Here is a 72,089-nt window from a genome sequence, read left to right as displayed (position 1 = left end):
CACAGAGTTACAGCTTTCCCCTCAAGAAGCCTTTCGCTAAGACAGTTCTTGTGGAATTGACAAAGTGATATTTGGAAGCCCATAGAGGGCTATGGTGAAAAAGGAAATATCCTCAGATGAAATCTGGAAAGAAGCTTTCTGAGAAACTGGTTAGTGTTCTGTTAATTCATCTCACAGAGTTACATCTATATTTGGTGGATCTCTTTGCTAGCCTTATTTCTGTGGAATCTGAGAACAGATATTTCGGATCCCTTTGAAGACTATAGGGCCAAAGGAAATATCCTCCGATAACAAAGAGAAAGAAGCTTTCTGAGAAACTTCTTTGTGTTCTGTGAAATCATCTCACAGAGTTACAGCTTTCCCCTCAAGAAGCCTTTCGCTAAGACAGTTCTTGTGGAATTGTCAAAGTGATATTTGGAAGCGCATAGAGGGCTATGGTGAAAAAGGAAATATCCTCAGATGAAATCTGGAAAGAAGCTTTCTGAGAAACTGCTTAGTGTTCTGTTAATTCATTTCACAGAGTTATATCTGTATTTCGTGGATCTCTTTGCTAGCCTTATTTCTGTGGAATCTGAGAACAGATATTTCGGATCCCTTTGAAGACTACAGGGCCAAAGGAAATATCCTCCGATAACTAAGAGAAAGAAGCTTTCTGAGAAACTTCTTTGTGTTCTGTGAAACCATCTCACAGAGTTACAGCTTTCCCTTCAAGAAGCCTTTCGCTAAGACAGTTCTTGTGGAATTGGCAAAGTGATATTTGGAAGCCCTTAGAGGGCTATGGTGAAAAAGGAAATATCCTCCGATGAAATCTGGAAAGAAGCTTTCTGAGAAACTGCTTAGTGTTCTGTTAATTCATCTCACAGAGTTACTTCTATATTTCGTGGATCTCTTTGCTAGCCTTATTTCTGTGGAATCTGAGAACAGATATTTCGGATCCCTTTGAAGACTATAGGGCCAAAGGAAATATCCTCCGATAACTAAGAGAAAGAAGCTTTCTGAGAAACCTCTTTGTGTTCCGTGAAATCATCTCACAGAGTTACAGCTTTCCCCTCAAGAATCCTTTCGCTAAGACAGTTCTTGTGGAATTGGCAAAGTGATATTTGGAAGCCCATAGAGGGCTATGGTGAAAAAGGAAATATCCTCAGATGAAATCTGGAAAGAAGCTTTCTGAGAAACTGCTTAGTGTTCTGTTTAATTTATCTCACAGAGTTAAATCTATATTTCGTGGATCTCTTTACTAGCCTTATTTCTGTGGAATCTGAGAACAGATATTTCGGATCCCTTTGAAGACTATAGGGCCAAAGGAAATATCCTCCGATAACAAAGAAAAAGAAGCTTTCTGAGAAACTTCTTTGTGTTCTGTGAAATCATCTCACAGAGTTACAGCTTTCCCCTCAAGAAGCCTTTCGCTAAGACAGTTCTTGTGGAATTGGCAAAGTGATATTTGGAAGCCCATAGAGGGCAATGGTGAAAAAGGAAATATCCTCCGATGAAATCTGGAAAGAAGCTTTCTGAGAACCTGCTTAGTGTTCTGTTAATTCATCTCACAGAGTTACATCTATATTTCGTGGATGTCTTTGCTAGCCTTATTTCTGTTGAATCTGAGAACAGATATTTCGGATCCCTTTGAAGACTTCAGGGGCAAAGGAAATATCCTCCGATAACTAAGAGAAAGAAGCTTTCTGAGAAACTTCTTTGTGTTCTGTGAAATCATCTCACAGAGTTACAGCTTTCCCCTCAAGAAGCCTTTCGCTAAGACAGTTCTTGTGGAATTGGCAAAGTGATATTTGGAAGCCCATAATGAGGGCTACGGTCAAAAAGGAAATATCCTCTGATGAAATCTGGAAAGAAGATTTCTGAGAAACTGCTTAGTGTTCTGTTAATTCATCTCACAGAGTTACATCTGTATTTCGTGGATCTCTTTGCTAGCCTTATTTCTGTGGAATCTGAGAACAGATATTTCGGATCCCTTTGAAGACTATAGGGCCAAAGGAAATATCCTCCGATAACTAAGAGAAAGAAGCTTTCTGAGAAACTTCTTTGTGTTCTGTGAAATCATCTCACAGAGTTACAGCTTTCCCCTCAAGAAGCCTTTCGCTAAGACAGTTCTTGTGGAATTGGCAAAGTGATATTTGGAAGCCCATAGAGGGCTATGGTGAAAAAGGAAATATCCTCCCATGAAATCTGGAAAGAAGCTTTCTGACAAACTGCTTAGTGTTCTGTTAATTCATCTCACAGAGTTACATCTATATTTCGTGGATCTCTTTGCCAGCCTTATTTCTGTGGAATCTGAGAACAGATATTTCGGATCCCTTTGAAGACTATAGGGCCAAAGGAAATATCCTCCGATAACAAAGAGAAAGAAGCTTTCTGAGAAACTTCTTTGTGTTCTGTGAAATCATCTCACAGAGTTACAGCTTTCCCATCAAGAAGCCTTTCGCTAAGACAGTTCTTGTGGAATTGGCCAAGTGATATTTGGAAGCCCATAGAGGTCTATGGTGAAAAAGGAAATATCATCAGATGAAATCTGGAAAGAAGCTTTCTGAGAAACTGCTTAGTGTCCTGTTAATTCATCTCACAGAGTTATATCTGTATTTCGTGGATCTCTTTGCTAGCCTTATTTCTGTGGAATATGAGAACAGATATTTCGGATCCCTTTGAAGACTACAGGGGCAAAGGAAATATCCTCCGATAACTAAGAGAAAGAAGCTTTCTGAGAAACTTCTTTGTGTTCTGTGAAATCATCTCACAGAGTTACAGCTTTCCCCTCAAGAAGCCTTTCGCTAAGACAGTTCTTGTGGAATTGGCAAAGTGATATTTGGAAGCCCATAGAGGGCTATGATCTAAAAGGAAATATCCTCTGATGAAATCTGGAAAGAAGCTTTCTGAGAAACTGCTTAGTGTTCTGTTAATTCATCTCACAGAGTTACATCTGTATTTCGTGGATCTCTTTGCTAGCCTTATTTCTGTGGAATCTGAGAACAGATATTTCGGATCCCTTTGAAGACTACAGGGCCAAAGGAAATATCCTCCGATAACTAAGAGAAAGAAGCTTTCTGAGAAACTTCTTTGTGTTCTGTGAAATCATCTCACAGAGTTACAGCTTTCCCCTCAAGAAGCCTTAAGCTAAGACAGTTCTTGTGGAATTGTCAAAGTGATATTTGGAAGCCCATAGAGGGCTATGGTGAAAAAGGAAATATCCTCAGATGAAATCTGGAAAGAAGCTTTCTGAGAAACTGCTTAGTGTTCTGTTAATTCATCTCACAGAGTTACATCTATATTTCGTGGATCTCTTTGCTAGCCTTATTTCTGTGGAATCTGAGAACAGATATTTCGGATCCCTTTGAAGACTATAGGGCCAAAGGAAATATCCTCCGATAACAAAGAGAAAGAAGCTTGCTGAGAAACTTCTTTGTGTTCTGTGAAATAATCTCACAGAGTTACAGCTTTCCCCTCAAGAAGCCTTTCGCTAAGACAGTTCTTGTGGAATTGGCAAAGTGATATTTGGAAGCCCATAGAGGGCTATGGTGAAAAAGGAAATATCCTCAGATGAAATCTGGAAAGAAGCTTTCTGAGAAACTGCTTAGTGTTCTGTTAATTCATTTCACAGAGTTATATCTGTATTTCGTGGATCTCTTTGCTAGCCTTATTTCTGTGGAATCTGAGAACAGATATTTCGGATCCCTTTGAAGACTACAGGGCCAAAGGAAATATCCTCCGATAACTAAGAGAAAGAAGCTTTCTGAGAAACTTCTTTGTGTTCTGTGAAATCATCTCACAGAGTTACAGCTTTCCCCTCAAGAAGCCTTTCGCTAAGACAGTTCTTGTGGAATTGGCAAAGTGATATTTGGAAGCCCATAGAGGGCTATGGTGAAAAAGGAAATATCCTCAGATGAAATCTGGAAAGAAGCTTTCTGAGAAACTGCTTAGTGTTCTGTTAATTCATCTCACAGAGTTACATCTATATTTCGTGGATCTCTTTGCTAGCCTTATTTCTGTGGAATCTGAGAACAGATATTTCGGATCCCTTTGAAGACTATAGGGCCAAAGGAAATATCCTCCGATAACAAAGAGAAAGAAGCTTTCTGAGAAACTTCTTTGTGTTCTGTGAAATCATCTCACAGAGTTACAGCTTTCCCCTCAAGAAGCCTTTCGCTAAGACAGTTCTTGTGGAATTGTCAAAGTGATATTTGGAAGCCCATAGAGGGCTATGGTGAAAAAGGAAATATCCTCAGATGAAATCTGGAAAGAAGCTTTCTGAGAAACTGCTTAGTGTTCTGTTAATTCATTTCACAGAGTTATATCTGTATTTCGTGGATCTCTTTGCTAGCCTTATTTCTGTGGAATCTGAGAACAGATATTTCGGATCCCTTTGAAGACTACAGGGCCAAAGGAAATATCCTCCGATAACTAAGAGAAAGAAGCTTTCTGAGAAACTTCTTTGTGTTCTGTGAAATCATCTCACAGAGTTACAGCTTTCCCTTCAAGAAGCCTTTCGCTAAGACAGTTCTTGTGGAATTGGCAAAGTGACATTTGGAAGCCCTTAGAGGGCTATGGTGAAAAAGGAAATATCCTCCGATGAAATCTGGAAAGAAGCTTTCTGAGAAACTGCTTAGTGTTCTGTTAATTCATCTCACAGAGTTACTTCTATATTTCGTGGATCTCTTTGCTAGCCTTATTTCTGTGGAATCTGAGAACAGATATTTCGGATCCCTTTGAAGACTATAGGGCCAAAGGAAATATCCTCTGATAACAAAGAGAAAGAAGCTTTCTGAGAAACTTCTTTGTGTTCTGTGAAATCATCTCACAGAGTTACAGCTTTCCCCTCAAGAATCCTTTCGCTAAGACAGTTCTTGTGGAATTGGCAAAGTGATATTTGGAAGCCCATAGAGGCCTATGGTGAAAAAGGAAATATCCTCAGATGAAATCTGGAAAGAAGCTTTCTGAGAAGCTGCTTAGTGTTCTTTTAATTCATCTCACAGAGTTACATCTGTATTTCGTGGATCTCTTTGCTAGCCTTATTTCTGTGGAATCTGAGAACAGATATTTCGGATCCCTTGGAAGACTACAGGGCCAAAGGAAATATCCTCCGATAACTAAGAGAAAGAAGCTTTCTGAGAAACTTCTTTGTGTTCTGTGAAATCATCTCACAGAGTTACAGCTTTCCCCTCAAGAAGCCTTTCGCTAAGACATTTCTTGTGGAATTGGCAAAGTGATATTTGGAAGCCCATAGAGGGCTATGGTCAAAAAGGAAATATCCTCCGATGAAATCCGGAAAGAAGCTTTCTGAGAAACTGCTTAGTGTTCTGTTAATTCATCTCTCAGAGTTATATCTGTATTTCGTGGATCTCTTTGCTAGCCTTATTTCTGTGGAATCTGAGAACAGATATTTCGGATCCCTTTGAAGACTACAGGGCCAAAGGAAATATCCTCCGATAACTAACAGAAAGAAGCTTTCTGAGAAACTTCTTTGTGTTGTGTGAAATCATCTCACAGAGTTACAGCTTTCCCCTCAAAAAGCCTTTCGCTAAGACATTTCTTGTTGAATTGGCAAAGTGATATTTGGAAGCCCATAGAGGGCTATGGTCAAAAAGGAAATATCCTCCGATGTAATCTGGAAAGAAGCTTTCTGAGAAACTGCTTAGTGTTCTGTTAATTCATCTCACAGAGTTACATTTGTATTTCATGGATCTCTTTGCTAGCCTTATTTCTGTGGAATCTGAGTACAGATATTTCGGATCCCTTTGAAGACTATAGGGCCAAAGGAAATATCTTCCGATAATAAGAGAAAGAAGCTTTCTGAGAAACTTCTTTGTGTTCTGTGAAATCATCTCACAGAGTTACAGCTTTCCCCTCAAGAATCCTTTCGCTAAGACATTTCTTGTGGAATTGGCAAAGTGATATTTGGAAGCCCATTGAGGGCTATGGTCAAAAAGGAAATATCCTCTGATGAAATCTGGAAAGAAGCTTTCTGAGAAACTGCTTAGTGTTCTGTTAATTCATCTCACAGAGTTACATCTGTATTTCGTGGATCTCTTTGCTAGCCTTATTTCTGTGGAATCTGAGAACAGATATTTCGGATCCCCTTGAAGACTATAGGGCCAAAGGAAATATCCTCCGATAACTAAGAGAAAGAAGCTTTCTGAGAAACTTCTTTGTGTTCTGGAAATAATCATCTCACAGAGTTACAGCTTTCCCCTCAAGAAGCCTTTCGCTAAGACAGTTCTTGTGGAATTGGCAAAGTGATATTTGGAAGCCCATAGAGGGCTATGGTGAAAAAGGAAATATCCTCAGATGAAATCTGGAAAGAAGCTTTCTGAGAAACTGCTTAGTGTTCTGTTAATTCATCTCACAGAGTTACATCTATATTTCGTGGATCTCTTTGCTAGCCTTATTTCTGTGGAATCTGAGAACAGATATTTCGGATCCCTTTGAAGACTATAGGGCCAAAGGAAATATCCTCCGATAACAAAGAGAAAGAAGCTTTCTGAGAAACTTCTTTGTGTTCTGTGAAATCATCTCACAGAGTTACAGCTTTCCCCTCAAGAAGCCTTTCGCTAAGACAGTTCTTGTGGAATTGTCAAAGTGATATTTGGAAGCCCATAGAGGGCTATGGTGAAAAAGGAAATATCCTCAGATGAAATCTGGAAAGAAGCTTTCTGAGAAACTGCTTAGTGTTCTGTTAATTCATTTCACAGAGTTATATCTGTATTTCGTGGATCTCTTTGCTAGCCTTATTTCTGTGGAATCTGAGAACAGATATTTCGGATCCCTTTGAAGACTACAGGGCCAAAGGAAATATCCTCCGATAACTAAGAGAAAGAAGCTTTCTGAGAAACTTCTTTGTGTTCTGTGAAATCATCTCACAGAGTTACAGCTTTCCCTTCAAGAAGCCTTTCGCTAAGACAGTTCTTGTGGAATTGGCAAAGTGATATTTGGAAGCCCTTAGAGGGCTATGGTGAAAAAGGAAATATCCTCCGATGAAATCTGGAAAGAAGCTTTCTGAGAAACTGCTTAGTGTTCTGTTAATTCATCTCACAGAGTTACTTCTATATTTCGTGGATCTCTTTGCTAGCCTTATTTCTGTGGAATCTGAGAACAGATATTTCGGATCCCTTTGAAGACTATAGGGCCAAAGGAAATATCCTCTGATAACAAAGAGAAAGAAGCTTTCTGAGAAACTTCTTTGTGTTCTGTGAAATCATCTCACAGAGTTACAGCTTTCCCCTCAAGAATCCTTTCGCTAAGACAGTTCTTGTGGAATTGGCAAAGTGATATTTGGAAGCCCATAGAGGGCTATGGTGAAAAAGGAAATATCCTCAGATGAAATCTGGAAAGAAGCTTTCTGAGAAGCTGCTTAGTGTTCTTTTAATTCATCTCACAGAGTTACATCTGTATTTCGTGGATCTCTTTGCTAGCCTTATTTCTGTGGAATCTGAGAACAGATATTTCGGATCCCTTTGAAGACTACAGGGCCAAAGGAAATATCCTCCGATAACTAAGAGAAAGAAGCTTTCTGAGAAACTTCTTTGTGTTCTGTGAAATCATCGCACAGAGTTACAGCTTTCCCCTCAAGAAGCCTTTCGCTAAGACAGTTCTTGTGGAATTGGAAAAGTGATATTTGGAAGCCCATAGAGGGCTATGGTGAAAAAGGAAATATCCTGAGATGAAATCTGGAAAGAAGCTATCTGAGAAACTGCTTAGTGTTCTGTTAATTCATCTAACAGAGTTACAACTGTATTTCGTGGATCTCTTTGCTAGGCTTATTTCTGTGGAATCTGAGAACAGATATTTCGGATCCCTTTGAAGACTATAGGGCCAAAGAAAATATCCTCCGATATCTAAGAGAAAGAAGCTTTCTGAGAAACTTCTTTGTGTTCTGTGAAATCATCTCACAGAGTTACAGCTTTCCCCTCAAGAAGCCTTTCGCTAAGACAGTTCTTGTGGAATTGGCCAAGTGATATTTGGAAGCCCATAGAGGGCTATGGTGAAAAAGGAAATATCCTCCGATGAAATCTGGAAAGAAGCTTTCTGAGAAACTGCTTAGTGTTCTGTGACTTCCACTCACAGAGTTACTTCTATATTTCGTGGATCTCTTTGCTAGCCTTATTTCTGTGGAATCTGAGAACAGATATTTCGGATCCCTTTGAAGACTATAGGGCCAAAGGAAATATCCTCTGATAACAAAGAGAAAGAAGCTTTCTGAGAAACTTCTTTGTGTTCTGTGAAATCATCTCACAGAGTTACAGCTTTCCCCTCAAGAGGCCTTTCGCTAAGACAGTTCTTGTGGAATTGGCAAAGTGATATTTGGAAGCCCATAGAGGGCTATGGTGAAAAAGGAAATATCCTCAGATGAAATCTGGAAAGAAGCTTTCTGAGAAACTGCTTAGTGTTCTGTTAATTCATCTCACAGAGTTACATCTGTATTTCGTGGACCTCTTTGCTAGCCTTATTTCTGTGTAATCTGAGAACAGATATTTCGGATCCCTTTGAAGACTATAGAGCCAAAGGAAATATCCTCCGATAACTAAGAGAAAGAAGCTTTCTGAGAAACTTCTTTGTGTTCTGTGAAATCATCTCACAGAGTTACAGCTTTCCCCTCAAGAAGCCTTTCGCTAAGACAGTTCTTGTGGAATTGGCAAAGTGATATTTGGAAGCCCATAGAGGGCTATGGTGAAAAAGGAAATATCCTCAGATGAAATCTGGAAAGAAGCTTTCTGAGAAACTGCTTAGTATTCTGTTAATTCATCTCACAGAGTTACATCCGTATTTCGTGGATCTCTTTCCTAGCCTTATTTCTGTGGAATCTGAGAACAGATATTTCGGATCCCTTTGAAGACTATAGGGCCAAAGGAAATATCCTCCGATAACTAAGAGAAAGAAGCTTTCTGAGAAACTTCTTTGTGTTCTGTGAAATCATCTCACAGAGTTACAGCTTTCCCCTCAAGAAGCCTTTCGCTAAGACAGTTCTTGTGGAATTGGCAAAGTGATATTTGGAAGCCCATAGAGGGCTATGGTGAAAAAGGAAATATCCTCCGATGAAATCGGGAAAGAAGCTTTCTGAGAAACTGCTTAGTGTTCTGTGAATTCCACTCACAGAGTTACATCTATATTTCTTGGATCTCTTTGCTAGCCTTATTTCTGTGGAATCTGAGAACAGATATTTCGGATCCCTTTGAAGACTATAGGGCCAAAGGAAATATCCTCCCAAAACTAAGAGAAAGAAGCTTTCTGAGAAACTTCTTTGTGTTCTGTGAAATGAGCTCACAGAGTTACAGCTTTCCCCTCAAGAAGCCTTTCGCTAAGACAGTTCTTGTGGAATTGGCAAAGTGATATTTGGAAGCCCATAGAGGGCTATGGTGAAAAAGGAAATATCCTCAGATGAAATCTGGAAAGAAGCTTTCTGAGAAACTGCTCTGTGATGTGTGACTTCCACTCACAGAGTTACATCTGTATTTCGTGGATCTCTTTGCTAGCCTTATTTCTGTGGAATCTGAGAACAGATATTTCGGATCCCTTTGAAGACTATAGGGCCAAAGGAAATATCCTCCGATAACTAAGAGAAAGAAGCTTTCTGAGAAACCTCTTTGTGTTCTGTGAAATCATCTCACAGAGTTACAGCTTTCACCTCAAGAAGCCTTTCGCTAAGACAGTTCTTGTGGAATTGTCAAAGTGATATTTGGAAGCCCATAGAGGGCTATGGTGAAAAAGGAAATATCCTCAGATGAAATCTGGAAAGAAGCTTTCTGAGAAACTGCTTAGTGTTCTGTTAATTCATCTCACAGAGTTAAATCTATATTTCGTGGATCTCTTTGCTAGCCTTATTTCTGTGGAATCTGAGAACAGATATTTCGGATCCCTTTGAAGACTATAGGGCCAAAGGAAATATCCTCCGATAACAAAGAGAAAGAAGCTTTCTGAGAAACTTCTTTGTGTTCTGTGAAATCATCTCACAGAGTTACAGCTTTCCGCTGAAGAAGCCTTTTGCTAAGACAGTTCTTGTGGAATTGGCAAAGTGATATTTGGAAGCCCATAGAGGGCTATGGTGAAAAAGGAAATATCCTCAGATGAAATCTGGAAAGAAGCTTTCTGAGAAACTGCTTAGTGTTCTGTTAATTCATCTCACAGAGTTACATCTGTATTTCGTGGACCTCTTTGCTAGCCTTATTTCTGTGGAATCTGAGAACAGATATTTCGGATCCCTTTGAAGACTATAGGGCCAAAGGAAATATCCTCCGATAACTAAGAGAAAGAAGCTTTCTGAGAAAATTCTTTGTGTTCTGTGAAATCATCTCACAGAGTTACAGCTTTCCCCTCAATAAGCCTTTCGCTAAGACAGTTCTTGTGGAATTGGCAAAGTGATATTTGGAAGCCCATAGAGGGCTATGGTGAAAAAGGAAATATCCTGAGATGAAATCTGGAAAGAAGCTTTCTGAGAAACTGCTTAGTGTTCTGTTAATTCATCTCACAGAGTTACAACTGTATTTCCTGGATCTCTTTGCTAGGCTTATTTCTGTGGAATCTGAGAACAGATATTTCGGATCCCTTTGAAGACTATAGGGCCAAAGAAAATATCCTCCGATATCTAAGAGAAAGAAGCTTTCTGAGAAACTTCTTTGTGTTCTGTGAAATCATCTCACAGAGTTACAGCTTTCCCCTGAAGAAGCCTTTCGCTAAGACAGTTCTTGTGGAATTGGCAAAGTGATATTTGGAAGCCCATAGAGGGCTATGGTGAAAAAGGAAATATCCTCCGATGAAATCTGGAAAGAAGCTTTCTGAGAAACTGCTTAGTGTTCTGTGACTTCCACTCACAGAGTTACTTCTATATTTCGTGGATCTCTTTGCTAGCCTTATTTCTGTGGAATCTGAGAACAGATATTTCGGATCCCTTTGAAGACTATAGGGCCAAAGGAAATATCCTCTGATAACAAAGAGAAAGAAGCTTTCTGAGAAACTTCTTTGTGTTCTGTGAAATCATCTCACAGAGTTACAGCTTTCCCCTCAAGAAGCCTTTCGCTAAGACAGTTCTTGTGGAATTGGCAAAGTGATATTTGGAAGCCCATAGAGGGCTATGGTGAAAAAGGAAATATCCTCCGATGAAATCTGGAAAGAAGCTTTCTGAGAAACTGCTTAGTGTTCCGTTAATTCATCTCACAGAGTTACATCTGTATTTCGTGGATCTCTCTGCTAGCCTTATTTCTGTGGAATCTGAGAACAGATATTTCGGATCCCTTTGAAGACTATAGGGCCAAAGGAAATATCCTCCGATAACTAAGAGAAAGAAGCTTTCTGAGAAACCTCTTTGTGTTCTGTGAAATCATCTCACAGAGTTACAGCTTTCCCCTCAAGAAGCCTTTCGCTAAGACAGTTCTTGTGGAATTGGCAAAGTGATATTTGGAAGCCCATAGAGGGCTATGGTGAAAAAGGAAATATCCTCAGATGAAATCTGGAAAGAAGCTTTCTGAGAAACTGCTTAGTGTTCTGTTAATTCATGTCACAGAGTTAAATCTATATTTCGTGGATCTCTTTGCTAGCCTTATTTCTGTGGAATCTGAGAACAGATATTTCGGATCCCTTTGAAGACTATAGGGCCAAAGGAAATATCCTCCGATAACAAAGATAAAGAAGCTTTCTGAGAAACTTCTTTGTGTTCTGTGAAATCATCTCACAGAGTTACAGCTTTCCGCTCAAGAAGCCTTTCGCTAAGACAGTTCTTGTGGAATTGGCAAAGTGATATTTGGAAGCCCATAGAGGGCTATGGTGAAAAAGGAAATATCCTCCGATGAAATCTGGAAAGAAGCTTTCTGAGAAACTGCTTAGTGTTCTGTTAATTCATCTCACAGAGTTACATCTATATTTCGTGGATGTCTTTGCTAGCCTTATTTCTGTGGAATCTGAGAACAGATATTTCGGATACCTTTGAAGACTATAGGGCCAAAGGAAATGTCCTCCAATAACAAAGAGAAAGAAGCTTTCTGAGAAACTTCATTGTGTTCTGTGAAATCATCTCACAGAGTTACAGCTCTCCCCTCAAGAAGCCTTTCGCTAAGACAGTTCTTGTGGAATTGGCCAAGTGATATTTGGAAGCCCATAGAGGGCTATGGTGAAAAAGGAAATATCCTCAGATGAAATCTGGAAAGAAGCTTTCTGAGAAACTGCTTAGTGTTCTGTTAGTTCACCTCACAGAGTTATATCTGTATTTCGTGGATCTCTTTGCTTAGTCTTATTTCTGTGGAATCTGAGAAGAGATATTTCGGATCCCTTTGAAGACTATAGGGCCAAAGGAAATATCCTCCGAAAACTAAGAGAAGGAAGCTTTCTGAGAAACTTCTTTGTGTTCTGTGAAATCATCTCACAGAGTTACAGCTTTCCCCTCAAGAAGCCTTTCGCTAAGACATTTCTTGTGGAATTGGCAAAGTGATATTTGGAAACCCATAGAGGGCTATGGTGAAAAAGGAAATATCCTCCGATGAAATCTGGAAAGAAGCTTTCTGAGAAACTGCTTAGTGTTCTGTTAATTCATCTCACAGAGTTACATCTGTATTTCGTGGATCTCTTTGCTAGCCTTATTTCTGTGGAATCTGAGAACAGATATTTCGGATCCCTTTGAAGACTATAGGGCCAAAGGAAATATCCTCCGAAAACTAAGAGAAAGAAGCTTTCTGAGAAACTTCTTTGTGTTCTGTGAAATGAGCTCACAGAGTTACAGCTTTCCCCTCAAGAAGCCTTTCGCTAAGACAGTTCTTGTGGAATTGGCAAAGTGATATTTGGAAGCCCATAGAGGGCTATGGTGAAAAAGGAAATATCCTCAGATGAAATCTGGAAAGAAGCTTTCTGAGAAACTGCTCTGTGATGTGTGACTTCCACTCAAAGAGTTACATCTGTATTTCGTGGATCTCTTTGCTAGCCTTATTTCTGTGGAATCTGAGAACAGATATTTCGGATCCCTTTGAAGACTATAGGGCCAAAGGAAATATCCTCCGATAAGTAAGAGAAAGAACCTTTTGAGAAACCTCTTTGTGTTCTGTGAACTCATCTCACAGAGTTACAGCTTTCCTCTAAAGAAGCCTTTCGCTAAGACAGTTCTTGTGGAATTGGCAAAGTGATATTTGGAAGCCCATAGAGGGCTATGGTCAAAAAGGAAATATCCTCCGATGAAATCTGGAAAGAAGCTTTCTGAGAAACTGCTTAGTGTTCTGTTAATTCATCTCACAGAGTTACATCTATATTTCGTGGATCTCTTTGCTAGCCTTATTTCTGTGGAATCTGGGAACAGATATTTCGGATCCCTTTGAAGGCTATAGGGCCAAAGGAAATATCCTCCGATAACTAAGAGAAAGAAGCTTTCTGAGAAACTTCTTTGTGTTCTGTGAAATCATATCACAGAGTTACAGCTTTCCCCTCAAGAAGCCTTTCGCTAAGACATTTCTTGTGGAATTGGCAAAGTGATATTTGGAAGCCCATAGAGGGCGATGGTGAGAAAGGAAATATCCTCAGATGAAATCTGGAAAGAAGCTTTCTGAGAAACTGCTCTGTGATGTGTGACTTCCACTCACAGAGTTACATCTGTATTTCGTGGATCTCTTTGCTAGCCTTATTTCTGTGGAATCTGAAAACAGATATTTCGGATCCCTTTGAAGACTATAGGGCCAAAGGAAATATCCTCCGATAACAAAGAGAAAGAAGCTTTCTGAGAAACTTCTTTGTGTTCTGTGAAATCATCTCACAGAGTTACAGCTTTCCCCTCAAGAAGCCTTTCGCTAAGACAGTTCTTGTGGAATTGGCCAAGTGATATTTGGAAGCCCATAGAGGGCTATGGTGAAAAAGGAAATATCCTCAGATGAAATCTGGAAAGAAGCTTTCTGAGAAACTGCTTAGTGTTCTGTTAATTCATCTCACAGAGTTACATCTATATTTCGTGGATCTCTTTGCTAGCCTTATTTCTGTGGAATCTGAGAACAGATATTTCGGATCCCTTTGAAGACTATAGGGCCAAAGGAAATATCCTCCGATAACAAAGAGAAAGAAGCTTTCTGAGAAACTTCTTTGTGTTCTGTGAAATCATCTCACAGAGTTACAGCTTTCCCCTCAAGAAGCCTTTCGCTAAGACAGTTCTTGTGGAATTGTCAAAGTGATATTTGGAAGCCCATAGAGGGCTATGGTGAAAAAGGAAATATCCTCAGATGAAATCTGGAAAGAAGCTTTCTGAGAAACTGCTTAGTGTTCTGTTAATTCATTTCACAGAGTTATATCTGTATTTCGTGGATCTCTTTGCTAGCCTTATTTCTGTGGAATCTGAGAACAGATATTTCGGATCCCTTTGAAGACTACAGGGCCAAAGGAAATATCCTCCGATAACTAAGAGAAAGAAGCTTTCTGAGAAACTTCTTTGTGTTCTGTGAAATCATCTCACAGAGTTACAGCTTTCCCTTCAAGAAGCCTTTCGCTAAGACAGTTCTTGTGGAATTGGCAAAGTGATATTTGGAAGCCCTTAGAGGGCTATGGTGAAAAAGGAAATATCCTCCGATGAAATCTGGAAAGAAGCTTTCTGAGAAACTGCTTAGTGTTCTGTTAATTCATCTCACAGAGTTACTTCTATATTTCGTGGATCTCTTTGCTAGCCTTATTTCTGTGGAATCTGAGAACAGATATTTCGGATCCCTTTGAAGACTATAGGGCCAAAGGAAATATCCTCTGATAACAAAGAGAAAGAAGCTTTCTGAGAAACTTCTTTGTGTTCTGTGAAATCATCTCACAGAGTTACAGCTTTCCCCTCAAGAATCCTTTCGCTAAGACAGTTCTTGTGGAATTGGCAAAGTGATATTTGGAAGCCCATAGAGGGCTATGGTGAAAAAGGAAATATCCTCAGATGAAATCTGGAAAGAAGCTTTCTGAGAAGCTGCTTAGTGTTCTTTTAATTCATCTCACAGAGTTACATCTGTATTTCGTGGATCTCTTTGCTAGCCTTATTTCTGTGGAATCTGAGAACAGATATTTCGGATCCCTTTGAAGACTACAGGGCCAAAGGAAATATCCTCCGATAACTAAGAGAAAGAAGCTTTCTGAGAAACTTCTTTGTGTTCTGTGAAATCATCGCACAGAGTTACAGCTTTCCCCTCAAGAAGCCTTTCGCTAAGACAGTTCTTGTGGAATTGGAAAAGTGATATTTGGAAGCCCATAGAGGGCTATGGTGAAAAAGGAAATATCCTGAGATGAAATCTGGAAAGAAGCTATCTGAGAAACTGCTTAGTGTTCTGTTAATTCATCTAACAGAGTTACAACTGTATTTCGTGGATCTCTTTGCTAGGCTTATTTCTGTGGAATCTGAGAACAGATATTTCGGATCCCTTTGAAGACTATAGGGCCAAAGAAAATATCCTCCGATATCTAAGAGAAAGAAGCTTTCTGAGAAACTTCTTTGTGTTCTGTGAAATCATCTCACAGAGTTACAGCTTTCCCCTCAAGAAGCCTTTCGCTAAGACAGTTCTTGTGGAATTGGCCAAGTGATATTTGGAAGCCCATAGAGGGCTATGGTGAAAAAGGAAATATCCTCCGATGAAATCTGGAAAGAAGCTTTCTGAGAAACTGCTTAGTGTTCTGTGACTTCCACTCACAGAGTTACTTCTATATTTCGTGGATCTCTTTGCTAGCCTTATTTCTGTGGAATCTGAGAACAGATATTTCGGATCCCTTTGAAGACTATAGGGCCAAAGGAAATATCCTCTGATAACAAAGAGAAAGAAGCTTTCTGAGAAACTTCTTTGTGTTCTGTGAAATCATCTCACAGAGTTACAGCTTTCCCCTCAAGAGGCCTTTCGCTAAGACAGTTCTTGTGGAATTGGCAAAGTGATATTTGGAAGCCCATAGAGGGCTATGGTGAAAAAGGAAATATCCTCAGATGAAATCTGGAAAGAAGCTTTCTGAGAAACTGCTTAGTGTTCTGTTAATTCATCTCACAGAGTTACATCTGTATTTCGTGGACCTCTTTGCTAGCCTTATTTCTGTGTAATCTGAGAACAGATATTTCGGATCCCTTTGAAGACTATAGAGCCAAAGGAAATATCCTCCGATAACTAAGAGAAAGAAGCTTTCTGAGAAACTTCTTTGTGTTCTGTGAAATCATCTCACAGAGTTACAGCTTTCCCCTCAAGAAGCCTTTCGCTAAGACAGTTCTTGTGGAATTGGCAAAGTGATATTTGGAAGCCCATAGAGGGCTATGGTGAAAAAGGAAATATCCTCAGATGAAATCTGGAAAGAAGCTTTCTGAGAAACTGCTTAGTATTCTGTTAATTCATCTCACAGAGTTACATCCGTATTTCGTGGATCTCTTTCCTAGCCTTATTTCTGTGGAATCTGAGAACAGATATTTCGGATCCCTTTGAAGACTATAGGGCGAAAGGAAATATCCTCCGATAACTAAGAGAAAGAAGCTTTCTGAGAAACTTCTTTGTGTTCTGTGAAATCATCTCACAGAGTTACAGCTTTCCCCTCAAGAAGCCTTTCGCTAAGACAGTTCTTGTGGAATTGGCAAAGTGATATTTGGAAGCCCATAGAGGGCTATGGTGAAAAAGGAAATATCCTCCGATGAAATCGGGAAAGAAGCTTTCTGAGAAACTGCTTAGTGTTCTGTGAATTCCACTCACAGAGTTACATCTATATTTCTTGGATCTCTTTGCTAGCCTTATTTCTGTGGAATCTGAGAACAGATATTTCGGATCCCTTTGAAGACTATAGGGCCAAAGGAAATATCCTCCCAAAACTAAGAGAAAGAAGCTTTCTGAGAAACTTCTTTGTGTTCTGTGAAATGAGCTCACAGAGTTACAGCTTTCCCCTCAAGAAGCCTTTCGCTAAGACAGTTCTTGTGGAATTGGCAAAGTGATATTTGGAAGCCCATAGAGGGCTATGGTGAAAAAGGAAATATCCTCAGATGAAATCTGGAAAGAAGCTTTTTGAGAAACTGCTCTGTGATGTGTGACTTCCACTCACAGAGTTACATCTGTATTTCGTGGATCTCTTTGCTAGCCTTATTTCTGTGGAATCTGAGAACAGATATTTCGGATCCCTTTGAAGACTATAGGGCCAAAGGAAATATCCTCCGATAACTAAGAGAAAGAAGCTTTCTGAGAAACCTCTTTGTGTTCTGTGAAATCATCTCACAGAGTTACAGCTTTCACCTCAAGAAGCCTTTCGCTAAGACAGTTCTTGTGGAATTGTCAAAGTGATATTTGGAAGCCCATAGAGGGCTATGGTGAAAAAGGAAATATCCTCAGATGAAATCTGGAAAGAAGCTTTCTGAGAAACTGCTTAGTGTTCTGTTAATTCATCTCACAGAGTTAAATCTATATTTCGTGGATCTCTTTGCTAGCCTTATTTCTGTGGAATCTGAGAACAGATATTTCGGATCCCTTTGAAGACTATAGGGCCAAAGGAAATATCCTCCGATAACAAAGAGAAAGAAGCTTTCTGAGAAACTTCTTTGTGTTCTGTGAAATCATCTCACAGAGTTACAGCTTTCCGCTGAAGAAGCCTTTTGCTAAGACAGTTCTTGTGGAATTGGCAAAGTGATATTTGGAAGCCCATAGAGGGCTATGGTGAAAAAGGAAATATCCTCAGATGAAATCTGGAAAGAAGCTTTCTGAGAAACTGCTTAGTGTTCTGTTAATTCATCTCACAGAGTTACATCTGTATTTCGTGGACCTCTTTGCTAGCCTTATTTCTGTGGAATCTGAGAACAGATATTTCGGATCCCTTTGAAGACTATAGGGCCAAAGGAAATATCCTCCGATAACTAAGAGAAAGAAGCTTTCTGAGAAAATTCTTTGTGTTCTGTGAAATCATCTCACAGAGTTACAGCTTTCCCCTCAATAAGCCTTTCGCTAAGACAGTTCTTGTGGAATTGGCAAAGTGATATTTGGAAGCCCATAGAGGGCTATGGTGAAAAAGGAAATATCCTGAGATGAAATCTGGAAAGAAGCTTTCTGAGAAACTGCTTAGTGTTCTGTTAATTCATCTCACAGAGTTACAACTGTATTTCCTGGATCTCTTTGCTAGGCTTATTTCTGTGGAATCTGAGAACAGATATTTCGGATCCCTTTGAAGACTATAGGGCCAAAGAAAATATCCTCCGATATCTAAGAGAAAGAAGCTTTCTGAGAAACTTCTTTGTGTTCTGTGAAATCATCTCACAGAGTTACAGCTTTCCCCTGAAGAAGCCTTTCGCTAAGACAGTTCTTGTGGAATTGGCAAAGTGATATTTGGAAGCCCATAGAGGGCTATGGTGAAAAAGGAAATATCCTCCGATGAAATCTGGAAAGAAGCTTTCTGAGAAACTGCTTAGTGTTCTGTGACTTCCACTCACAGAGTTACTTCTATATTTCGTGGATCTCTTTGCTAGCCTTATTTCTGTGGAATCTGAGAACAGATATTTCGGATCCCTTTGAAGACTATAGGGCCAAAGGAAATATCCTCTGATAACAAAGAGAAAGAAGCTTTCTGAGAAACTTCTTTGTGTTCTGTGAAATCATCTCACAGAGTTACAGCTTTGCCCTCAAGAAGCCTTTCGCTAAGACAGTTCTTGTGGAATTGGCAAAGTGATATTTGGAAGCCCATAGAGGGCTATGGTGAAAAAGGAAATATCCTCCGATGAAATCTGGAAAGAAGCTTTCTGAGAAACTGCTTAGTGTTCCGTTAATTCATCTCACAGAGTTACATCTGTATTTCGTGGATCTCTCTGCTAGCCTTATTTCTGTGGAATCTGAGAACAGATATTTCGGATCCCTTTGAAGACTATAGGGCCAAAGGAAATATCCTCCGATAACTAAGAGAAAGAAGCTTTCTGAGAAACCTCTTTGTGTTCTGTGAAATCATCTCACAGAGTTACAGCTTTCCCCTCAAGAAGCCTTTCGCTAAGACAGTTCTTGTGGAATTGGCAAAGTGATATTTGGAAGCCCATAGAGGGCTATGGTGAAAAAGGAAATATCCTCAGATGAAATCTGGAAAGAAGCTTTCTGAGAAACTGCTTAGTGTTCTGTTAATTCATGTCACAGAGTTAAATCTATATTTCGTGGATCTCTTTGCTAGCCTTATTTCTGTGGAATCTGAGAACAGATATTTCGGATCCCTTTGAAGACTATAGGGCCAAAGGAAATATCCTCCGATAACAAAGATAAAGAAGCTTTCTGAGAAACTTCTTTGTGTTCTGTGAAATCATCTCACAGAGTTACAGCTTTCCGCTCAAGAAGCCTTTCGCTAAGACAGTTCTTGTGGAATTGGCAAAGTGATATTTGGAAGCCCATAGAGGGCTATGGTGAAAAAGGAAATATCCTCCGATGAAATCTGGAAAGAAGCTTTCTGAGAAACTGCTTAGTGTTCTGTTAATTCATCTCACAGAGTTACATCTATATTTCGTGGATGTCTTTGCTAGCCTTATTTCTGTGGAATCTGAGAACAGATATTTCGGATACCTTTGAAGACTATAGGGCCAAAGGAAATGTCCTCCAATAACAAAGAGAAAGAAGCTTTCTGAGAAACTTCATTGTGTTCTGTGAAATCATCTCACAGAGTTACAGCTTTCCCCTCAAGAAGCCTTTCGCTAAGACAGTTCTTGTGGAATTGGCAAAGTGATATTTGGAAGCCCATAGAGGGCTATGGTGAAAAAGGAAATATCCTCAGATGAAATCTGGAAAGAAGCTTTCTGAGAAACTGCTTAGTGTTCTGTTAGTTCACCTCACAGAGTTATATCTGTATTTCGTGGATCTCTTTGCTTAGTCTTATTTCTGTGGAATCTGAGAAGAGATATTTCGGATCCCTTTGAAGACTATAGGGCCAAAGGAAATATCCTCCGAAAACTAAGAGAAGGAAGCTTTCTGAGAAACTTCTTTGTGTTCTGTGAAATCATCTCACAGAGTTACAGCTTTCCCCTCAAGAAGCCTTTCGCTAAGACATTTCTTGTGGAATTGGCAAAGTGATATTTGGAAACCCATAGAGGGCTATGGTGAAAAAGGAAATATCCTCCGATGAAATCTGGAAAGAAGCTTTCTGAGAAACTGCTTAGTGTTCTGTTAATTCATCTCACAGAGTTACATCTGTATTTCGTGGATCTCTTTGCTAGCCTTATTTCTGTGGAATCTGAGAACAGATATTTCGGATCCCTTTGAAGACTATAGGGCCAAAGGAAATATCCTCCGAAAACTAAGAGAAAGAAGCTTTCTGAGAAACTTCTTTGTGTTCTGTGAAATGAGCTCACAGAGTTACAGCTTTCCCCTCAAGAAGCCTTTCGCTAAGACAGTTCTTGTGGAATTGGCAAAGTGATATTTGGAAGCCCATAGAGGGCTATGGTGAAAAAGGAAATATCCTCAGATGAAATCTGGAAAGAAGCTTTCTGAGAAACTGCTCTGTGATGTGTGACTTCCACTCAAAGAGTTACATCTGTATTTCGTGGATCTCTTTGCTAGCCTTATTTCTGTGTAATCTGAGAACAGATATTTCGGATCCCTTTGAAGACTATAGGGCCAAAGGAAATATCCTCCGATAAGTAAGAGAAAGAACCTTTTGAGAAACCTCTTTGTGTTCTGTGAACTCATCTCACAGAGTTACAGCTTTCCTCTAAAGAAGCCTTTCGCTAAGACAGTTCTTGTGGAATTGGCAAAGTGATATTTGGAAGCCCATAGAGGGCTATGGTCAAAAAGGAAATATCCTCCGATGAAATCTGGAAAGAAGCTTTCTGAGAAACTGCTTAGTGTTCTGTTAATTCATCTCACAGAGTTACATCTATATTTCGTGGATCTCTTTGCTAGCCTTATTTCTGTGGAATCTGGGAACAGATATTTCGGATCCCTTTGAAGGCTATAGGGCCAAAGGAAATATCCTCCGATAACTAAGAGAAAGAAGCTTTCTGAGAAACTTCTTTGTGTTCTGTGAAATCATATCACAGAGTTACAGCTTTCCCCTCAAGAAGCCTTTCGCTAAGACATTTCTTGTGGAATTGGCAAAGTGATATTTGGAAGCCCATAGAGGGCGATGGTGAGAAAGGAAATATCCTCAGATGAAATCTGGAAAGAAGCTTTCTGAGAAACTGCTCTGTGATGTGTGACTTCCACTCACAGAGTTACATCTGTATTTCGTGGATCTCTTTGCTAGCCTTATTTCTGTGGAATCTGAAAACAGATATTTCGGATCCCTTTGAAGACTATAGGGCCAAAGGAAATATCCTCCGAAAACTAAGAGAAAGAAGCTTTCTGAGAAACTTCTTTGTGTTCTGTGAAATGAGCTCACAGAGTTACAGCTTTCCCCTCAAGAAGCCTTTCGCTAAGACAGTTCTTGTGGAATTGGCAAAGTGATATTTGGAAGCCCATAGAGGGCTATGGTGAAAAAGGAAATATCCTCAGATGAAATCTGGAAAGAAGCTTTCTGAGAAACTGCTTAGTGTTCTGTTAATTCATCTCACAGAGTTACATCTGTATTTCGTGGACCTCTTTGCTAGCCTTATTTCTGTGTAATCTGAGAACAGATATTTCGGATCCCTTTGAAGACTATAGAGCCAAAGGAAATATCCTCCGATAACTAAGAGAAAGAAGCTTTCTGAGAAACTTCTTTGTGTTCTGTGAAATCATCTCACAGAGTTACAGCTTTCCCCTCAAGAAGCCTTTCGCTAAGACAGTTCTTGTGGAATTGGCAAAGTGATATTTGGAAGCCCATAGAGGGCTATGGTGAAAAAGGAAATATCCTCAGATGAAATCTGGAAAGAAGCTTTCTGAGAAACTGCTTAGTATTCTGTTAATTCATCTCACAGAGTTACATCCGTATTTCGTGGATCTCTTTCCTAGCCTTATTTCTGTGGAATCTGAGAACAGATATTTCGGATCCCTTTGAAGACTATAGGGCCAAAGGAAATATCCTCCGATAACTAAGAGAAAGAAGCTTTCTGAGAAACTTCTTTGTGTTCTGTGAAATCATCTCACAGAGTTACAGCTTTCCCCTCAAGAAGCCTTTCGCTAAGACAGTTCTTGTGGAATTGGCAAAGTGATATTTGGAAGCCCATAGAGGGCTATGGTGAAAAAGGAAATATCCTCCGATGAAATCGGGAAAGAAGCTTTCTGAGAAACTGCTTAGTGTTCTGTGAATTCCACTCACAGAGTTACATATATATTTCTTGGATCTCTTTGCTAGCCTTATTTCTGTGGAATCTGAGAACAGATATTTCGGATCCCTTTGAAGACTATAGGGCCAAAGGAAATATCCTCCCAAAACTAAGAGAAAGAAGCTTTCTGAGAAACTTCTTTGTGTTCTGTGAAATGAGCTCACAGAGTTACAGCTTTCCCCTCAAGAAGCCTTTCGCTAAGACAGTTCTTGTGGAATTGGCAAAGTGATATTTTGAAGCCCATAGAGGGCTATGGTGAAAAAGGAAATATCCTCAGATGAAATCTGGAAAGAAGCTTTCTGAGAAACTGCTCTGTGATGTGTGACTTCCACTCACAGAGTTACATCTGTATTTCGTGGATCTCTTTGCTAGCCTTATTTCTGTGGAATCTGAGAACAGATATTTCGGATCCCTTTGAAGACTATAGGGCCAAAGGAAATATCCTCCGATAACTAAGAGAAAGAAGCTTTCTGAGAAACCTCTTTGTGTTCTGTGAAATCATCTCACAGAGTTACAGCTTTCCCCTCAAGAAGCCTTTCGCTAAGACAGTTCTTGTGGAATTGGCAAAGTGATATTTGGAAGCCCATAGAGGGCTATGGTGAAAAAGGAAATATCCTCAGATGAAATCTGGAAAGAAGCTTTCTGAGAAACTGCTTAGTGTTCTGTTAATTCATCTCACAGAGTTAAATCTATATTTCGTGGATCTCTTTGCTAGCCTTATTTCTGTGGAATCTGAGAACAGATATTTCGGATCCCTTTGAAGACTATAGGGCCAAAGGAAATATCCTCCGATAACAAAGAGAAAGAAGCTTTCTGAGAAACTTCTTTGTGTTCTGTGAAATCATCTCACAGAGTTACAGCTTTCCGCTGAAGAAGCCTTTTGCTAAGACAGTTCTTGTGGAATTGGCAAAGTGATATTTGGAAGCCCATAGAGGGCTATGGTGAAAAAGGAAATATCCTCAGATGAAATCTGGAAAGAAGCTTTCTGAGAAACTGCTTAGTGTTCTGTTAATTCATCTCACAGAGTTACATCTGTATTTCGTGGACCTCTTTGCTAGCCTTATTTCTGTGGAATCTGAGAACAGATATTTCGGATCCCTTTGAAGACTATAGGGCCAAAGGAAATATCCTCCGATAACTAAGAGAAAGAAGCTTTCTGAGAAACTTCTTTGTGTTCTGTGAAATCATCTCACAGAGTTACAGCTTTCCCCTCAATAAGCCTTTCGCTAAGACAGTTCTTGTGGAATTGGCAAAGTGATATTTGGAAGCCCATAGAGGGCTATGGTGAAAAAGGAAATATCCTGAGATGAAATCTGGAAAGAAGCTTTCTGAGAAACTGCTTAGTGTTCTGTTAATTCATCTCACAGAGTTACAACTGTATTTCCTGGATCTCTTTGCTAGGCTTATTTCTGTGGAATCTGAGAACAGATATTTCGGATCCCTTTGAAGACTATAGGGCCAAAGAAAATATCCTCCGATATCTAAGAGAAAGAAGCTTTCTGAGAAACTTCTTTGTGTTCTGTGAAATCATCTCACAGAGTTACAGCTTTCCCCTGAAGAAGCCTTTCGCTAAGACAGTTCTTGTGGAATTGGCAAAGTGATATTTGGAAGCCCATAGAGGGCTATGGTGAAAAAGGAAATATCCTCCGATGAAATCTGGAAAGAAGCTTTCTGAGAAACTGCTTAGTGTTCTGTGACTTCCACTCACAGAGTTACTTCTATATTTCGTGGATCTCTTTGCTAGCCTTATTTCTGTGGAATCTGAGAACAGATATTTCGGATCCCTTTGAAGACTATAGGGCCAAAGGAAATATCCTCTGATAACAAAGAGAAAGAAGCTTTCTGAGAAACTTCTTTGTGTTCTGTGAAATCATCTCACAGAGTTACAGCTTTCCCCTCAAGAAGCCTTTCGCTAAGACAGTTCTTGTGGAATTGGCAAAGTGATATTTGGAAGCCCATAGAGGGCTATGGTGAAAAAGGAAATATCCTCAGATGAAATCTGGAAAGAAGCTTTCTGAGAAACTGCTCTGTGATGTGTGACTTCCACTCACAGAGTTACATCTGTATTTCGTGGATCTCTTTGCTAGCCTTATTTCTGTGGAATCTGAGAACAGATATTTCGGATCCCTTTGAAGACTATAGGGCCAAAGGAAATATCCTCCGATAAGTAAGAGAAAGAGCCTTTTGAGAAACCTCTTTGTGTTCTGTGAACTCATCTCACAGAGTTACAGCTTTCCTCTAAAGAAGCCTTTCGCTAAGACAGTTCTTGTGGAATTGGCAAAGTGATATTTGGAAGCCCATAGAGGGCTATGGTCAAAAAGGAAATATCCTCCGATGAAATCTTGAAAGAAGCTTTCTGAGAAACTGCTTAGTGTTCTGTTAATTCATCTCACAGAGTTACATCTATATTTCGTGGATCTCTTTGCTAGCCTTATTTCTGTGGAATCTGAGAACAGATATTTCGGATCCCTTTGAAGGCTATAGGGCCAAAGGAAATATCCTCCGATAACTAAGAGAAAGAAGCTTTCTGAGAAACTTCTTTGTGTTCTGTGAAATCATATCACAGAGTTACAGCTTTCCCCTCAAGAAGCCTTTCGCTAAGACATTTCTTGTGGAATTGGCAAAGTGATATTTGGAAGCCCATAGAGGGCGATGGTGAGAAAGGAAATATCCTCAGATGAAATCTGGAAAGAAGCTTTCTGAGAAACTGCTCTGTGATGTGTGACTTCCACTCACAGAGTTACATCTGTATTTCGTGGATCTCTTTGCTAGCCTTATTTCTGTGGAATCTGAAAACAGATATTTCGGATCCCTTTGAAGACTATAGGGCCAAAGGAAATATCCTCCGATAACAAAGAGAAAGAAGCTTTCTGAGAAACTTCTTTGTGTTCTGTGAAATCATCTCACAGAGTTACAGCTTTCCCCTCAAGAAGACTTTCGCTAAGACAGTTCTTGTGGAATTGGCAAAGTGATATTTGGAAGCCCATAGAGGGCTATGGTCAAAAAGGAAATATCCTCCGATGAAATCTGGAAAGAAGGTTTCTGACAAACTGCTTAGTGTTCTGTGAATTCATCTCACAGAGTTACATCTATATTTCGTGAATCTCTTTGCTAGCCTTATTTCTGTGGAATCTGAGAACAGATATTTCGGATCCCTTTGAAGACTATAGGGCCAAAGGAAATATCCTCCGATAACAAAGAGAAAGAAGCTTTCTGAGAAACTTCTTTGTGTTCTGTGAAATCATCTCACAGAGTTACAGCTTTCCCATCAAGAAGCCTTTCGCTAAGACAGTTCTTGTGGAATTGGCCAAGTGATATTTGGAAGCCCATAGAGGGCTATGGTGAAAAAGGAAATATCCTCAGATGAAATCTGGAAAGAAGCTTTCTGAGAAACTGCTTAGTGTCCTGTTAATTCATCTCACAGAGTTTTATCTGTATTTCGTGGATCTCTTTGCTAGCCTTATTTCTGTGTAATCTGAGAACAGATATTTCGGATCCTTTTGAAGACTACAGGGGCAAAGGAAATATCCTCCGATAACTAAGAGAAAGAAGCTTTCTGAGAAACTTCTTTGTGTTCTGTGAAATCATCTCACAGAGTTACAGCTTTCCCCTCAAGAAGCCTTTCGCTAAGACAGTTCTTGTGGAATTGGCAAAGTGATATTTGGAAGCCCATAGAGGGCTATGGTCAAAAAGGAAATATCCTCTGATGAAATCTGGAAAGAAGCTTTCTGAGAAACTACTTAGTGTTCTGTTAATTGATCTCACAGAGTTACATCTGTATTTCGTGGATCTCTTTGCTAGCCTTATTTCTGTGGAATCTGAGAACAGATATTTCGGATCCCTTTGAAGACAATAGGGCCAAACGAAATATCCTCCGATAACTAAGAGAAAGAAGCTTTCTGAGAAACTTCTTTGTGTTCTGTGAAATCATCTCACAGAGTTACAGCTTTCCCCTCAAGAAGCCTTTCGCTAAGACAGTTCTTGTGGAATTGGCAAAGTGATATTTGGAAGCCCATAGAGGGCTATGGTGAAAAAGGAAATATCCTCAGATGAAATCTGGAAAGAAGCTTTCTGAGAAACTTCTTAGTGTTCTGTTAATTCATCTCACAGAGTTACATCTATATTTCCTGGATCTCTTTGCTAGCCTTAATTCTGTGGAATCTGAGAACAGATATTTCGGATCCCTTTGAAGACTATAGGGCCAAAGGAAATATCCTCCGATAACAAAGAGAAAGAAGCTTTCTGAGAAACTTCTTTGTGTTCTGTGAAATCATCTCACAGAGTTACAGCTTTCCCCTCAAGAAGCCTTTCGCTAAGACAGTTCTTGTGGAATTGTCAAAGTGATATTTGGAAGCCCTTAGAGGGCTATGGTGAAAAAGGAAATATCCTCAGATGAAATCTGGAAAGAAGCTTTCTGAGAAGCTGCTTAGTGTTCTGTTAATTCATCTCACAGAGTTACATCTGTATTTCGTGAATCTCTTTGCTTGCCTTATTTCTGTGGAATCTGAGAACAGATATTTCGGATCCCTTTGAAGACTACAGGGCCAAAGGAAATATCCTCCGATAACTAAGAGAAAGAAGCTTTCTGAGAAACTTCTTTGTGTTCTGTGAAATCATCTCACAGAGTTACAGCTTTCCCCTCAAGAAGCCTTTCGCTAAGACGTTTCTTGTGGAATTGGCAAAGTGATATTTGGAAGCCCATAGAGGGCTATGGTCAAAAAGGAAATATCCTCCGATGAAATCTGGAAAGAAGCTTTCTGAGAAACTGCTTGGTGTTCTGTTAATTCATCTCACAGAGTTACTTCTATATTTCGTGTATCTCTTTGCTAGCCTTATTTCTGTGGAATCTGAGAACAGATATTTCGGATCCCTTTGAAGACTATAGGGCCAAAGGAAATATCCTCCGATAACAAAGAGAAAGAAGCTTTCTGAGAAACTTCTTTGTGTTCTGTGAAATCATCTCACAGAGTTACAGCTTTCCCCTCAAGAAACCTTTCGCTAAGACAGTTCTTGTGTAATTGGCCAAGTGATATTTGGAAGCCCATAGAGGGCTATGGTGAAAAAGGAAATATCCTCAGATGAAATCTGGAAAGAAGCTTTCTGAGAAACTGCTTAGTGTTCTGTTAATTCATCTCACAGAGTTATATCTGTATTTCGTGGATCTCTTTGCTAGCCTTATTTCTGTGGAATCTGAGAACAGATATTTCGGATCCCTTTGAAGACTACAGGGCCAAAGGAAATATCCTCTGATAACTAAGAGAAAGAAGCTTTCTGAGAAACTTCTTTGTGTTCTGTGAAATCATCTCACAGAGTTACAGCTTTCCCCTCAAGAAGCCTTTCGCTAAGACAGTTCTTGTGGAATTGGCAAAGTGATATTTGGAAGCCCATAGAGGGCTATGGTCAAAAAGGAAATATCCTCCGATGAAATCTGGAAAGAAGCTTTCTGAGAAACTGCTTAGTGTTCTGTTAATTCATCTCACAGAGTTACTTCTATATTTCGTGGATCTCTTTGCTAGCCTTATTTCTGTGGAATCTGAGAACAGATATTTCGGATCCCTTTGAAGACTATAGGGCCAAAGGAAATATCCTCCGATAACAAAGAGAAAGAAGCTTTCTGAGAAACTTCTTTGTGTTCTCTGAAATCATCTCACAGAGTTACAGCTTTCCCCTCAAGAAGCCTTTCGCTAAGACAGTTCTTGTGGAATTGGCAAAGTGATATTTGGAAGCCCATAGAGGGCTATGGTGAAAAAGGAAATATCCTCCGATGAAATCTGGAAAGAAGCTTTCTGAGAAACTGCTTAGTGTTCCGTTAATTCATCTCACAGAGTTACATCTGTATTTCGTGGATCTCTCTGCTAGCCTTATTTCTGTGGAATCTGAGAACAGATATTTCGGATCCCTTTGAAGACTATAGGGCCAAAGGAAATATCCTCCGATAACTAAGAGAAAGAAGCTTTCTGAGAAACCTCTTTGTGTTCTGTGAAATCATCTCACAGAGTTACAGCTTTCCCCTCAAGAAGCCTTTCGCTAAGACAGTTCTTGTGGAATTGGCAAAGTGATATTTGGAAGCCCATAGAGGGCTATGGTGAAAAAGGAAATATCCTCAGATGAAATCTGGAAAGAAGCTTTCTGAGAAACTGCTTAGTGTTCTGTTAATTCATGTCACAGAGTTAAATCTATATTTCGTGGATCTCTTTGCTAGCCTTATTTCTGTGGAATCTGAGAACAGATATTTCGGATCCCTTTGAAGACTATAGGGCCAAAGGAAATATCCTCCGATAACAAAGATAAAGAAGCTTTCTGAGAAACTTCTTTGTGTTCTGTGAAATCATCTCACAGAGTTACAGCTTTCCGCTCAAGAAGCCTTTCGCTAAGACAGTTCTTGTGGAATTGGCAAAGTGATATTTGGAAGCCCATAGAGGGCTATGGTGAAAAAGGAAATATCCTCCGATGAAATCTGGAAAGAAGCTTTCTGAGAAACTGCTTAGTGTTCTGTTAATTCATCTCACAGAGTTACATCTATATTTCGTGGATGTCTTTGCTAGCCTTATTTCTGTGGAATCTGAGAACAGATATTTCGGATACCTTTGAAGACTATAGGGCCAAAGGAAATGTCCTCCAATAACAAAGAGAAAGAAGCTTTCTGAGAAACTTCATTGTGTTCTGTGAAATCATCTCACAGAGTTACAGCTTTCCCCTCAAGAAGCCTTTCGCTAAGACAGTTCTTGTGGAATTGGCAAAGTGATATTTGGAAGCCCATAGAGGGCTATGGTGAAAAAGGAAATATCCTCAGATGAAATCTGGAAAGAAGCTTTCTGAGAAACTGCTTAGTGTTCTGTTAGTTCACCTCACAGAGTTATATCTGTATTTCGTGGATCTCTTTGCTTAGTCTTATTTCTGTGGAATCTGAGAAGAGATATTTCGGATCCCTTTGAAGACTATAGGGCCAAAGGAAATATCCTCCGAAAACTAAGAGAAGGAAGCTTTCTGAGAAACTTCTTTGTGTTCTGTGAAATCATCTCACAGAGTTAGAGCTTTCCCCTCAAGAAGCCTTTCGCTAAGACATTTCTTGTGGAATTGGCAAAGTGATATTTGGAAACCCATAGAGGGCTATGGTGAAAAAGGAAATATCCTCCGATGAAATCTGGAAAGAAGCTTTCTGAGAAACTGCTTAGTGTTCTGTTAATTCATCTCACAGAGTTACATCTGTATTTCGTGGATCTCTTTGCTAGCCTTATTTCTGTGGAATCTGAGAACAGATATTTCGGATCCCTTTGAAGACTATAGGGCCAAAGGAAATATCCTCCGAAAACTAAGAGAAAGAAGCTTTCTGAGAAACTTCTTTGTGTTCTGTGAAATGAGCTCACAGAGTTACAGCTTTCCCCTCAAGAAGCCTTTCGCTAAGACAGTTCTTGTGGAATTGGCAAAGTGATATTTGGAAGCCCATAGAGGGCTATGGTGAAAAAGGAAATATCCTCAGATGAAATCTGGAAAGAAGCTTTCTGAGAAACTGCTCTGTGATGTGTGACTTCCACTCACAGAGTTACATCTGTATTTCGTGGATCTCTTTGCTAGCCTTATTTCTGTGGAATCTGAGAACAGATATTTCGGATCCCTTTGAAGACTATAGGGCCAAAGGAAATATCCTCCGATAAGTAAGAGAAAGAACCTTTTGAGAAACCTCTTTGTGTTCTGTGAACTCATCTCACAGAGTTACAGCTTTCCTCTAAAGAAGCCTTTCGCTAAGACAGTTCTTGTGGAATTGGCAAAGTGATATTTGGAAGCCCATAGAGGGCTATGGTCAAAAAGGAAATATCCTCCGATGAAATCTGGAAAGAAGCTTTCTGAGAAACTGCTTAGTGTTCTGTTAATTCATCTCACAGAGTTACATCTATATTTCGTGGATCTCTTTGCTAGCCTTATTTCTGTGGAATCTGAGAACAGATATTTCGGATCCCTTTGAAGGCTATAGGGCCAAAGGAAATATCCTCCGATAACTAAGAGAAAGAAGCTTTCTGAGAAACTGCTTTGTGTTCTGTGAAATCATATCACAGAGTTACAGCTTTCCCCTCAAGAAGCCTTTCGCTAAGACATTTCTTGTGGAATTGGCAAAGTGATATTTGGAAGCCCATAGAGGGCGATGGTGAGAAAGGAAATATCCTCAGATGAAATCTGGAAAGAAGCTTTCTGAGAAACTGCTCTGTGATGTGTGACTTCCACTCACAGAGTTACATCTGTATTTCGTGGATCTCTTTGCTAGCCTTATTTCTGTGGAATCTGAAAACAGATATTTCGGATCCCTTTGAAGACTATAGGGCCAAAGGAAATATCCTCCGATAACAAAGAGAAAGAAGCTTTCTGAGAAACTTCTTTGTGTTCTGTGAAATCATCTCACAGAGTTACAGCTTTCCCCTCAAGAAGCCTTTCGCTAAGACAGTTCTTGTGGAATTGGCCAAGTGATATTTGGAAGCCCATAGAGGGCTATGGTGAAAAAGGAAATATCCTCAGATGAAATCTGGAAAGAAGCTTTCTGAGAAACTGCTTAGTGTTCTGTTAATTCATCTCACAGAGTTACATCTGTATTTCGTGGACCTCTTTGCTAGCCTTATTTCTGTGTAATCTGAGAACAGATATTTCGGATCCCTTTGAAGACTATAGAGCCAAAGGAAATATCCTCCGATAACTAAGAGAAAGAAGCTTTCTGAGAAACTTCTTTGTGTTCTGTGAAATCATCTCACAGAGTTACAGCTTTCCCCTCAAGAAGCCTTTCGCTAAGACAGTTCTTGTGGAATTGGCAAAGTGATATTTGGAAGCCCATAGAGGGCTATGGTGAAAAAGGAAATATCCTCAGATGAAATCTGGAAAGAAGCTTTCTGAGAAACTGCTTAGTATTCTGTTAATTCAACTCACAGAGTTACATCCGTATTTCGTGGATCTCTTTCCTAGCCTTATTTCTGTGGAATCTGAGAACAGATATTTCGGATCCCTTTGAAGACTATAGGGCCAAAGGAAATATCCTCCGATAACTAAGAGAAAGAAGCTTTCTGAGAAACTTCTTTGTGTTCTGTGAAATCATCTCACAGAGTTACAGCTTTCCCCTCAAGAAGCCTTTCGCTAAGACAGTTCTTGTGGAATTGGCAAAGTGATATTTGGAAGCCCATAGAGGGCTATGGTGAAAAAGGAAATATCCTCCGATGAAATCGGGAAAGAAGCTTTCTGAGAAACTGCTTAGTGTTCTGTGAATTCCACTCACAGAGTTACATCTATATTTCTTGGATCTCTTTGCTAGCCTTATTTCTGTGGAATCTGAGAACAGATATTTCGGATCCCTTTGAAGACTATAGGGCCAAAGGAAATATCCTCCCAAAACTAAGAGAAAGAAGCTTTCTGAGAAACTTCTTTGTGTTCTGTGAAATGAGCTCACAGAGTTACAGCTTTCCCCTCAAGAAGCCTTTCGCTAAGACAGTTCTTGTGGAATTGGCAAAGTGATATTTGGAAGCCCATAGAGGGCTATGGTGAAAAAGGAAATATCCTCAGATGAAATCTGGAAAGAAGCTTTCTGAGAAACTGCTCTGTGATGTGTGACTTCCACTCACAGAGTTACATCTGTATTTCGTGGATCTCTTTGCTAGCCTTATTTCTGTGGAATCTGAGAACAGATATTTCGGATCCCTTTGAAGACTATAGGGCCAAAGGAAATATCCTCCGATAACTAAGAGAAAGAAGCTTTCTGAGAAACCTCTTTGTGTTCTGTGAAATCATCTCACAGAGTTACAGCTTTCCCCTCAAGAAGCCTTTCGCTAAGACAGTTCTTGTGGAATTGTCAAAGTGATATTTGGAAGCCCATAGAGGGCTATGGTGAAAAAGGAAATATCCTCCGATGAAATCTGGAAAGAAGCTTTCTGAGAAACTGCTTAGTGTTCTGTTAATTCATCTCACAGAGTTAAATCTATATTTCGTGGATCTCTTTGCTAGCCTTATTTCTGTGGAATCTGAGAACAGATATTTCGGATCCCTTTGAAGACTATAGGGCCAAAGGAAATATCCTCCGATAACAAAGAGAAAGAAGCTTTCTGAGAAACTTCTTTGTGTTCTGTGAAATCATCTCACAGAGTTACAGCTTTCCGCTGAAGAAGCCTTTTGCTAAGACAGTTCTTGTGGAATTGGCAAAGTGATATTTGGAAGCCCATAGAGGGCTATGGTGAAAAAGGAAATATCCTCAGATGAAATCTGGAAAGAAGCTTTCTGAGAAACTGCTTAGTGTTCTGTTAATTCATCTCACAGAGTTACATCTGTATTTCGTGGACCTCTTTGCTAGCCTTATTTCTGTGGAATCTGAGAACAGATATTTCGGATCCCTTTGAAAACTATAGGGCCAAAGGAAATATCCTCCGATAACTAAGAGAAAGAAGCTTTCTGAGAAACTTCTTTGTGTTCTGTGAAATCATCTCACAGAGTTACAGCTTTCCCCTCAATAAGCCTTTCGCTAAGACAGTTCTTGTGGAATTGGCAAAGTGATATTTGGAAGCCCATAGAGGGCTATGGTGAAAAAGGAAATATCCTGAGATGAAATCTGGAAAGAAGCTTTCTGAGAAACTGCTTAGTGTTCTGTTAATTCATCTCACAGAGTTACAACTGTATTTCCTGGATCTCTTTGCTAGGCTTATTTCTGTGGAATCTGAGAACAGATATTTCGGATCCCTTTGAAGACTATAGGGCCAAAGAAAATATCCTCCGATATCTAAGAGAAAGAAGCTTTCTGAGAAACTTCTTTGTGTTCTGTGAAATCATCTCACAGAGTTACAGCTTTCCCCTGAAGAAGCCTTTCGCTAAGACAGTTCTTGTGGAATTGGCAAAGTGATATTTGGAAGCCCATAGAGGGCTATGGTGAAAAAGGAAATATCCTCCGATGAAATCTGGAAAGAAGCTTTCTGAGAAACTGCTTAGTGTTCTGTTAGTTCACCTCACAGAGTTATATCTGTATTTCGTGGATCTCTTTGCTTAGTCTTATTTCTGTGGAATCTGAGAAGAGATATTTCGGATCCCTTTGAAGACTATAGGGCCAAAGGAAATATCCTCCGAAAACTAAGAGAAGGAAGCTTTCTGAGAAACTTCTTTGTGTTCTGTGAAATCATCTCACAGAGTTAGAGCTTTCCCCTCAAGAAGCCTTTCGCTAAGACATTTCTTGTGGAATTGGCAAAGTGATATTTGGAAACCCATAGAGGGCTATGGTGAAAAAGGAAATATCCTCCGATGAAATCTGGAAAGAAGCTTTCTGAGAAACTGCTTAGTGTTCTGTTAATTCATCTCACAGAGTTACATCTGTATTTCGTGGATCTCTTTGCTAGCCTTATTTCTGTGGAATCTGAGAACAGATATTTCGGATCCCTTTGAAGACTATAGGGCCAAAGGAAATATCCTTCGAAAACTAAGAGAAAGAAGCTTTCTGAGAAACTTCTTTGTGTTCTGTGAAATGAGCTCACAGAGTTACAGCTTTCCCCTCAAGATGCCTTTCGCTAAGACAGTTCTTGTGGAATTGGCAAAGTGATATTTGGAAGCCCATAGAGGGCTATGGTGAAAAAGGAAATATCCTCAGATGAAATCTGGAAAGAAGCTTTCTGAGAAACTGCTCTGTGATGTGTGACTTCCACTCACAGAGTTACATCTGTATTTCGTGGATCTCTTTGCTAGCCTTATTTCTGTGGAATCTGAGAACAGATATTTCGGATCCCTTTGAAGACTATAGGGCCAAAGGAAATATCCTCCGATAAGTAAGAGAAAGAACCTTTTGAGAAACCTCTTTGTGTTCTGTCAACTCATCTCACAGAGTTACAGCTTTCCTCTAAAGAAGCCTTTCGCTAAGACAGTTCTTGTGGAATTGGCAAAGTGATATTTGGAAGCCCATAGAGGGCTATGGTCAAAAAGGAAATATCCTCCGATGAAATCTGGAAAGAAGCTTTCTGAGAAACTGCTTAGTGTTCTGTTAATTCATCTCACAGAGTTACATCTATATTTCGTGGATCTCTTTGCTAGCCTTATTTCTGTGGAATCTGAGAACAGATATTTCGGATCCCTTTGAAGGCTATAGGGCCAAAGGAAATATCCTCCGATAACTAAGAGAAAGAAGCTTTCTGAGAAACTTCTTTGTGTTCTGTGAAATCATATCACAGAGTTACAGCTTTCCCCTCAAGAAGCCTTTCGCTAAGACATTTCTTGTGGAATTGGCAAAGTGATATTTGGAAGCCCATAGAGGGCGATGGTGAGAAAGGAAATATCCTCAGATGAAATCTGGAAAGAAGCTTTCTGAGAAACTGCTCTGTGATGTGTGACTTCCACTCACAGAGTTACATCTGTATTTCGTGGATCTCTTTGCTAGCCTTATTTCTGTGGAATCTGAAAACAGATATTTCGGATCCCTTTGAAGACTATAGGGCCAAAGGAAATATCCTCCGATAACAAAGAGAAAGAAGCTTTCTGAGAAACTTCTTTGTGTTCTGTGAAATCATCTCACAGAGTTACAGCTTTCCCCTCAAGAAGCCTTTCGCTAAGACAGTTCTTGTGGAATTGGCAAAGTGATATTTGGAAGCCCATAGAGGGCTATGGTGAAAAAGGAAATATCCTCCGATGAAATCTGGAAAGAAGGTTTCTGACAAACTGCTTAGTGTTCTGTGAATTCATCTCACAGAGTTACATCTATATTTCGTGAATCTCTTTGCTAGCCTTATTTCTGTGGAATCTGAGAACAGATATTTCGGATCCCTTTGAAGACTATAGGGCCAAAGGAAATATCCTCCGATAACAAAGAGAAAGAAGCTTTCTGAGAAACTTCTTTGTGTTCTGTGAAATCATCTCACAGAGTTACAGCTTTCCCATCAAGAAGCCTTTCGCTAAGACAGTTCTTGTGGAATTGGCCAAGTGATATTTGGAAGCCCATAGAGGGCTATGGTGAAAAAGGAAATATCCACAGATGAAATCTGGAAAGAAGCTTTCTGAGAAACTGCTTAGTGTCCTGTTAATTCATCTCACAGAGTTTTATCTGTATTTCGTGGATCTCTTTGCTAGCCTTATTTCTGTGTAATCTGAGAACAGATATTTCGGATCCTTTTGAAGACTACAGGGGCAAAGGAAATATCCTCCGATAACTAAGAGAAAGAAGCTTTCTGAGAAACTTCTTTGTGTTCTGTGAAATCATCTCACAGAGTTACAGCTTTCCCCTCAAGAAGCCTTTCGCTAAGACAGTTCTTGTGGAATTGGCAAAGTGATATTTGGAAGCCCATAGAGGGCTATGGTCAAAAAGGAAATATCCTCTGATGAAATCTGGAAAGAAGCTTTCTGAGAAACTGCTTAGTGTTCTGTTAATTGATCTCACAGAGTTACATCTGTATTTCGTGGATCTCTTTGCTAGCCTTATTTCTGTGGAATCTGAGAACAGATATTTCGGATCCCTTTGAAGACAATAGGGCCAAAGGAAATATCCTCCGATAACTAAGAGAAAGAAGCTTTCTGAGAAACTTGTTTGTGTTCTGTGAAATCATCTCACAGAGTTACAGCTTTCCCCTCAAGAAGCCTTTCGCTAAGACAGTTCTTGTGGAATTGGCAAAGTGATATTTGGAAGCCCATAGAGGGCTATGGTGAAAAAGGAAATATCCTCAGATGAAATCTGGAAAGAAGCTTTCTGAGAAAGTTCTTAGTGTTCTGTTAATTCATCTCACAGAGTTACATCTATATTTCGTGGATCTCTTTGCTAGCCTTAATTCTGTGGAATCTGAGAACAGATATTTCGGATCCCTTTGAAGACTATAGGGCCAAAGGAAATATCCTCCGATAACAAAGAGAAAGAAGCTTTCTGAGAAACTTCTTTGTGTTCTGTGAAATCATCTCACAGAGTTACAGCTTTCCCCTCAAGAAGCCTTTCGCTAAGACAGTTCTTGTGGAATTGTCAAAGTGATATTTGGAAGCCCTTAGAGGGCTATGGTGAAAAAGGAAATATCCTCAGATGAAATCTGGAAAGAAGCTTTCTGAGAAGCTGCTTAGTGTTCTGTTAATTCATCTCACAGAGTTACATCTGTATTTCGTGAATCTCTTTGCTTGCCTTATTTCTGTGGAATCTGAGAACAGATATTTCGGATCCCTTTGAAGACTACAGGGCCAAAGGAAATATCCTCCGATAACTAAGAGAAAGAAGCTTTCTGAGAAACTTCTTTGTGTTCTGTGAAATCATCTCACAGAGTTACAGCTTTCCCCTCAAGAAGCCTTTCGCTAAGACTTTTCTTGTGGAATTGGCAAAGTGATATTTGGAAGCCCATAGAGGGCCATGGTCAAAAAGGAAATATCCTCCGATGAAATCTGGAAAGAAGCTTTCTGAGAAACTGCTTAGTGTTCTGTTAATTCATCTCACAGAGTTACTTCTATATTTCGTGTATCTCTTTGCTAGCCTTATTTCTGTGGAATCTGAGAACAGATATTTCGGATCCCTTTGAAGACTATAGGGCCAAAGGAAATATCCTCCGATAACAAAGAGAAAGAAGCTTTCTGAGAAACTTCTTTGTGTTCTGTGAAATCATCTCACAGAGTTACAGCTTTCCCCTCAAGAAACCTTTCGCTAAGACAGTTCTTGTGTAATTGGCCAAGTGATATTTGGAAGCCCATAGAGGGCTATGGTGAAAAAGGAAATATCCTCAGATGAAATCTGGAAAGAAGCTTTCTGAGAAACTGCTTAGTGTTCTGTTAATTCATCTCACAGAGTTATATCTGTATTTCGTGGATCTCTTTGCTAGCCTTATTTCTGTGGAATCTGAGAACAGATATTTCGGATCCCTTTGAAGACTACAGGGCCAAAGGAAATATCCTCCGATAACTAACAGAAAGAAGCTTTCTGAGAAACTTCTTTGTGTTCTGTGAAATCATCTCACAGAGTTACAGCTTTCCCCTCAAGAAGCCTTTCGCTAAGACATTTCTTGTGGAATTGGCAAAGTGATATTTGGAAGCCCATAGAGGGCTATGGTCAAAAAGGAAATATCCTCCGATGTAATCTGGAAAGAAGCTTTCTGAGAAACTGCTTAGTGTTCTGTTAATTCATCTCACAGAGTTACATCTGTATTTCATGGATCTCTTTGCTAGCCTTATTTCTGTGGAATCTGAGAACAGATATTTCAGATCCCTTTGAAGACTATAGGGCCAAAGGTAATATCCTCCGATAACTAAGAGAAAGAAGCTTTCTGAGAAACTTCTTTGTGTTCTGTGAAATCATCTCACTGAGTTACAGCTTTCCCCTCAAGAAGCCTTTCGCTAAGACAGTTCTTGTGGAATTGGCAAAGTGATATTTGGAAGCCCATAGAGGGCTATGGTGAAAAAGGAAATATCCTGAGATGAAATCTGGAAAGAAGCTTTCTGAGAAACTGCTTAGTGTTCTGTTAATTCATCTCACAGAGTTACAACTGTATTTCGTGGATCTCTTTGCTAGGCTTATTTCTGTGGAATCTGAGAACAGATATTTCGGATCCCTTTGAAGACTATAGGGCCAAAGAAAATATCCTCCGATATCTAAGAGAAAGAATCTTTCTGAGAAACTTCTTTGTGTTCTGTGAAATCATCTCACAGAGTTACAGCTTTCCCCTCAAGAAGCCTTTCGCGAAGACAGTTCTTGTGGAATTGGCAAAGTGATATTTGGAAGCCCTTAGAGGGCTATGGTGAAAAAGGAAATATCCTCCGATGAAATCTGGAAAGAAGCTTTCTGAGAAACTGCTTAGTGTTCTCTTAATTCATCTCACAGAGTTACTTCTATATTTCGTGGATCTCTTTGCTAGCCTTATTTCTGTGGAATCTGAGAACAGATATTTCGGATCCCTTTGAAGACTATAGGGCCAAAGGAAATATCCTCTTATAACAAAGAGAAAGAAGCTTTCTGAGAAACTTCTTTGTGTTCTGTGAAATCATCTCACAGAGTTACAGCTTTCCCCTCAAGAATCCTTTCGCTAAGACAGTTCTTGTGGAATTGGCAAAGTGATATTTGGAAGCCCTTAGAGGCCTATGGTGAAAAAGGAAATATCCTCAGATGAAATCTGGAAAGAAGCTTTCTGAGAAGCTGCTTAGTGTTCTGTTAATTCATCTCACAGAGTTACATCTGTATTTCGTGGATCTCTTTGCTTGCCTTATTTCTGTGGAATCTGAGAACAGATATTTCGGATCCCTTTGAAGACTATAGGGCCAAAGGAAATATCCTCTGATAACTAAGAGAAAGAAGCTTTCTGAGAAACTTCTTTGTGTTCTGTGAAATCATCTCACAGAGTTACAGCTTTCCCCTCAAGAAGCCTTTCGCTAAGACGTTTCTTGTGGAATTGGCAAAGTGATAATTGGAAGCCCTTAGAGGGCTATGGTCAAAAAGGAAATATCCTCCGATGAAATCTGGAAAGAAGCTTTCTGAGAAACTGCTTAGTGTTCTGTTAATTCATCTCACAGAGTTACTTCTATATTTCGTGGATCTCTTTGCTAGCCTTATTTCTGTGGAATCTGAGAACAGATATTTCGGATCCCTTTGAAGACTATAGGGCCAAAGGAAATATCCTCCGATAACAAAGAGAAAGAAGCTTTCTGAGAAACTTCTTTGTGTTCTCTGAAATCATCTCACAGAGTTACAGCTTTCCCCTCAAGAAACCTTTCGCTAAGACAGTTCTTGTGGAATTGGCCAAGTGATATTTGGAAGCCCATAGAGGGCTATGGTGAAAAAGGAAATATCCTCAGATGAAATCTGGAAAGAAGCTTTCTGAGAAACTGCATAGTGTTCTGTTAATTCATCTCACAGAGTTATATCTGTATTTCGTGGATCTCTTTGCTAGCCTTATTTCTGTGGAATCTGAGAACAGATATTTCGGATCCCTTTGAGGACTACAGGGCCAAAGGAAATATCCTCCGGTAAATAACAGAAAGAAGCTTTCTGAGAAACTTCTTTGTGTTGTGTGAAATCATCTCACTGAGTTACAGCTTTCCCCTCAAGAAGCCTTTCGCTAAGACATTTCTTGTGGAATTGGCAAAGTGCTATTTGGAAGCCCATAGAGGGCTATGGTCAAAAAGGAAATAACCTCCGATGTAATCTGGAAAGAAGCTTTCTGAGAAACTGCTTAGTGTTCTGTTAATTCATCTCACAGAGTTACATCTGTATTTCATGGATCTCTTTGCTAGCCTTATTTCTGTGGAATCTGAGAACAGATATTTCGGATCCCTTTGAAGACTATAGGGCCAAAGGACATATCCTCTGATAACAAAGAGAAAGAAGCTTTCTGAGAAACTTCTTTGTGTTCTGTGAAATCATCTCACAGAGTTACAGCTTTCCCCTCAAGAAGCCTTTCGCTAAGACAGTTCTTGTGGAATTGGCCAAGTGATATTTGGAAGCCCATAGAGGGCTATGGTGAAAAAGGAAATATCCTCAGATGAAATCTGGAAAGAAGCTTTCTGAGAAACTGCTTAGTGTCCTGTTAATTCATCTCACAGAGTTACATCTGTATTTCGTTGACCTCTTTGCTACCCTTTTTTCTGTGGAATCTGAGAACAGATATTTCGGATCCCTTTGAAGACTATAGGGCCAAAGGAAATATCCTCCGATAACTAAGAGAAAGAAGCTTTCTGAGAAACTTCTTTGTGTTCTGTGAAATCATCTCACAGAGTTACAGCTTTCCCCTCAAGAAGCCTTTCGCTAAGACAGTTCTTGTGGAATTGGCAAAGTGATATTTGGAAGCCCATAGAGGGCTATGGTGAAAAAGGAAATATCCTCCGATGAAATCTGGAAAGAAGCTTTCTGAGAAACTGCTTAGTGTTCTGTTAATTCATCTCACAGAGTTACAACTGTATTTCGTGGATCTCTTTGCTAGCCTTATTTCTGTGGAATCTGAGAACAGATATTTCGGATCCCTTTGAAGACTATAGGGCCAAAGAAAATATCCTCCGATAACTAAGAGAAAGAAGCTTTCTTAGAAACTTCTTTGTGTTCTGTGAAATCATCTCACAGAGTTACAGCTTTCCCCTCAAGAAGCCTTTCGCTAAGACAGTTCTTGTGGAATTGGCAAAGTGATATTTGGAAGCCCATAGAGGGCTATGGTGAAAAAGTAAATATCCTCCGATGAAATCTGGAAAGAAGCTTTCTGAGAAATTGCTTTGTGTTCTGTGACTTCCACTCACAGAGTTACTTCTATATTTCGTGGATCTCTTTGCTAGCCTTATTTCTGTGGAATCTGAGAACAGATATTTCGGATCCCTTTGAAGACTATAGGGCCAAAGGAAATATCCTCTGATAACAAAGAGAAAGAAGCTTTCTGAGAAACTTCTTTGTGTTCTGTGAAATCATCTCACAGAGTTACAGCTTTCCCCTCAAGAAGCCTTTCGCTAAGACAGTTCTTGTGGAATTGGCAAAGTGATATTTGGAAGCCCATAGAGGGCTATGGTGAAAAAGGAAATATCCTTCGATGAAATCTGGAAAGAAGCTTTCTGAGAAACTGCTTAGTGTTCTGTTAATTCATCTCACAGAGATACATCTGTATTTCGTGGATCTCTTTGCTAGCCTTATTTCTGTGGAATCTGAGAACAGATATTTCGGATCCCTTTGAAGACTATAGGGCCAAAGGAAATATCCTCCGATAACTAAGAGAAATAAGCTTTCTGAGAAACTTCTTTGTGTTCTGTGAAATCATCTCACAGAGTTACAGCTTTCCCCTCAAGAAGCCTTTCGCTAAGACAGTTCTTGTGGAATTGGCAAAGTGATATTTGGAAGCCCATAGAGGGCTATGGTGAAAAAGGAAGTATCCTGAGATGAAATCTGGAAAGAAGCTTTCTGAGAAACTGCTTAGTGTTCTGTTAATTCATCTCACAGAGTTACAAGTGTATTTCGTGGATCTCTTTGCTAGGCTTATTTCTGTGGAATCTGAGAACAGATATTTCGGATCCCTTTGAAGACTATAGGGCCAAAGAAAATATCCTCCGATAACTAAGAGAAAGAAGTTTTCTGAGAAACTTCTTTGTGTTCTGTGAAATCATCTCACAGAGTTACAGCTTTCCCCTCAAGAAGCCTTTCGCTAAGACAGTTCTTGTGGAATTGGCCAAGTGATATTTGGAAGCCCATAGAGGGCTATGGTGAAAAAGGAAATATCCTCAGATGAAATCTGGAAAGAAGCTTTCTGAGAAACTGCTTAGTGTTCTGTTAATTCATCTCACAGAGTTACATCTGTATTTCGTGGATCTCTTTGCTAGGCTTATTTCTGTGGAATCTGAGAACAGATATTTCGGATCCCTTTGAAGACTATAGGGCCAAAGAAAATATCCTCCGATAACTAAGAGAAAGAAGCTTTCTGAGAAACTTCTTTTTGTTCTGTGAAATCATCTCACAGAGTTACAGCTTTCCCCTCAAGAAGCCTTTCGCTAAGACAGTTCTTGTGGAATTGGCAAAGTGATATTTGGAAGCCCATAGAGGGCTATGGTGAAAAAGGAAATATCCTCCGATGAAATCTGGAAAGAAGCTTTCTGAGAAACTGCTTTGTGTTCTGTGACTTCCACTCACAGAGTTACTTCTATATTTCGTGGATCTCTTTGCTAGCCTTATTTCTGTGGAATCTGAGAACAGATATTTCGGATCCCTTTGAAGACTATAGGGCCAAAGGAAATATCCTCTGATAACAAAGAGAAAGAAGCTTTCTGAGTAACTTCCTTGTGTTCTGTGAAATCATCTCACAGAGTTACAGCTTTCCCCTCAAGAAGCCTTTCGCTAAGACAGTTGTTGTGGAATTGGCAAAGTGATATTTGGAAGCCCATAGAGGGCTATGGTGAAAAAGGAAATATCCTCCGATGAAATCTGGAAAGAAGCTTTCTGAGAAACTGCTTAGTGTTCTGTTAATTCATCTCACAGAGATACATCTGTATTTCGTGGATCTCTTTGCTAGCCTTATTTCTGTGGAATCTGAGAACAGATATTTCGGATCCCTTTGAAGACTATAGGGCCAAAGGAAATATCCTCCGATAACTAAGAGAAAGAAGCTTTCTGAGAAACTTCTTTGTGTTCTGTGAAATCATCTCACAGAGTTACAGCTTTCCCCTCAAGAAGCCTTTCGCTAAGACAGTTCTTGTGGAATTGGCCAAGTGATATTTGGAAGCCCATAGAGGGCTATGGTGAAAAAGGAAATATCCTGAGATGAAATCTGGAAAGAAGCTTTCTGAGAAACTGCTTAGTGTTCTGTTAATTCATCTCACAGAGTTACAACTGTATTTCGTGGATCTCTTTGCTAGGCTTATTTCTGTGGAATCTGAGAACAGATATTTCGGATCCCTTTGAAGACTATAGGGCCAAAGAAAATATCCTCCGATAACTAAGAGAAAGAAGCTTTCTGAGAAACTTCTTTGTGTTCTGTGAAATCATCTCACAGAGTTACAGCTTTCCCCTCAAGAAGCCTTTCTCTAAGACAGTTCTTGTGGAATTGGCAAAGTGATATTTGGAAGCCCATAGAGGGCTATGGTGAAAAAGGAAATATCCTCCGATGAAATCTGGAAAGAAGCTTTCTGAGAAACTGCTTAGTGTTCTGTGACTTCCACTCACAGAGTTACTTCTATATTTCGTGGATCTCTTTGCTAGCCTTATTTCTGTGGAATCTGAGAACAGATATTTCGGATCCCTTTGAAGACTATAGGGCCAAAGGAAATATCGTCCAATAACAAAGAGAAAGAAGCTTTCTGAGAAACTTCTTTGTGTTCTGTGAAATCATCTCACAGAGTTACAGCTTTCCCCTCAAGAAGCCTTTCGCTTAGACAGTTCTTGTGGAATTGGCAAAGTGATATTTGGAAGCCCATAGAGGGCTATGGTGAAAAAGGAAATATCCTCCGATGAAATCTGGAAAGAAGCTTTCTGAGAAACTGCTTAGTGTTCTGTTAATTCATCTCACAGAGTTACATCTGTATTTCGTGGATCTCTTTGCTAGCCTTATTTCTGTGGAATCTGAGAACAGATATTTCGGATCCCTTTGAAGACTATAGGGCCAAAGGAAATATCCTCCCAAAACTAAGAGATAGAAGCTTTCTGAGAAACTTCTTTGTGTTCTGCGAAATGAGCTCACAGAGTTACAGCTTTCCCCTCAAGAAGCCTTTCGCTAAGACAGTTCTTGTGGAATTGGCAAAGTGATATTTGGAAGCCCATAGAGGGCTATGGTGAAAAAGGAAATATCCTCAGATGAAATCTGGAAAGAAGCTTTCTGAGAAACTGCTCTGTGATGTGTGACTTCCACTCACAGAGTTACATCTGTATTTCGTGGATCTCTTTGTTAGCCTTATTTCTGTGGAATCTGAGAACAGATATTTCGGATCCCTTTGAAGACTATAGGGCCAAAGGAAATATCCTCCGATAACTAAGAGAAAGAAGCTTTCTGAGAAACCTCTTTGTGTTCTGTGAAATCATCTCACAGAGTTACAGCTTTCCCCTCAATAAGCCTTTCGCTAAGACAGTTTTTGTGGAATTGGCAAAGTGATATTTGGAAGCGCGTAGAGGGCTATGGTGAAAAAGGAAATATCCTCCGATGAAATCTGGAAAGAAGCTTTCTGAGAAACTGCTTAGTGTTCTGTGACTTCCACTCACAGAGTTACTTCTATATTTCGTGGATCTCTTTGCTAGCCTTATTTCTGTGGAATCTGAGAACAGATATTTCGGATCCCTTTGAAGACTATAGGGCCAAAGGAAATATCCTCTGATAACAAAGAGAAAGAAGCTTTCTGAGAAACTTCTTTGTGTTCTGTGAAATCATCTCACAGAGTTACAGCTTTCCCCTCAAGAAGCCTTTCGCTAAGACAGTTCTTGTGGAATTGGCAAAGTGATATTTGGAAGTCCATAGAGGGCTATGGTGAAAAAGGAAATATCCTCCGATGAAATCTGGAAAGAAGCTTTCTGAGAAACTGCTTAGTGTTCTGTTAATTCATCTCACAGAGTTACATCTGTATTTCGTGGATCTCTTTGCTAGCCTTATTTCTGTGGAATCTGAGAACAGATATTTCGGATCCCTTTGAAGACTATAGGGCCAAAGGAAATATCCTCCGATAACTAAGAGAAAGAAGCTTTCTGAGAAACTTCTTTGTGTTCTGTGAAATCATCTCACAGAGTTACAGCTTTCCCCTCAAGAAGCCTTTCGCTAAGACAGTTCTTGTGGAATTGGCAAAGTGATATTTGGAAGCCCATAGAGGGCTATGGTGAAAAAGGAAATATCCTCCGATGAAATCTGGAAAGAAGCTTTCTGAGAAACTGCTTAGTGTTCTGTGATTTCCACTCACAGAGTTACATCTATATTTCTTGGATCTCTTTGCTAGCCTTATTTCTGTGGAATCTGAGAACAGATATTTCGGATCCCTTTGAAGACTATAGGGCCAAAGGAAATATCGTCCAATAACAAAGAGAAAGAAGCTTTCTGAGAAACTTCTTTGTGTTCTGTGAAATCATCTCACAGAGTTACAGCTTTCCCCTCAAGAAGCCTTTCGCTAAGACAGTTCTTGTGGAATTGGCAAAGTGATATTTGGAAGCCCATAGAGGGCTATGGTGAAAAAGGAAATATCCTCCGATGAAATCTGGAAAGAAGCTTTCTGAGAAACTGCTTAGTGTTCTGTTAATTCATCTCACATAGTTACATCTGTATTTCGTGGATCTCTTTGCTAGCCTTATTTCTGTGGAATCTGAGAACAGATATTTCGGATCCCTTTGAAGACTATAGGGCCAAAGGAAATATCCTCCCAAAACTAAGAGATAGAAGCTTTCTGAGAAACTTCTTTGTGTTCTGCGAAATGAGCTCACAGAGTTACAGCTTTCCCCTCAAGAAGCCTTTCGCTAAGACAGTTCTTGTGGAATTGGCAAAGTGATATTTGGAAGCCCATAGAGGGCTATGGTGAAAAAGGAAATATCCTCAGATGAAATCTGGAAAGAAGCTTTCTGAGAAACTGCTCTGTGATGTGTGACTTCCACTCACAGAGTTACATCTGTATTTCGTGGATCTCTTTGTTAGCCTTATTTCTGTGGAATCTGAGAACAGATATTTCGGATCCCTTTGAAGACTATAGGGCCAAAGGAAATATCCTCCGATAACTAAGAGAAAGAAGCTTTCTGAGAAACCTCTTTGTGTTCTGTGAAATCATCTCACAGAGTTACAGCTTTCCCCTCAATAAGCCTTTCGCTAAGACAGTTTTTGTGGAATTGGCAAAGTGATATTTGGAAGCCCATAGAGGGCTATGGTGAAAAAGGAAATATCCTCCGATGAAATCTGGAAAGAAGCTTTCTGAGAAACTGCTTAGTGTTCTGTTAATTCATCTCACAGAGTTACTGCTATATTTCGTGGATCTCTTTGCTAGCCTTATTTCTGTGGAATCTGAGAACAGATATTTCGGATCCCTTTGAAGACTATAGGGCCAAAGGAAATATCCTCCGATAACAAAGAGAAAGAAGCTTTCTGAGAAACTTCTTTGTGTTCTGTGAAATCATCTCACAGAGTTACAGCTTTCCTCTCAAGAAACCTTTCACTAAGACAGTTCTTGTGGAATTGGCAAAGTGATATTTGGAAGCCCATAGAGGGCTATGGTGAAAAAGGAAATATCCTCCGATGAAATCCGGAAAGAAGCTTTCTGAGAAACTGCTTAGTGTTCTGTTAATTCATCTCACAGAGTTACATGTATATTTCGTGGATGTCTTTGCTAGCCTTATTTCTGTGGAATCTGAGAACAGATATTTCGGATCCCTTTGAAGACTATAGGGCCACAGGAAATATCCTCCGATAACTAAGAGAAAGAAGCTTTCTGAGAAACTTCTTTGTGTTCTGTGAAATCATCTCACAGAGTTACAGCTTTCCCCTCAAGAAGCCTTTCGCTAAGACAGTTCTTGTGGAATTGGCAAAGTGATATTTGGAAGCCCATAGAGGGCTATGGTGAAAAAGGAATTATCCTCAGATGAAATCTGGAAAGAAACTTTCTGAGAAACTGCTTAGTGTTCTGTTAGTTCACCTCACAGAGTTATATCTGTATTTCGTGGATCTCTTTGCTTAGCCTTATTTCTGTGGAATCTGAGAACAGATATTTCGGATCCCTTTGAAGACTATAGGGCCAAAGGAAATATCCTCCGAAAACTAAGAGAAGGAAGCTTTCTGAGAAACTTCTTTGTGTTCTGTGAAATCATCTCACAGAGTTAGAACTTTCCCCTCAAGAAGCCTTTCGCTAAGACAGTTCTTGTGGAATTGGCAAAGTGATATTTGGAAACCCATAGAGGGCTATGGTGAAAAAGGAAATATCCTCCGATGAAATCTGGAAAGAAGCTTTCTGAGAAACTGCTTAGTGTTCTGTTAATTCATCTCACAGAGTTACATCTATATTTCGTGGATCTCTTTGCTAGCCTTATTTCTGTGGAATCTGAGAACAGACATTTCGGATCCCTTTGAAGACTATAGGGCCAAAGGAAATATCCTCCGATAACTAAGAGAAAGAAGCTTTCTGAGAAACTTCTTTGTGTTCTCTGAAATCATCTCACAGAGTTGCAGCTTTCCCTTCAAGTAGCCTTTCGCTAAGACACTTCTTGTGGAATTGGCCAAGTGATATTTGGAAGCCCATAGAGGGCTATGGTGAAAAAGGAAATATCCTCAGATGAAATCTGGAAAGAAGCTTTCTGAGAAACTGCTTAGTGTTCTGTTAATTCATCTCACAGAGTTACTTCTATATTTCGTGGATCTCTTTGCTAGCCTTATTTCTGTGGAATCTGAGAACAGATATTTCGGATCCCTTTGAAGACTATAGGGCCAAAGGAAATATCCTCTGATAACAAAGAGAAAGAAGCTTTCTGAGAAACTTCTTTGTGTTCTGTGAAATCATCTCACAGAGTTACAGCTTTCCCGTCAAGAAGCCTTTCGCTAAGACAGTTCTTGTGGAATTGGCAAAGTGATATTTGGAAGCCCTTAGAGGGCTATGGTGAAAAAGGAAATATCCTCCGATGAAATCTGGAAAGAAGCTTTCTGAGAAACTGCTTAGTGTTCTCTTAATTCATCTCACAGAGTTACTTCTATATTTCGTGGATCTCTTTGCTAGCCTTATTTCTGTGGAATCTGAGAACAGATATTTCGGATCCCTATGAAGACTATAGGGCCAAAGGAAATATCCTCTTATAACAAAGAGAAAGAAGCTTTCTGAGAAACTTCTTTGTTTTCTGTGAAATCATCTCACAGAGTTACTGCTTTCCCCTCAAGAATCCTTTCGCTAAGACAGTTCTTGTGGAATTGGCAAAGTGATATTTGGAAGCCCATAGAGGCCTATGGTGAAAAAGGAAATATCCTCAGATGAAATCTGGAAAGAAGCTCTCTTAGAAGCTGCTTAGTGTTCTGTTAATTCATCTCACAGAGTTACATCTGTATTTCGTGGATCTCTTTGCTTGCCTTATTTCTGTGGAATCTGAGAACAGATATTTCGGATCCCTTTGAGGACTACAGGGCCAAAGGAAATATCCTCCGATAACTGAGAGAAAGAAGCTTTCTGAGAAACTTCTTTGTGTTGTGTGAAATCATCTCACAGAGTTACAGCTTTCCCCTCAAGAAGCCTTTCGCTAAGACATTTCTTGTGGAATTGGCAAAGTGCTATTTGGAAGCCCATAGAGGGCTATGGTCAAGAAGGAAATAACCTCCGATGTAATCTGGAAAGAAGCTTTCTGAGAAACTGCTTAGTGTTCTGTTAATTCATCTCACAGAGTTACATCTGTATTTCATGGATCTCTTTGCTAGCCTTATTTCTGTGGAATCTGAGAACATATATTTCGGATCCCTTTGAAGACTATAGGGCCAAAGGACATATCCTCTGATAACAAAGAGAAAGAAGCTTTCTGAGAAACTTCTTTGTGTTCTGTGAAATCATCTCACAGAGTTACAGCTTTCCCCTCAAGAAGCCTTTCGCTAAGACAGTTCTTGTGGAATTGGCCAAGTGATATTTGGAAGCCCATAGAGGGCTATGGTGAAAAAGGAAATATCCTCAGATGAAATCTGGAAAGAAGCTTTCTGAGAAACTGCTTAGTGTCCTGTTAATTCATCTCACAGAGTTACATCTGTATTTCGTTGACCTCTTTGCTACCCTTTTTTCTGTGGAATCTGAGAACAGATATTTCGGATCCCTTTGAAGACTATAGGGCCAAAGGAAATATCCTCCGATAACTAAGAGAAAGAAGCTTTCTGAGAAACTTCTTTGTGTTCTGTGAAATGAGCTCACAGAGTTACAGCTTTCCCCTCAAGAAGCCTTTCGCTAAGACAGTTCTTGTGGAATTGGCAAAGTGATATTTGGAAGCCCATAGAGGGCTATGGTGAAAAAGGAAATATCCTGAGATGAAATCTGGAAAGAAGCTTTCTGAGAAACTGCTTAGTGTTCTGTTAATTCATCTCACAGAGTTACAACTGTATTTCGTGGATCTCTTTGCTAGGCTTATTTCTGTGGAATCTGAGAACAGATATTTCGGATCCCTTTGAAGACTATAGGGCCAAAGAAAATATCCTCCGATAACTAAGAGAAAGAAGCTTTCTGAGAAACTTCTTTGTGTTCTGTGAAATCATCTCACAGAGTTACAGCTTTCCCCTCAAGAAGCCTTTCGCTAAGACAGTTCTTGTGGAATTGGCAAAGTGATATTTGGAAGCCCATAGAGGGCTATGGTGAAAAAGGAAATATCCTCCGATGAAATCTGGAAAGAAGCTTTCTGAGAAACTGCTTTGTGTTCTGTGACTTCCACTCACAGAGTTACTTCTATATTTCGTGGATCTCTTTGCTAGCCTTATTTCTGTGGAATCTGAGAACAGATATTTCGGATCCCTTTGAAGACTATAGGGCCAAAGGAAATATCCTCTGATAACAAAGAGAAAGAAGCTTTCTGAGAAACTTCTTTGTGTTCTGTGAAATCATCTCACAGAGTTACAGCTTTCCCCTCAAGAAGCCTTTCGCTAAGACAGTTCTTGTGGAATTGGCAAAGTGATATTTGGAAGCCCATAGAGGGCTATGGTGAAAAAGGAAATATCCTCCGATGAAATCTGGAAAGAAGCTTTCTGAGAAACTGCTTAGTGTTCTGTTAATTCATCTCACAGAGTTACATCTGTATTTCGTGGATCTCTTTGCTAGCCTTATTTCTGTGGAATCTGAGAACAGATATTTCGGATCCCTTTGAAGAATATAGGGCCAAAGGAAATATCCTCCGATAACTAAGAGAAAGAAGCTTTCTGAGAAACTTCTTTGTGTTCTGTGAAATCATCTCACAGAGTTACAGCTTTCCCCTCAAGAAGCCTTTCGCTAAGACAGTTCTTGTGGAATTGGCAAAGTGATATTTGGAAGCCCATAGAGGGCTATGGTGAAAAAGGAAATATCCTCCGATGAAATCTGGAAAGAAGCTTTCTGAGAAACTGCTTAGTGTTCTGTGATTTCCACTCACAGAGTTACATCTATATTTCTTGGATCTCTTTGCTAGCCTTATTTCTGTGGAATCTGAGAACAGATATTTCGGATCCCTTTGAAGACTATAGGGCCAAAGGAAATATCGTCCAATAACAAAGAGAAAGAAGCTTTCTGAGAAACTTCTTTGTGTTCTGTGAAATCATCTCACAGAGTTACAGCTTTCCCCTCAAGAAGCCTTTCGCTAAGACAGTTCTTGTGGAATTGGCAAAGTGATATTTGGAAGCCCATAGAGGGCTATGGTGAAAAAGGAAATATCCTCCGATGAAATCTGGAAAGAAGCTTTCTGAGAAACTGCTTAGTGTTCTGTTAATTCATCTCACAGAGTTACATCTATATTTCGTGGATCTCTTTGCTTGCCTTATTTCTGTGGAATCTGAGAACAGATATTTCGGATCCCTTTGAGGACTACAGGGCCAAAGGAAATATCCTCCGATAACTGAGAGAAAGAAGCTTTCTGAGAAACTTCTTTGTGTTGTGTGAAATCATCTCACAGAGTTACAGCTTTCCCCTCAAGAAGCCTTTCGCTAAGACATTTCTTGTGGAATTGGCAAAGTGCTATTTGGAAGCCCATAGAGGGCTATGGTCAAGAAGGAAATAACCTCCGATGTAATCTGGAAAGAAGCTTTCTGAGAAACTGCTTAGTGTTCTGTTAATTCATCTCACAGAGTTACATCTGTATTTCATGGATCTCTTTGCTAGCCTTATTTCTGTGGAATCTGAGAACATATATTTCGGATCCCTTTGAAGACTATAGGGCCAAAGGACATATCCTCTGATAACAAAGAGAAAGAAGCTTTCTGAGAAACTTCTTTGTGTTCTGTGAAATCATCTCACAGAGTTACAGCTTTCCCCTCAAGAAGCCTTTCGCTAAGACAGTTCTTGTGGAATTGGCCAAGTGATATTTGGAAGCCCATAGAGGGCTATGGTGAAAAAGGAAATATCCTCAGATGAAATCTGGAAAGAAGCTTTCTGAGAAACTGCTTAGTGTCCTGTTAATTCATCTCACAGAGTTACATCTGTATTTCGTTGACCTCTTTGCTACCCTTTTTTCTGTGGAATCTGAGAACAGATATTTCGGATCCCTTTGAAGACTATAGGGCCAAAGGAAATATCCTCCGATAACTAAGAGAAAGAAGCTTTCTGAGAAACTTCTTTGTGTTCTGTGAAATGAGCTCACAGAGTTACAGCTTTCCCCTCAAGAAGCCTTTCGCTAAGACAGTTCTTGTGGAATTGGCAAAGTGATATTTGGAAGCCCATAGAGGGCTATGGTGAAAAAGGAAATATCCTGAGATGAAATCTGGAAAGAAGCTTTCTGAGAAACTGCTTAGTGTTCTGTTAATTCATCTCACAGAGTTACAACTGTATTTCGTGGATCTCTTTGCTAGGCTTATTTCTGTGGAATCTGAGAACAGATATTTCGGATCCCTTTGAAGACTATAGGGCCAAAGAAAATATCCTCCGATAACTAAGAGAAAGAAGCTTTCTGAGAAACTTCTTTGTGTTCTGTGAAATCATCTCACAGAGTTACAGCTTTCCCCTCAAGAAGCCTTTCGCTAAGACAGTTCTTGTGGAATTGGCAAAGTGATATTTGGAAGCCCATAGAGGGCTATGGTGAAAAAGGAAATATCCTCCGATGAAATCTGGAAAGAAGCTTTCTGAGAAACTGCTTTGTGTTCTGTGACTTCCACTCACAGAGTTACTTCTATATTTCGTGGATCTCTTTGCTAGCCTTATTTCTGTGGAATCTGAGAACAGATATTTCGGATCCCTTTGAAGACTATAGGGCCAAAGGAAATATCCTCTGATAACAAAGAGAAAGAAGCTTTCTGAGAAACTTCTTTGTGTTCTGTGAAATCATCTCACAGAGTTACAGCTTTCCCCTCAAGAAGCCTTTCGCTAAGACAGTTCTTGTGGAATTGGCAAAGTGATATTTGGAAGCCCATAGAGGGCTATGGTGAAAAAGGAAATATCCTCCGATGAAATCTGGAAAGAAGCTTTCTGAGAAACTGCTTAGTGTTCTGTTAATTCATCTCACAGAGTTACATCTGTATTTCGTGGATCTCTTTGCTAGCCTTATTTCTGTGGAATCTGAGAACAGATATTTCGGATCCCTTTGAAGAATATAGGGCCAAAGGAAATATCCTCCGATAACTAAGAGAAAGAAGCTTTCTGAGAAACTTCTTTGTGTTCTGTGAAATCATCTCACAGAGTTACAGCTTTCCCCTCAAGAAGCCTTTCGCTAAGACAGTTCTTGTGGAATTGGCAAAGTGATATTTGGAAGCCCATAGAGGGCTATGGTGAAAAAGGAAATATCCTCCGATGAAATCTGGAAAGAAGCTTTCTGAGAAACTGCTTAGTGTTCTGTGATTTCCACTCACAGAGTTACATCTATATTTCTTGGATCTCTTTGCTAGCCTTATTTCTGTGGAATCTGAGAACAGATATTTCGGATCCCTTTGAAGACTATAGGGCCAAAGGAAATATCGTCCAATAACAAAGAGAAAGAAGCTTTCTGAGAAACTTCTTTGTGTTCTGTGAAATCATCTCACAGAGTTACAGCTTTCCCCTCAAGAAGCCTTTCGCTAAGACAGTTCTTGTGGAATTGGCAAAGTGATATTTGGAAGCCCATAGAGGGCTATGGTGAAAAAGGAAATATCCTCCGATGAAATCTGGAAAGAAGCTTTCTGAGAAACTGCTTAGTGTTCTGTTAATTCATCTCACAGAGTTACATCTGTATTTCGTGGATCTCTTTGCTAGCCTTATTTCTGTGGAATCTGAGAACAGATATTTCGGATCCCTTTGAAGACTATAGGGCCAAAGGAAATATCCTCCCAAAACTAAGAGATAGAAGCTTTCTGAGAAACTTCTTTGTGTTCTGCGAAATGAGCTCACAGAGTTACAGCTTTCCCCTCAAGAAGCCTTTCGCTAAGACAGTTCTTGTGGAATTGGCAAAGTGATATTTGGAAGCCCATAGAGGGCTATGGTGAAAAAGGAAATATCCTCAGATGAAATCTGGAAAGAAGCTTTCTGAGAAACTGCTCTGTGATGTGTGACTTCCACTCAGAGAGTTACATCTGTATTTCGTGGATCTCTTTGTTAGCCTTATTTCTGTGGAATCTGAGAACAGATATTTCGGATCCCTTTGAAGACTATAGGGCCAAAGGAAATATCCTCCGATAACTAAGAGAAAGAAGCTTTCTGAGAAACCTCTTGGTGTTCTGTGAAATCATCTCACAGAGTTACAGCTTTCCCCTCAATAAGCCTTTCGCTAAGACAGTTTTTGTGGAATTGGGAAAGTGATATTTGGAAGCCCATAGAGGGCTATGGTGAAAAAGGAAATGTCCTCAGATGAAATCTGGAAAGAAGCTTTCTGAGAAACTGCTTAGTGTTCTGTTAATTCATCTCACAGAGTTACTTCTATATTTCGTGGATCTCTTTGCTAGCCTTATTTCTGTGGAATCTGAGAACAGATATTTCGGATCCCTTTGAAGACTATAGGGCCAAAGGAAATATCCTCCGATAACAAAGAGAAAGAAGCTTTCTGAGAAACTTCTTTGTGTTCTGTGAAATCATCTCACAGAGTTACAGCTTTCCCCTCAAGAAGCCTTTCGCTAAGACAGTTCTTGTGGAATTGGCAAAGTGATATTTGGAAGCCCATAGAGGGCTATGGTGAAAAAGGAAATATCCTCCGATGAAATCTGGAAAGAAGCTTTCTGAGAAACTGCTTAGTGTTCTGTTAATTCATCTCACAGAGTTACATGTATATTTCGTGGATGTCTTTGCTAGCCTTATTTCTGTGGAATCTGAGAACAGATATTTCGGATCCCTTTGAAGACTATAGGGCCAAAGGAAATATCCTCCGATAACTAAGAGAAAGAAGCTTTCTGAGAAACTTCTTTGTGTTCTGTGAAATCATCTCACAGAGTTACAGCTTTCCCCTCAAGAAGCCTTTCGCTAAGATAGTTCTTGTGGAATTGGCAAAGTGATATTTGGAAGCCCATAGAGGGCTATGGTGAAAAAGGAATTATCCTCAGATGAAATCTGGAAAGAAACTTTCTGAGAAACTGCTTAGTGTTCTGTTAGTTCACCTCACAGAGTTATATCTGTATTTCGTGGATCTCTTTGCTTAGCCTTATTTCTGTGGAATCTGAGAACAGATATTTCATATCCCTTTGAAGACTATAGGGCCAAAGGAAATATCCTCCGAAAACTAAGAGAAGGAAGCTTTCTGAGAAACTTCTTTGTGTTCTGTGAAATCATCTCACAGAGTTAGAACTTTCCCCTCAAGAAGCCTTTCGCTAAGACAGTTCTTGTGGAATTGGCAAAGTGATATTTGGAAACCCATAGAGGGCTATGGTGAAAAAGGAAATATCCTCCGATGAAATCTGGAAAGAAGCTTTCTGAGAAACTGCTTAGTGTTCTGTTAATTCATCTCACAGAGTTACATCTATAATTCGTGGATCTCTTTGCTAGCCTTATTTCTGTGGAATCTGAGAACAGATATTTCGGATCCCTTTGAAGACTATAGGGCCAAAGGAAATATCCTCCGATAACTAAGAGAAAGAAGCTTTCTGAGAAACTTCTTTGTGTTCTGTGAAATCATCTCACAGAGTTGCAGCTTTCCCTTCAAGTAGCCTTTCGCTAAGACACTTCTTGTGGAATTGGCCAAGTGATATTTGGAAGCCCATAGAGGGCTATGGTGAAAAAGGAAATATCCTCAGATGAAATCTGGAAAGAAGCTTTCTGAGAAACTGCTTAGTGTTCTGTTAATTCATCTCACAGAGTTACTTCTATATTTCGTGGATCTCTTTGCTAGCCTTATTTCTGTGGAATCTGAGAACAGATATTTCGGTTCCCTTTGAAGACTATAGGACCAAAGAAAATATCCTCACAAAACTAAGAGAAAGAAGCTTTCTGAGAAACTTCTTTGTGTTCTGCGAAATGAGCTCACAGAGTTACATCTTTCCCCTCAAGAAGCCTTTCGCTAAGACAGTTCTTGTGGAATTGGCAAAGTGATATTTGGAAGCCCATAGAGGGCTATGGTGAAAAAGGAAATATCCTCAGATGAAATCTGGAAAGAAGCTTTCTGAGAAACTGCTCTGTGATGTGTGACTTCCACTCACAGAGTTACATCTGTATTTCGTGGATCTCTTTGTTAGCCTTATCCCTGTGGAATCTGAGAACAGATATTTCGGATCCCTTTGAAGACTATAGGGCCAAAGGAAATATCCTCCGATAACTAAGAGAAAGAAGCTTTCTGAGAAACCTCTTTGTGTTCTGTGAAATCATCTCACAGAGTTACAGCTTTCCCCTCAATAAGCCTTTCGCTAAGACAGTTCTTGTGGAATTGGCAAAGTGATATTTGGAAGCCCATAGAGGGCTATGGTGAAAAAGGAAATATCCTCAGATGAAATCTGGAAAGAAGCTTTCTGAGAAACTGCTTAGTGTTCTGTTAATTCATCTCACAGAGTTACATCTGTATTTCGTGGATCTCTTTGCTAGCCTTATTTCTGTGGAATCTGAGAACAGATATTTCGGATCCCTTTGAAGACTATAGGGCCAAAGGAAATATCCTCTGATAACAAAGAGAAAGAAGCTTTCTGAGAAACTTCTTTGTGTTCTGTGAAATCATCTCACAGAGTTACAGCTTTCCCCTCAAGAAGCCTTTCGCTAAGACAGTTCTTGTGGAATTGGCAAAGTGATATTTGGAAGCCCATAGAGGGCTATGGTGAAAAAGGAAATATCCTCCGATGAAATCTGGAAAGAATCTTTCTGAGAAACTGCTTAGTGTTCTGTTAATTCATCTCACAGAGTTACATCTGTATTTCGTGGATCTCTTTGCTAGCCTTATTTCTGTGGAATCTGAGAACAGATATTTCGGATCCCTTTGAAGACTACAGGGCCAAAGGAAATATCCTCTGATAACAAAGAGAAAGAAGCTTTCTGAGAAACTTCTTTGTGTTCTGTGAAATCATCTCACAGAGTTACAGCTTTCCCCTCAAGAAGCGTTTCGCTAAGACAGTTCTTGTGGAATTGGCCAAGTGATATTTGGAAGCCCATAGAGGGCTATGGTGAAAAAGGAAATATCCTCAGATGAAATCTGGAAAGAAGATTTCTGAGAAACTGCTTAGTGTTCTGTTAATTCATCTCACAGAGTTACATCTGTATTTCGTGGACCTGTTTGCTAGCCTTATTTCTGTGGAATCTGAGAACAGATATTTCGGATCCCTTTGAAGACTATAGAGCCAAAGGAAATATCCTCCGATAACTAAGAGAAAGAAGCTTTCTGAGAAACTTCTTTGTGTTCTGTGAAATCATCTCACAGAGTTACAGCTTTCCCCTCAAGAAACCTTTCGCTAAGACAGTTCTTGTGGAATTGGCAAAGTGATATTTGGAAGCCCATAGAGGGCTATGGTGAAAAAGGAAATATCCTCAGATGAAATCTGGAAAGAAGCTTTCTGAGAAACTGCTTAGTGTTCTGTTAATTCATCTCACAGAGTTACATCTGTATTTCCTGGATCTCTTTGCTAGCCTTATTTCTGTGGAATCTGAGAACAGATATTTCGGATCCCTTTGAAGAATATAGGGCCAAAGGAAATATCCTCCGATAACTAAGAGAAAGAAGCTTTCTGAGAAACTTCTTTGTGTTCTGTGAAATCATCTCACAGAGTTACAGCTTTCCCCTCAAGAAGCCTTTCGCTAAGACAGTTCTTGTGGAATTGGCAAAGTGATATTTGGAAGCCCATAGAGGGCTATGGTGAAAAAGGAAATATACTCCGATGAAATCTGGAAAGAAGCTTTCTGAGAAACTGCTTAGTGTTCTGTGACTTCCACTCACAGAGTTACATCTATATTTCTTGGATCTCTTTGCTAGCCTTATTTCTGTGGAATCTGAGAACAGATATTTCGGATCCCTTTGAAGACTATAGGGCCAAAGGAAATATCGTCCAATAACAAAGAGAAAGAAGCTTTCTGAGAAACTTCTTTGTGTTCTGTGAAATCATCTCACAGAGTTACAGCTTTCCCCTCAAGAAGCCTTTCGCTAAGACAGTTCTTGTGGAATTGGCAAAGTGATATTTGGAAGCCCATAGAGGGCTATGGTGAAAAAGGAAATATCCTCCGATGAAATCTGGAAAGAAGCTTTCTGAGAAACTGCTTAGTGTTCTGTTAATTCATCTCACAGAGTTACATCTGTATTTCGTGGATCTCTTTGCTAGCCTTATTTCTGTGGAATCTGAGAACAGATATTTCGGATCCCTTTGAAGACTATAGGGCCAAAGAAAATATCCTCCCAAAACTAAGAGAAAGAAGCTTTCTGAGAAACTTCTTTGTGTTCTGCGAAATGAGCTCACAGAGTTACATCTTTCCCCTCAAGAAGCCTTTCGCTAAGACAGTTCTTGTGGAATTGGCAAAGTGATATTTGGAAGCCCATAGAGGGCTATGGTGAAAAAGGAAATATCCTCAGATGTAATCTGGAAAGAAGCTTTCTGAGAAACTGCTCTGTGATGTGTGACTTCCACTCACAGAGTTACATCTGTATTTCGTGGATCTCTTTGTTAGCCTTATCTCTGTGGAATCTGAGAACAGATATTTCGGGTCCCTTTGAAGACTATAGGGCCAAAGGAAATATCCTCCGATAACTAAGAGAAAGAAGCTTTCTGAGAAACCTCTTTGTGTTCTGTGAAATCATCTCACAGAGTTACAGCTTTCCCCTCAATAAGCCTTTCGCTAAGACAGTTCTTGTGGAATTGGCAAAGTGATATTTGGAAGCCCATAGAGGGCTATGGTGAAAAAGGAAATATCCTCAGATGAAATCTGGAAAGAAGCTTTCTGAGAAACTGCTTAGTGTTCTGTTAATTCATCTCACAGAGTTACATCTGTATTTCGTGGATCTCTTTGCTAGCCTTATTTCTGTGGAATCTGAGAACAGATATTTCGGATCCCTTTGAAGACTATAGTGCCAAAGGAAATATCCTCTGATAACAAAGAGAAAGAAGCTTTCTGAGAAACTTCTTTGTGTTCTGTGAAATCATCTAACAGAGTTACAGCTTTCCCCTCAAGAAGCCTTTCGCTAAGACAGTTCTTGTGGAATTGGCAAAGTGATATTTGGAAGCCCATAGAGGGCTATGGTGAAAAAGGAAATATCCTCCGATGAAATCTGGAAAGAATCTTTCTGAGAAACTGCTTAGTGTTCTGTTAATTCATCTCACAGAGTTACATCTGTATTTCGTGGATCTCTTTGCTAGCCTTATTTCTGTGGAATCTGAGAACAGATATTTCGGATCCCTTTGAAGACTATAGGGCCAAAGGAAATATCCTCTGATAACAAAGAGAAAGAAGCTTTCTGAGAAACTTCTCTGTGTTCTGTGAAATCATCTCACAGAGTTACAGCTTTCCCCTCAAGAAGCCTTTCGCTAAGACAGTTCTTGTGGAATTGGCCAAGTGATATTTGGAAGCCCATAGAGGGCTATGGTGAAAAAGGAAATATCCTCAGATGAAATCTGGAAAGAAGCTTTCTGAGAAACTGCTTAGTGTTCTGTTAATTCATCTCACAGAGTTACATCTGTATTTCGTGGACCTCTTTGCTAGCCTTATTTCTGTGGAATCTGAGAACAGATATTTCGGATCCCTTTGAAGACTATAGAGCCAAAGGAAATATCCTCCGATAACTAAGAGAAAGAAGCTTTCTGAGAAACTTCTTTGTGTTCTGTGAAATCATCTCACAGAGTTACAGCTTTCCCCTCAAGAAGCCTTTCGCTAAGACAGTTCTTGTGGAATTGGCAAAGTGATATTTGGAAGCCCATAGAGGGCTATGGTGAAAAAGGAAATATCCTCCGATGAAATCTGGAAAGAATCTTTCTGAGAAACTGCTTAGTGTTCTGTTAATTCATCTCACAGAGTTACATCTGTATTTCGTGGATCTCTTTGCTAGCCTTATTTCTGTGGAATCTGAGAACAGATATTTCGGATCCCTTTGAAGACTATAGGGCCAAAGGAAATATCCTCTGATAACAAAGAGAAAGAAGCTTTCTGAGAAACTTCTTTGTGTTCTGTGAAATCATCTCACAGAGTTACAGCTTTCCCCTCAAGAAGCCTTTCGCTAAGACAGTTCTTGTGGAATTGGCCAAGTGATATTTGGAAGCCCATAGAGGGCTATGGTGAAAAAGGAAATATCCTCAGATGAAATCTGGAAAGAAGCTTTCTGAGAAACTGCTTAGTGTTCTGTTAATTCATCTCACAGAGTTACATCTGTATTTCGTGGACCTCTTTGCTAGCCTTATTTCTGTGGAATCTGAGAACAGATATTTCGGATCCCTTTGAAGACTATAGAGCCAAAGGAAATATCCTCCGATAACTAAGAGAAAGAAGCTTTCTGAGAAACCTCTTTGTGTTCTGTGAAATCATCTCACAGAGTTACAGCTTTGCCCTCAAGAAGCCTTTCGCTAAGACAGTTCTTGTGGAATTGGCAAAGTGATATTTGGAAGCCCATAGAGGGCTATGGTGAAAAAGGAAATCTCCTCCGATGAAATCTGGAAAGAAGCTTTCTGAGAAACTGCTTAGTGTTCTGTTAATTCATCTCACAGAGTTAAATCTATATTTCGTGGATCTCTTTGCTAGCCTTGTTTCTGTGGAATTTGAGAACAGATATTTCGGATCCCTTTGAAGACTATAGGGCCAAAGGAAATATCCTCCGATAACAAAGAGAAAGAAGCTTTCTGAGAAACTTCTTTGTGTTCTGTGAAATCATCTCACAGAGTTACAGCTTTCCCCTCAAGAAGCCTTTCGCTAAGACAGTTCTTGTGGAATTGGCAAAGTGATATTTGGAAGCCCATAGAGGGCTATGGTGAAAAAGGAAATATCCTCCGATGAAATCTGGAAAGAAGCTTTCTGAGAAACTGCTTAGTGTTCTGTTAATACATCTCACAGAGTTACATATATATTTCGTGGATCTCTTTGCTAGCCTTATTTCTGTGGAATCTGAGAACAGATATTTCGGATCCCTTTGAAGACTATAGGGCCAAAGGAAATGTCCTCCAATAACAAAGAGAAAGAAGCTTTCTGAGAAACTTCATTGTGTTCTGTGAAATCATCTCACAGAGTTACAGCTTTCCCCTCAAGAAGCCTTTCGCTAAGACAGTTCTTGTGGAATTGGCAAAGTGATATTTGGAAGCCCATAGAGGGCTATGGTGAAAAAGGAAATATCCTCCGATGAAATCTGGAAAGAAGCTTTCTGAGAAACTGCTCAGTGTTCCGTTAATTCTTCTCACAGAGTTACATCTGTATTTCGTGGATCTCTTTGCTAGCCTTATTTCTGTGGAATCTGAGAACAGATATTTCGGATCCCTTTGAAGACTATAGGGCCAAAGGAAATATCCTCCGATAACTAAGAGAAAGAAGCTTTCTGAGAAACTCCTTTGTGTTCTGTCAAATCATCTCACAGAGTTACAGCTTTCCCCTCAAGAAGCCTTTCGATAAGACATTTCTTGAGGAATTGGCAAAGTGATATTTGGAAGCCCGTATAGGGCTATGGTGAAAAAGGAAATATCCTCCAATGAAATCTGGAAAGAAGCGTTCTGAGAAACTGCTCAGTGTTCTGTTAATTCATCTCACAGAGTTACTTCTATATTTCGTGTATCTCTTTGCTAGCCTTATTTCTGTGGAATCTGAGAACAGATATTTCGGATCCCTTTGAAGACTATAGGGCCAAAGGAAATATCCTCCGATAACTGAGAGAAAGAAGCTTTCTGAGAAACTTCTTTGTGTTCTGTGAAATCATCTCACAGAGTTACAGCTTTCCCCTCAAGAAGCCTTTCGCTAAGACAGTTCTTGTGGAATTGGCAAAGTGATATTTGGAAGCCCCTAGAGGGCTATGGTGAAAAAGGAAATATCCTCCGATGAAATCTGGAAAGAAGATTTCTGAGAAACTGCTTAGTGTTCTGTTAATTCATCTCACAGAGTTACTTCTATATTTCGTGTATCTCTTTGCTAGCCTTATTTCTGTGGAATCTGAGAACAGATATTTCGGATCCCTTTGAAGACTATAGGGCCAAAGGAAATATCCTCCGATAACAAAGAGAAAGAAGCTTTCTGAGAAACTTCTTTGTGTTCTGTGAAATCATCTTACAGAGTTACAGCTTTCCCCTCAAGAAGCCTTTCGCTAAGACAGTTCTTGTGGAATTGGCCAAGTGATATTTGGAAGCCCATAGAGGGCTATAGTGAAAAAGGAAATATCCTCAGTTGAAATTTGGAAAGAAGCTTTCTGAGAAACTGCTTAGTGTTCTGTTAATTCATCTCACAGAGTTACATCTGTATTTCGTGGATCTCTTTGCTAGCCTTATTTCTGTGGAATCTGAAAACAGATATTTCGGATCCCTTTGAAGACTATAGGGCCGAAGGAAATATCCTCCGATAACTAAGAGAAGAAGCTTTCTAAGAAACTTCTTTGTGTTCTGTGAAATGATCTCACAGAGTTACAGCTTTCCTCTCAAGAAGCCTTTCGCTAAGACAGTTCTTGTGGAATTGGCAAAGTGATATTTGGAAGCCCATAGAGGGCTATGGTAAAAAAGGAAATATCCTCCGATGAAATATGGAAAGAAGCTTTCTGAGAAACTATTTACTGTTCTGTTAATTCATCTCTCCGAGTTACATCTATATTTCGTGGATCTCTTTGCTAGCCTTATTTCTGTGGAATCTGAGAACAGATATTTCGTATCCCTTTGAAGACTATAGGGCCTAAGGAAATATCCTCCGAAAACTAAGAGAAAGAAGCTTTCTGAGAAACTTCTTTGTGTTCTGTGAAATGAGCTCACAGAGTTACAGCTTTCCCCTCAAGAAGACTTTTGCTAAGACAGTTCTTGTGGAATTGGCAAAGTGATATTTGGAAGCCCCTAGAGGGCTATGGTGAAAAGGAAATATCCTCCGATGAAATCTGGAAAGAAGCTTTCTGAGAAACTGCTTAGTGTTCTGTTAATTCATCTCACAGAGTTACATCTGTATTTCGTGGATCTCTTTGCTAGCCTTATTTCTGTGGAATCTGAGAACAGATATTTCGGATCCCTTTGAAGACTAGAGGGCCAAAGGAAATATCCTCCGATAACAAAGAGAAAGAAGCTTTGTGAGAAATTTCTTTGTGTTCTGTGTAATCACCTCACAGAGTTACAGCTTTCCCCTCAAGAAGCCTTTCTTTAAGACAGTTCTTGTGGATTTGGCAAAGTGATATTTGGAAGCCCATAGAGGGCTATGGTGAAAAAGGAAATATCCTCAGATGAAATCTGGAAAGAAGCTTTCTGAGAAACTGCTCTGTAATGTGTGACTTCCACTCACAGAGTTACATCTGTATTTCGTTGATCTCTTTGCTAGCCTTATTTCTGGGGAATCTGAGAACAGATATTTCGGATCCCTTTGAAGACTATAGGGCCAAAGGAAATATCCTCCGATAACTAAGAGAAAGAAGCTTTCTGAGAAACCTTTTTGTGTTCTGTGAAATCATCTCACAGAGTTACAGCTTTCCCCTCAAGAAGCCTTTCGCTAAGACAGTTCTTGTGGAATTGGCAAAGTGATATTTGGAAGCCCATAGAGGGCTATGGTGAAAAAGGAAATATCCTCAGATGAAATGTGGAAAGAAGCTTTCTGAGAAACTGCTTAGTGTTTTGTTAATTCACCTCACAGAGTTACATCTGTATTTCGTGGATCACTTGGCTAGCCTTATTTCTGTGGAATCTGAGAACAGATATTTCGGATCCCTTTGTAGACTATAGGGCCAAAGGAAATATCCTCCGATAACTAAGGGAAAGAAGCTTTCTGAGAAACTTCTTTGTGTTCTGTGAAATCATCTCACAGAGTTACAGCTTTCCCCTCAAGAAGCCTTTCGCTAAGACAGTTCTTGTGGAATTGGCAAAGTGATATTTGGAAGCCCATAGAGGGCTATGGTGAAAAAGGAAATATCCTCCGATGAAATCTGGAAAGAAGCTTTCTGAGAAACTGCTTAGTGTTCTGTTAATTCATCTCACAGAGTTACATCTATATTTCGTGGATCTCTTTGCTAGCTTTATTTCTGTGGAATCTGACAACAGATATTTCGGATCCCTTTGAAGACTACAGGGACAAAGGAAATATCCTTTGATAACTAAGAGAAAGAAGCTTTCTGAGAAACTTCTTTGTGTTCTGTGAAACCATCTCACAGAGTTTCAGCTTTCCCCTCAAGAAGCCTTTCGCTAAGACAGTTCTTGTGGAATTGGCAAAGTGATATTTGGAAGCCCGTAGAGGGCTATGGTGAAAAAGGAAATATCCTCCGATGAAATCAGGAAAGAAGCTTTCTGAGAAACCGCTTAGTGTTCTGTTAATTCATCTCACAGAGTTACTTCTATATTTCGTGTATCTCTTTGCTAGCCTTATTTCTGTGGAATCTGAGAACAGATATTTCGGATCCCTTTGAAGACTATAGGGCCAAAGGAAATATCCTCCGATAACAAAGAGAAACTAGCTTTCTGAGAAACTTCTTTGTGTTCTGTGAAATCATCTCACAGAGTTACAGCTTTCCCCTCAAGAAGCCTTTCGCTAAGACAGTTCTTGTGGAATTGGCAAAGTGATATTTGGAAGCCTATAGAGGGCTATGGTGAAAAAGGAAATATCCTCAGTTGAAATCTGGAAAGAAACTTTCTGAGAAACTGCTTAGTGTTCTGTTAATTCATCTCACAGAGTTACATCTGTATTTCGTGGATCTCTTTGCTAGCCTTATTTCTGTGGAATCTGGAAACAGATATTTCGGATCACTTTGAAGACTATAGGGCCAAAGGAAATATCCTCCGATAACTAAGAGAAAGAAGCTTTCTGAGAAACTTCTTTGTGTTCTGTGAAATGATCTCACAGAGTTACAGGTTTCCCCTCAAGAAGCCTTTCGCTAAGACAGTTCTTGTGGAATTGGCAAAGTGATATTTGGAAGGCCATAGACGGCTATGGTAAAAAAGGAAATATTCTCCGATGAAATATGGAAAGAAGCTTTCTGAGAAATTATTTAGTGTTCTGTTAATTCATCTCTCAGAGTTACATCTATATTTCGTGGATCTCTTTTCTAGCATTATTTCTGTGGAATCTGAGAACAGATATTTCGGATCCCTTTGAAGACTATAGGGCCAAAGGAAATATCCTCCGATAACAAAGAGAAAGAAGCTTTCTGAGAAACTTCTTTGTGTTCTGTGAAATCATCTCACAGAGTTACAGCTTTCCCCTCAAGAAGCCTTTCGCTAAGACAGTTCTTGTGGAATTGGCCAAGTGATATTTGGAAGCCCTTAGAGGGCTATGGTGAAAAAGGAAATATCCTCAGATGAAATCTGGAAAGAAGCTTTCTGAGAAACTGCTTAGTGTTCTGTTAATTCATCTCACAGAGTTACATCTGTATTTCGTGGACCTCTTTTCTAGCCTTATTTCTGTGGAATTTGAGAACAGATATTTCGGATACCTTTGAAGACTATAGGGCCAAAGGAAATATCCTCCGATAACAAGGAGAAAGAAGGTTTGTGAGAAACTTCTTTGTGTTCTGTGAAATCATCTCACAGAGTTACAGCTTTCCCCTCAAGAAGCCTTTCGCTAAGACAGTTCTTGTGGAATTGGCAAAGTGATATTTGGAAGCCCATAGAGGGCTATGGTGAAAAAGGAAATATCCTCAGATGAAATCTGGAAAGAAGCTTTCTGAGAAACTGCTTAGTGTTCTGTTAATTCATCTCACAGAGTTACATCTGTATTTCGTGGATCTCTTTGCTAGCCTTATTTCTGTGGAATCTGAGAACAGATATTTCGGATCCCTTTGAAGACTATAGTGCCAAAGGAAATATCCTCCGATAACTAAGAGAAAGAAGCTTTCTGAGAAACTTCTTTGTGTTCTGTGAAATCATCTCACAGAGTTACAGCTTTCCACTCAAGAAGCCTTTCGCTAAGACAGTTCTTGTGGAATTGGCGAAGTGATATTTGGAAGCCCTTAGAGGGCTAAGGTGAAAAAGGAAATATCCACAGATGAAATCTGGAAAGAAGCTTTCTGAGAAACTGCTCTGTGATGTGTGACTTCCACTCACCGAGTTACATCTGTATTTCGTGGATCTCTTTGCTAGCCTTATTTCTGTGGAATCTGAGAACAGATATTTCGGATCCCTTTGAAGACTATAGGGCCAAAGGAAATATCCTCCGATAACTAAGAGAAAGAAGCTTTCTGAGAAACCTCTTTGTGTTCTGTGAAATCATCTCACAGAGTTACAGCTTTCCCCTCAAGAAGCCTTTCGCTAAGACAGTTCTTGTGGAATTGGCAAAGTGATATTTGGAAGCCCATAGAGGGCTGTGGTGAAAAAGGAAATATCCTCAGATGAAATCTGGAAAGAAGCTTTCTGAGAAACTGCTTAGTGTTCTGTTAATTCATCTCACAGAGTTAAATCTATATTTCGTGGATCTCTTTGCTAGCCTTATTTCTGTGGAATCTGAGAACAGATATTTGGGATCCCTTTGAAGACTATAGGGCCAAAGGAAATATCCTCCGATAACAAAGAGAAAGAAGCCTTCTGAGAAACTTCTTTGTGTTCTGTGAAATCATCTCACAGAGTTACAGCTTTCCCCTCAAGAAGCCTTTCACTAAGACATTTCTTGTGGAATTGGCAAAGTGATATTTGGAAGCCAATAGAAGGCTATGGTGAAAAAGGAAATATCCTCAGATGAAATCTGGAAAGAAGCTTTCTGAGAAACTGCTTAGTGTTCTGTTAGTTCATCTCACAGAGTTATATCTGTATTTCGTGGATCTCTTTGCTAGCCTTATTTCTGTGGAATCTGAGAACAGATATTTCGGATCCCTTTGAAGACTACAGGGCAAAGGAAATATCCTCCGATAACTAAGAGAAAGAAGCTTTCTGAGAAACTTCTTTGTGTTCTGTGAAATCATTTCACAGAGGTACAGCTTTCCCCTCAAGAAGCCTTTCGCTAAGACAGTTCTTGTGGAATTGGCAAAGTGATATTTGGAAGCCCTTAGAGGGCTATGGTCAAAAAGGAAATATCCTCCGATGAAATCTGGAAAGAAGCTTTCTGAGAAACTGCTTAGTGTTCTGCTAATTCATCTCACAGAGTTTTTTCTATATTTCGTGGATCTCTTTCCTAGACTTATTTCTGTGGAATCTGAGAACACATATTTCGGATCCCTTTGAAGACTATAGGGCCAAAGGAAATATCCTCCGATAACAAAGAAAAAGAAGCTTTCTGAGAAACTTCTTTGTGTTCTGTGAAATCATCTCACAGAGTTACAGCTTTCCCCTCAAGAAGCCTTTCGCTAAGACAGTTTTTGTGGAATTGGCAAAGTGATATTTGGAAGCCCATAGAAGGCTATGGTGAAAAAGGAAATATCCTCAGATGAAATCTGAAAAGAAGCTTTCTGAGAAACTGCTTAGTGTTCTGTTAATTCATCTCACAGAGTTACATCTGTATTTCGTGGATCTCTTTGCTAGTCTTATTTCTGTGGAATCTGAGAACAGATATTTCGGATCCCTTTGAAGACTATAGGGCCAAAGGAAATATCCTCCGATAACTAAGAGAAAGAAGCTTTCTGAGAAACTTCTTTGTGGTCTGTGAAATCATCTCACAGAGTTACAGCTTTTCCCTCAAGAAGCCTTTCGCTAAGACAGTTCTTGTGGAATTGGCCAAGTGATATTTGGAAGCACATAGAGGGCTATGGTGAAAAAGAAAATATCCTCCGATGAAATCTGGAAAGAAGCTTTCTGAGAAACTGCTTAGTCTTCTGTTAATTCATCTCACAGAGTTACATCTATATTTCGTGGATCTTTTTGCTAGCCTCATTTCTGTGGAATCTGAGAACAGATATTTCGGATCCCTTTGAAGACTATAGGGCCAAAGGAAATATCCTCCGAAAACTGAGAGAAATAAGCTTTCTGAGAAACTTCTTTGTGTTCTGTGAAATCATCTCACAGAGTTACAGCTTTCCCCTCAAGAAGCCTTTCGCTAAGACAGTTCTTGTGGAATTGGCCAAGTGATATTTGGAAGCCTATAGAGGGCTATGGTGAAAAAGGAAATATCCTCAGTTTAAATCTGGAAAGAAGCTTTCTGAGAAACTGCTTAGTGTTCTGTTAATTCATCTCACAGAGTTACATCTGTATTTCGTGGATCTCTTTGCTAGCCTTATTTCTGTGGAATCTGAAAACAGATATTTCGGATCCCTTTGAAGACTATAGGGCCAAAGGAAATATCCTCCGATAACTAAGAGAAAGAAGCTTTCTGAGAAACTTCTTTGTGTTCTGTGAAATGATCTCACAGAGTTACAGGTTTCCCCTCAAGAAGCCTTTCGCTAAGACAGTTCTTGTGGAATTGGCAAAGTGATATTTGGAAGCCCATAGACGGCTATGGTAAAAAAGGAAATATCCTCCGATGAAATATGGAAAGAAGCTTTCTGAGAAACTATTTAGTGTTCTGTTAATTCATCTCTCAGAGTTACATCTATATTTCGTGGATCTCTTTGCTAGCATTATTTCTGTGGAATCTGAGAACAGATATTTCGGATCCCTTTGAAGACTATAGGGCCAAAGGAAATATCCTCCGATAACAAAAAGAAAGAAGCTTCCTGAGAAACTTCTTTGTGTTCTGTGAAATCATCTCACAGAGTTACAGCTTAACACTCAAGAAGCCTTTCGCTAAGACAGTTCTTGTGGAATTGGCCAAGTGATATTTGGAAGCCCTTAGAGGGCTATGGTGAAAAAGGAAATATCCTCAGATGAAATCTGGAAAGAAGCTTTCTGAGAAACTGCTTAGTGTTCTGTTAATTCATCTCACAGAGTTACATCTGTATTTCGTGGACCTCTTTTCTAGCCTTATTTCTGTGGAATTTGAGAACAGATATTTCGGATCCCTTTGAAGACTATAGGGCCAAAGGAAATATCCTCCGATAACTAAGAGAAAGAAGCTTTCTGAGAAACTTCTTTGTGTTCTGCGAAATCATCTCACAGAGTTACAGCTTTCCCCTCAAGAAGCCTTTCGCTAAGACAGTTCTTGTGGAATTGGCAAAGTGATATTTGGAAGCCCATAGAGGGCTAAGGTGAAAAAGGAAATATCCTCAGATGAAATCTGGAAAGAAGCTTTCTGAGAAACTGCTCTGTGATGTGTGACTTCCACTCACAGAGTTACATCTGTTTTTCGTGGATCTCTTTGCTAGCCTTATTTCTGTGGAATCTGAGAACAGATATTTCGGATCCCTTTGAAGACTATAGGGCCAAAGGAAATATCCTCTGATAACTAAGAGAAAGAAGCTTTCTGAGAAACTTCTTTGTGTTCTGTGAAATCATCTCACAGAGTTACAGCTTTCCCCTCAAGAAGCCTTTCGCTAAGACAGTTCTTCTGGAATTGGCAAAGTGATATTTGGAAGCCCATAGAAGGCTATGGTGAAAAAGGAAATATCCTCAGATGAAATCTGGAAAGAAGCTTTCTGAGAAACTGCTTAGTGTTCTGTTAATTCATCTCACAGAGTTAAATCTATATTTCGTGGATCTCTTTGCTAGCCTTATTTCTGTGGAATCTGAGAACAGATATTTCGGATCCCTTTGAAGACTATAGGGCCAAAGGAAATATCCTCCGATAACAAAGAGAAAGAAGCCTTCTGAGAAACTTCTTTGTGTTCTGTGAAATCATCTCACAGAGTTACAGCTTTCCCCTCAAGAAGCCTTTCGCTAAGACAGTTCTTGTGGAATTGGCAAAGTGATATTTGGAAGCTCATAGAGGTCTATGGTGAAAAAGGAAATATCCTCCGATGAAATCTGGAAAGAAGCTTTCTGAGAAACTGCTCTGTGATGTGTGACTTCCACTCACAGAGTTACATCTGTATTTCGTGGATCTCTTTGCTAGCCTTATTTCTGTGGAATCTGAGAACAGATATTTCGGATCCCTTTGAAGACTATAGGGCCAAAGGAAATATCCTCCGATAACTGAGAGAAAGAAGCTTTCTGAGAAACTTCTTTGTGTTCTGTGAAATCATCTCACAGAGTTACAGCTTTCCCCTCAAGAAGCCTTTCGCTAAGACATTTCTTGAGGAATTGGCAAAGTGATATTTGGAAGCCCGTAGAGGGCTATGGTGAAAAAGGAAATATCCTCCGATGAAATCAGGAAAGAAGCTTTCTGAGAAACCGCTTAGTGTTCTGTTAATTCATCTCACAGAGTTACTTCTATATTTCGTGTATCTCTTTGCTAGCCTTATTTCTGTGGAATCTGAGAACAGATATTTCGGATCCCTTTGAAGACTATAGGGCCAAAGGAAATATCCTCCGATAACAAAGAGAAAGTAGCTTTCTGAGAAACTTCTTTGTGTTCTGTGAAATCATCTCACAGAGTTACAGCTTTCCCCTCAAGAAGCCTTTCGCTAAGACAGTTCTTGTGGAATTGGCAAAGTGATATTTGGAAGCCTATAGAGGGCTATGGTGAAAAAGGAAATATCCTCAGTTGAAATCTGGAAAGAAACTTTCTGAGAAACTGCTTAGTGTTCTGTTAATTCATCTCACAGAGTTACATCTGTATTTCGTGGATCTCTTTGCTAGCCTTATTTCTGTGGAATCTGAAAACAGATATTTCGGATCACTTTGAAGACTATAGGGCCAAAGGAAATATCCTCCGATAACTAAGAGAAAGAAGCTTTCTGAGAAACTTCTTTGTGTTCTGTGAAATGATCTCACAGAGTTACAGGTTTCCCCTCAAGAAGCCTTTCGCTAAGACAGTTCTTGTGGAATTGGCAAAGTGATATTTGGAAGCCCATAGACGGCTATGGTAAAAAAGGAAATATTCTCCGATGAAATATGGAAAGAAGCTTTCTGAGAAATTATTTAGTGTTCTGTTAATTCATCTCTCAGAGTTACATCTATATTTCGTGGATCTCTTTGCTAGCATTATTTCTGTGGAATCTGAGAACAGATATTTCGGATCCCTTTGAAGACTATAGGGCCAAAGGAAATATCCTCCGATAACAAAGAGAAAGAAGCTTTCTGAGAAACTTCTTTGTGTTCTGTGAAATTATCTCACAGAGTTACAGCTTTCCCCTCAAGAAGCCTTTCGCTAAGACATTTCTTGTGGTATTGGCCAAGTGATATTTGGAAGCCCTTAGAGGGCTATGGTGAAAAAGGAAATATCCTCAGATGAAATCTGGAAAGAAGCTTTCTGAGAAACTGCTTAGTGTTCTGTTAATTCATCTCACAGAGTTACATCTGTATTTCGTGGACCTCTTTTCTAGCCTTATTTCTGTGGAATTTGAGAACAGATATTTCGGATACCTTTGAAGACTATAGGGCCAAAGGAAATATCCTCCGATAACAAGGAGAAAGAAGCTTTGTGAGAAACTTCTTTGTGTTCTGTGAAATCATCTCACAGAGTTACAGCTTTCCCCTCAAGAAGCCTTTCGCAAAGACAGTTCTTGTGGAATTGGCAAAGTGATATTTGGAAGCCCATAGAGGGCTATGGTGAAAAAGGAAATATCCTCAGATGAAATCTGGAAAGAAGCTTTCTGAGAAACTGCTTAGTGTTCTGTTAATTCATCTCACAGAGTTATATCTGTATTTCGTGGATCTCTTTGCTAGCCTTATTTCTGTGGAATCTGAGAACAGATATTTCGGATCCCTTTGAAGACTATAGGGCCAAAGGAAATATCCTCCGATAACTAAGAGAAAGAAGCTTTCTGAGAAACTTCTTTGTGTTCTGTGAAATCATCTCACAGAGTTACAGCTTTCCACTCAAGAAGCCTTTCGCTAAGACAGTTCTTGTGGAATTGGCGAAGTGATATTTGGAAGCCCTTAGAGGGCTAAGGTGAAAAAGGAAATATCCACAGATGAAATCTGGAAAGAAGCTTTCTGAGAAACTGCTCTGTGATGTGTGACTTCCACTCACCGAGTTACATCTGTATTTCGTGGATCTCTTTGCTAGCCTTATTTCTGTGGAATCTGAGAACAGATATTTCGGATCCCTTTGAAGACTATAGGGCCAAAGGAAATATCCTCCGATAACTAAGAGAAAGAAGCTTTCTGAGAAACCTCTTTGTGTTCTGTGAAATCATCTCACAGAGTTACAGCTTTCCCCTCAAGAAGCCTTTCGCTAAGACAGTTCTTGTGGAATTGGCAAAGTGATATTTGGAAGCCCATAGAGGGCTGTGGTGAAAAAGGAAATATCCTCAGATGAAATCTGGAAAGAAGCTTTCTGAGAAACTGCTTAGTGTTCTGTTAATTCATCTCACAGAGTTAAATCTATATTTCGTGGATCTCTTTGCTAGCCTTATTTCTGTGGAATCTGAGAACAGATATTTCGGATCCCTTTGAAGACTATAGGGCCAATGGAAATATCCTCCGATAACAAAGAGAAAGAAGCCTTCTGAGAAACTTCTTTGTGTTCTGTGAAATCATCTCACAGAGTTACAGCTTTCCCCTCAAGAAGCCTTTCGCTAAGACAGTTCTTGTGGAATTGGCAAAGTGATATTTGGAAGCCCATAGAGGGCTATGGTGAAAAAGGAAATATCCTCCGATGAAATCTGGAAAGAAGCTTTCTGAGAAACTGCTTAGTGTTCTGTTAATTCATCTCACAGAGTTACATCTATATTTCGTGGATGTCTTTGCTAGCCTTATTTCTGTGGAAGCTGAGAACAGATATTTCGGATCCCTTTGAAGACTATAGGGCCAAAGGAAATGTCCTCCAATAACAAAGAGAAAGAAGCTTTCTGAGAAACTTCATTGTGTTCTGTGAAATCATCTCACAGAGTTACAGCTTTCCCCTCAAGAAGCCTTTCGCTAAGACATTTCTTGTGGAATTGGCAAAGTGATATTTGGAAGCCAATAGAAGGCTATGGTGAAAAAGGAAATATCCTCAGATGAAATCTGGAAAGAAGCTTTCTGAGAAACTGCTTAGTGTTCTGTTAGTTCATCTCACAGAGTTATATCTGTATTTCGTGGATCTCTTTGCTAGCCTTATTTCTGTGGAATCTGAGAACAGATATTTCGGATCCCTTTGAAGACTACAGGGCAAAGGAAATATCCTCCGATAACTAAGAGAAAGAATCTTTCTGAGAAACTTCTTTGTGTTCTGTGAAATCATCTCACAGAGGTACAGCTTTCCCCTCAAGAAGCCTTTCGCTAAGACAGTTCTTGTGGAATTGGCAAAGTGATATTTGGAAGCCCATAGAGGGCTATGGTCAAAAAGGAAATATCCTCCGATGAAATCTGGAAAGAAGCTTTCTGAGAAACTGCTTAGTGTTCTGTTAATTCATCTCACAGAGTTATTTCTATATTTCGTGGATCTCTTTCCTAGACTTATTTCTGTGGAATCTGAGAACACATATTTCGGATCCCTTTGAAGACTATAGGGCCAAAGGAAATATCCTCCGATAACAAAGAAAAAGAAGCTTTCTGAGAAACTTCTTTGTGTTCTGTGAAATCATCTCACAGAGTTACAGCTTTCCCCTCAAGAAGCCTTTCGCTAAGACAGTTCTTGTGGAATT

The sequence above is a fragment of the Macaca mulatta genome, chromosome 5 (assembly GCF_049350105.2).
Source record: "Macaca mulatta isolate MMU2019108-1 chromosome 5, T2T-MMU8v2.0, whole genome shotgun sequence".
NCBI lineage: Eukaryota > Metazoa > Chordata > Mammalia > Primates > Cercopithecidae > Macaca > Macaca mulatta.
The sequence above is the reverse complement of the archived record's forward strand: the minus strand, read 5'-3'. Positions refer to the sequence as shown.